This window comes from Balearica regulorum, chromosome 4 (genome assembly GCF_011004875.1).
Source record: "Balearica regulorum gibbericeps isolate bBalReg1 chromosome 4, bBalReg1.pri, whole genome shotgun sequence".
NCBI lineage: Eukaryota > Metazoa > Chordata > Aves > Gruiformes > Gruidae > Balearica > Balearica regulorum.
Genome location: NC_046187.1, coordinates 61,389,682 through 61,461,770, shown reverse-complemented (window position 1 = coordinate 61,461,770; position 72,089 = coordinate 61,389,682).

The window sequence follows — 72,089 nt, the reverse complement described above, 5'->3', positions numbered from 1 at the left end:
CGGTAACTGAACTAAGGCTAGAAATATTTTCTAAATCCTGTTTCAGAGCATGACACTGATTTTATTGGGGATATTTTTTTTAAGATTGCTTTTGTGAATTATTGGGCTATAAAGCAGAAGTATAGCACAATACGTCTTTCCCTATTTATGGATTCTACAGATATGACACTATACGCGTGACCTTGTTCAAATATTCCTATTGTAACAGGAAAAAGTAATCCAAAACACTAGATATACATAAGAAATTGCCCTGGCAGTCATAGCTGATTTCTTAGTTTTTATTGTTTCTTTATCAGATGAGCACTTTATTCCAGCTTTTAAATCCCCTAGATGGCACTACAGAATACAGTATTTAAATGTTTTATACAATGCTGTTAAATAGACAATGTTAATAATTTTTCTCTTGAAAAATAAACATTAATGAGTTGTTTAACAAAACAAAATAAAAGGCAAAGATTTTGTTTAATACATGCAAGCTAAGCTACATGCTTGGTATTTTGGCATGTCCTTATGTACAAAAAGTGGAACGGTATGCTAGACATGTGCCAGATCACATGCAACCCTTACTGCTGTGTGGTCCAGATGGTAACTGTCAGCTTCAAATCCGGACTTGGGCCTCCAGGTCTGAATTGGAAAATAAGTGTGTTCAATCCAAAGGGATTAAAAATCAGGAAAGAAAACAAGTGCTGTTGTTTTGTATTAAAACATACTTGGCAATCGAAAGTGCTAAAAATGTATATTGCAAAGTTGTTGTTTGAGACCAGGTAAGAGATTTTAACATTTTAATTGGCATTTAAATTTCACGCTTTAGTGGCAAGTACCTCACATGCTGGACCTCATGGGAATCCTGATAGTTTGTATTACCCCTGAGCATTTCTTTCGCAGTTGGTATGTCATTGTCTGCAGATCACTGCAGTAAATACTGTACTGTACTGTTGAAAAGAGAGAAAAACATTGCCATCTGCAACTACAGCTTGCAAATTACAGCTTGCAATCGTCTGCTATTAAATAAAGACACTTTAACAATATTTTGGGTTTTAAATTAGCAATTTACATCACAAGACGCTGAAAATACTAGTCTTTTAATACTGCAATTTTCTTTCCTTTTAACCAGGCATCAACATGTATTGAATAAAAAAAAAGAAAGTAATACAAACCAATGTTTACTTAAACAATAGCCACCAACAGCAAGAGACACACAGATGGAAATCCAATAGCTTCTATCTCAGTGGGAGGTTTCATTTGAGGACCTTGATGGGGATGTGATTGGACTGCAGCACTCTAATTTACGTCATGGAGAATCTATCATGATGCCTTTTTTACTGCACTGCTGTGCCAAACTAGGTCTCCTATGAGAAACTGGTCTCCAGCAGGGAGCAGGAAGTAAAGACTTTAGTTTGAAGGAGAAAAAAAAGCAGCAGAGTTTCAGGTACTGAAAATACAAGCTAACTTGCAATATTCTGCCATCCTATGGACACAAGTAATGGCAATGCCATGCTTTTGGTTTTTTTGAACGGTTTAGTGAAGGGGACAGCAGAGAAGCTATGGGGCATATTTGATGTGCAGTGCATATTGCCCTATAGGTTAAGGAAGGAATAGAACTGCATCATGTCTTGCCAGTAAACGACCCAAAATGTCCTGTTTTAGTGTCACTACTTTGTTTCCAGTGATAGAATGAAGGAGTGGAGAGAAGTTGTCCATTATAATGAGAGCTCGTTCTTTCACCCAGGGAATCCTAGTGTCAGCAAAATGTATGGAGAAATCCTTGACAGAAAAAGCCCTAGATGTAATGGAAAGTGCCAGCAAAGAATACTATGATGCAAGCATAATTTTCTGTTAAATTCCACCAGATGGTCCACAAAGGCCTATAAAAGTGCTTTCCCGTTATAAATCTTACAGAATTTTTCCTCCCAGGGCTAATCTTGTAATCGCTAATCAGCTAAAGCTCCATGTGCTTCCTTTACCTTTGAGTACACACAAAGGTGTTTTACTGCTAGCCTGCCTGGCCTTTTGGGGAAAGCAAATTCTTTATTATTGATCAGAAGGTAAATCTATTAAGGGAGGTAGCATAACATTCCTTGCGAAGTGCAGCCAGAGCCTGCTTGGGCATCTGGAAACACACGGATTGTGCTACGTACTTCTGTGATACTCCTAAACTGCATATTCATCTTCTTCCCAGTCAGCTTTCACAATGTGAATTTGTACAGTCTTTTGGCCAGGAGCTAGGAATCCTTGGTTCTCCTCCAGAATGATCCCTAACTTTTTTTCTGACATCGAACAAGTCACTTAGGCTATGTTTGAGCTGATCTGCAGGTGGGTGCTGTGGCACTTGGCAGAGTCCTGATCTCTTGGTGCCCCTGATTCGCAGGCAGCGCGCAGTGGCCGGAGTGCCCAGGGTACCCGAATATGGGTGAGGGTGTGAATGCAGAGCTGGTGGTGCATATGCACATCTCCCAGTTGGGTACACATGACTCCTATAGTTCTTTTTTTTTTTTTTTTTTTAATAGATATATCGTAATTATCTCATCCTAGATATCCTAGGATCCTGGAATCCATTTTAAGACTGCTCTAGCCAGCAGCACACTATCTGAACCCTCTGTAATACTCTTTACATGACATCAGCAGCAGTAGTGAAAGCTCTAGTAGAAACTTAGTAGCTGCCACTTACAGACTTACTGTAGTCCCTAATACCTCTCATTTATTCTTTATATTCTTAGGGTCAGGTCTATATCTCACCATTTTTCAATACAAGGTTTAGCATAATCTCAGCTGGGCCGTGTGGAGACAGCTGTGATGCAAATACTTTTCAAATTACATCTTTTATTATTGGAAATGTAAATTATTATTATTCAGATCATTTTTTTTCTTAATCCTTTTTGGTTTTGCTCTGGTAAAAAGAGGTGTGTCACAACAGTAGGGTATACAAATTTTCACAGTAGGGGAAACAAAGGAGAAAAAAGTTTTTTAATAAAAATTTAATCTTACTGAAATATAGCCAGTTACATTCAAGGCATATACCAGTCTCAGAATATTGTTATTTGTCAAAGGTTTTATGAAGTTCGATTCCTTCATTGTATATCATTCTCTTGGTCTATGCTGAGTAGGTAACAAATTTCAGTCATGATTCTCGCAAAATCACTACTGTGATAAGACCTGCTTCGATTCTTACAGTGATTTACTAGCAAGTAGCACTAATGCAATTACTAACTTACTTTTCTAGACTTTTTAGTCTATCTCTGATACCAATTATCACTCTATATTATTATTTCACTTAAGAGCTGATGCCATACATTCTGTTTAAGTATCAAATTGGTTTGAATTTAATCTTGTGAGTCCTGTTCAGATGGTTTCTGTATCTAACTCAACTGTTTTTGCTGCTTCAGAAACAGCATGCCAGAGAGCACTGTTCGTGGCCTTTTATTAGGTGCTATTTATAGTGCCTTTTGGTGATAAGGATCAGTGGATAATGGATGGATTTTCATTTTTATGCTGATTATGGACACTTTAATTTCAAAAGGTTTAAAAGGTTTGGGTTTTTTTTTTTTTAACTGACCATATATTCTGTCACTAAAGGGTATCACTGAACTCACTCTAATTTCCTAGGACAAAATGCACACAAATTCCTGTAATGTATGTGTGGCTTTAAATGATTGAGAAATACCATTAAACTACTGCTAATGTTTGCAGCAAAAATACAACTGCTTATACTGAACCACTATTTCTGTATGAAGACTATGTATACATTACTTAAACTGTGGAATAGCTATAATTTTTATATATGCTTGTTAGAGGCTGTGCTTAATCCTGAAGACTTCATATAGTTCTCAGCTTGAGCTAAATATATCCTTTTCTTTTTCAAGTCCTGGCCATTATTTTCTATTCTATTAGTAATATGAAAATTATCTGTGGACTGCTGAGAAAAGGGGAATAACATGTGAATGTTTACATTTTCACACATACAATACTTACTACACAGCTTTTGATGCAAATCCCTTGGGCTGGCTGGAGGCCAGTTTATTTCCTAACCTATCATAGAACAGCTGGAGTCCATGTGTAACTGCAAACTTGCCAAATCCAACATTTTTGGCTCATGGGAATTTGGATTAGAGAGAATGTGGCAATCCAAGACTACTTCATAGAGAAACATAATTTAGACATGGTTCCTGTAATCCTGGCAAAGACAGTCTGCATTATAAGGCTGAAGGTTGTAGTTCTCATCGATCTGGAGAAAATCTTGATTAAAAGTATTGTCTTAAAGATGATCTTAGTTTGATAGAATTTTCTTAGATCTCCAGTTCTGATTCAGAAGATGGAGAGAAAAAAAAAGAATTTTTAAGAGATTTAAAAGTTCAATAAAAAGACAGGCATACTGTATTCTGGAAAAGGACAGCTGATTTTGCTGATGCTAAACTTAAAACTAGTGGGCAGAAGACTGGATGTTCTCATCCCTGGTGACTCAGAAGCAGAGCAGAACATGATTCTTCTTTAAAAATTCTCATGTTTTTAATTAGTTTGAATGTCTCTGTACAGGCAGTAATAAGATGAAGTAATGCCTTTCTCCTCTTGATGTCTGCTGTGTGGAGTCTATTCCATGCAAACTTTCAGAATGAGACCTTTTTAAGTGTATGTTACAGTTTAGAATGTAGTAGAAAAGGTAATTTTTGACTAGTTTTTGAAAGGCATTGCTTTGGGAGTTCAGATTCTTGGCAAACTTCAGTGTGCAGATACCAGTGTTATAGACACTTCAGAAATAATAATAATACATCTAGATTACACAGATATTGGCCCAAAGGGCCGAGTGTTATTGCCAAACTCTAAAGCGAGAACAGGGCTGTACAGATTCCCCATGCAGCTTGTGTTTAATTTTACAGAAGACATTGTTTTAATTTTTCTAATGATCCCCAATATAGAAATTATATTCTAATCAGTGCAGGAGTCCAAGAAATTTTGTGTACATGCCAGCAAAAGGATCTTCTAAATATGACATAGTTTTACTCAGTAGTATAAATATCTACTGGAGCTTGATTAGAAGATAGTGTTGAGAGGTGTATGCTAATTTTTACTGCAGGTTTTTACTACTGATAACCTCTAAGAAACAGGCAGTAGTCCCACCAATCTTTCTTTGCTTGAAGATAATCTTCTCACGTAAGCTTCTGTTTTTACCTGTACTCTTCTTCAGAGTTAGGCTGTTGGCTCCCTGGATACTATTCAGAGGCCTGCACCAGACACCGAGGCTCCTACTTTTTCCACGATGCTACATATCACAGGCTAAAATTCATCTAACTGCAGGAACATTTGCGAGTTTGGAGCACTGTCCAGGGCCCATCTAGCCACAGCTGCAACATTGGCAAGACTTCTGCAGCTTCAGGGGGTCCAACCTCTTCTAGAGCACAGGTAAGTCACCCAGAGAGACCAGAGTTTGGTTTTTTTTCCCCTTTGAAACAGTGCTACGCTTTTCTTGATATTCTGGCTTATATAGTGGAGCACATGATTACTTGGGGAGTAGGTCCAGATCTGTGGATCACTTCACTGTCAGAAGGCAAACCTGGTACTTCCCGTCTTTCGTTGCAGACTACCTGGTGCTAAGGAACTTATCCTGCTCAACCTGGGCTACTGTGTGAAAAAAAATATCTCTATGATAGGAAACATTGGGGGAAAAAAGCTTGAATCTGTTGCCACAAACTGAGAAAATCCATCTGGGATGAGGTAGGCTTGAGATATTGTCCCTGACTGCAGATACGCTTATGCCTTTTAAACTAAATGGTTGCTGAATGAAAAACAGAAGCAGTTTTACTGTCATCTTCATCAGAGTTTGAGTATGTTCCTTCCTCTCCCTTTGACATACTTGCAAAATTACCTCAGAAGGGGAAGTGCAGTCCTGAGCTGTCAACCTTGCTCTGTGGAGAAATTAAGGTGTTTTGCCCCTTCTACGTGAGGATGCCTGGAGATTCCTTCCATCACGAGAGCTTGCCGTCCCCTTGCGCTTAGAGGACTGCAACTCTGGGCTACCTGTCTCAGCCCCTGTGGCCCCAGAGTCAGCAGTCACTGCTTGTCATGGCTGCCAAGTTCCTCAAAGCGACTGCTTCGCAGACCCCCTTTTCTAAACACCTCCAGTTTGAGCACTTTTGATGTAACTTGGGATACGTGAGAACTGGGAATGTGACACCTGTTTGAGACTTCAGTAATGCTCCTCCTCTATTCTGCAGCGTCCTGCAGGTACCTTTGTTAGTCCAGGGAAGCAGTAAAAACGTACATATCACTTAAGTACAGTTATCATGCTGGTATAAAGCTTGCATCTAAGTGCTGTGGGGTATTAACCAAAGATCTCCAACTACTTCAGATATCAAACGCAACAAAACTGTGATAACATAATATTAAACACAGGATACTTAGACTAGTTGCAAAGCTCTTTTAGAGCAGACTTGAGTGCTTCTTCAAAGTATCACGCGGTGCCTCATAGATCCACTTTTAATGGGAAGTTATAAAAAAAATTCCACTCCTGCACATTTCATATTTGGCAATTAGCTTTTCTTTGCTATTACCTGAACTGCTGCTAAGGCAGATGGCACTGTCTAGTTCCTGTCATCAACTGATGAACTTCAGCTGTCTCCAAAAGATGCTATTTAAAAAGAGCTTCTGCAGGAAAAGAAAATGTGACCCTGTTGTGCCAGTGATAAAAATCAGTGTATTGGCTAATTGTCAGAGAGACTAGCAATCACACAATGATGATGGGCACCTGCACATTACTGGAAGTTAGCTACTGAATATAACCTTCTCTTCCTAGAGGGAGGAAAATAAATATGCTGGTATGTGTCTTTGTTCAGAGCTCAGATGGCCTAGTCTATTATCAGGCCTTAATTTAATGGGATTTTGTTCCTTGTTCAGAATTAGTCCCATGCTTATTTTGTGAGTAGGTATTTCTTTTCTTCCCAAAAATGTTTTATTCCATGTTATTTTCAAATCACAAAAACTTATCTGTCTGCATCTTTGGGACTGACAGGGTCCCAAGGCATGAGAAGCAGAAAGGAAGGCAGTGAATTGCCTCCTCCTCTGGTTTTGGTGCTAGAATTGGTAGTTCTAACGTAGTGGAAAGAGACTTCTTGAAGGTGAACAATTTGGCCTTTCTGCCAAAAACAGAGAGAGAGGTGATTGACAAACTGCAGAACATGGATGGTGTCCTTGAGACTACTGATCTCCGAGTACTTGGTTTGTTTGTGCCAGTGAACAATCCTAATCCTATATGGTGAGTTTTACTTTATAAAAGGCTCTTATTGCCCATGGGAAATCTTACATTTTCAGACACAGGTGTACTGCCTACATATCGGTATGCCAAATGAGGGGGAAATACTCTAAGGTTGTCGCTGTCAATGCTCAGTAAGAGATGAATATAAGATCCCTCAGAACACTTTGCATCATCCAAATAAATGATTTTTAAGACTAGGTGATGAAAGTCTGGATACTTATATACTGTAGACTGCATTCTTGAGAGTCAGAAAGTGTTTGCAGACTTGAAAGACATTTCTCATCTGCATTATTGTTGTTTGCAGTAGTTACAGCCAGAGGTCTGAGTCCCATTGTACTAGGCATTGCAGGAAAAATAATGCAGACAATTTTTCTGAAGGACTTTTACTCCTGAGCTAGAAAATACTTTCTAAGAGGTAGAAAAATTTTGAATGTATTCATTGTAAGTATTTTCATGTAACAGAAGTTTTTTCCTCCTGCAGCTTAAAGACTGCAAGAGTACGTCAAAGTCCTCTCCTATATACTTAGAGAATCTCGACAAAACTATTTTATGTGCAAATATATTACCCTAGAATTATCTTACAAAATGTGAGAGGGCTATACCTTTGGCATAGCTTAGCTGCTAGACATTTAGCTAACACCATTTAATAAAGCTCTACTATTTATTATTCTATTTAGTATTCTTTTTCTTGAACAGCAGAGTTCACCAATCATTATAAAGTTTGTGTGAAACACAAGTATATGGTGTGGGACTGAATAGACTTTTTTCCCTGTATTTAAAAAATGTTTTATCACCTCTCCATCTTTCATTTTTCCATAGTGACTTAGGCTTTATGTGAGATGAGACCCACTGAAAATATCTGTACTGTACTCATACAGAGTTGTCCCTGAAGAGGTTTTAAATGCAATGTGCTCTGTGTCCTGCTTGACTGCCATCCACATATCTGAAACACAGACTTGAATGCAAGCAGCGTGCCTGGCAGCATGCAAACCTGTCTGGCACACTTTCACAATTTGGAAGGCACAAGCAGGCTGTGCTTACAGCTTTGCTTTCCATGTGGGCCACGTGTCTGGTTTTGAGGACAATTCTTAGGCAATTCCTGCCCCAGGAGCAAATTAGTTCAGAGGCAACAGATGATTATTACAGATTATTTATTCAGGAGAATAAAAGTTTAATTTTTTAAAAACTTAAATGGTAAAACTGAACATGAAGGGGAAATTCCATTCTTATTTCAACTAAAGCCTTTGAAGAAAGATAGTTTATTAAAAGGCAAATCTTCTTTGCTAAAAGAATAGATGTGACTTCATATGTGGAAGTTAAGCTTAAGGGGTGGCAAGTCCTGAGGCTACTATGCTTTGCAGACTTGGGAACTCATTCTGACTAGAAGGTAAAGATATTTGGGAAGAGGTTTCTAGAGCCGAGTCCACTGGATTTGAAAATTCTCATGGTAAAGTTCACCCAAATCAGTACTATCTATTTAGATTCTAATTTGCCTTTCAAAAATTCTCTAGGATTGAAGTTGCAAGAAGAAAAATTTATCACAAGTTCTTCTTGCTTGGGCTTCAGACCACAACCCCAAACTTCCAGACTGGCTAAAATCTCTCCTTTTCCATCAGCAAAGACAGAAGAACCTTGTTTCCGGGACTGCAGGTGGTTTATGTCAGAAAAAGGGAAATTTGGTAAATGCGATTCTAGAGATAGACATCACAATACCTTAAACCAAAACAGGTTATAGTGGAAAACAGTGAGCTAAAAACTATCAGCTTTCTTCTTGTACTATGCCAAATAGTTTGGACTATTGATTTTATCTTGACTAGGACCTAGGCAATTGCATGGATATCTTGCCTTTGATTTTCAGTTGAGACCCTTGATAAAGCATTCATTTCCCATTGCCTCAATTCTTCAATGGGAAAAATTATAGTTACTTAGACGAATACTGTAAAGATAAATGGTATTAATTTTATGAGGCAGTGAGGAAGGCTGTACCGTTAGTTGGACAACAAATCACAAATTTGGTTAGAAACACTATTTATGACAGTCCCTTCATTCAGTGGAGTAGAAAAATATATGTCAAAGTTTTTTGCAGATTCTGTAAAAGAAACCACAAAGTGCAATACTCAAACAAAGTGGAAAGGTGCTCAGCTTAGAGAAGTGTTTGCTATAAGCAGCTTTTCAAAGTTAATGAGAAATATCCACGTAAGGGGGATTTTAATAAGCATTCTCTTGCTGAGTTCTATATTTTTGATTAATTTAAAATAAGTCATCCAGGCTTAATGTATCAAAAGACAGCTACATTCCAACTCTGCTGTAGGATTTTTGCATGGAATCACGATTTTTATTTAAATATGTTCATTTGAATCTCAAGATCTTAATAGTTCTATTATAAGAGTCTGTTTACATTTTCTGTCCTATTTTTTTCTACTTCACAAAGGTTTGTGATTTGATTGCATCGAATCTGGTGACTGTAACGGACTAGAGAAATGGCTATCATTCTTTAAGTAAAAGCCCTAATTAAGAGTTATGTTAACTAGCTTAAAATAACACCAATATTTCTATCAGTAGTTATACATGAAAATATTGTAGGTCTTTTCAGACTTCGATAGACTGTAAAATCAAGATTTTTTCCAAGCAACTGATAGGGTATAATTTACTCCTCCTTATAAGAAGCAAAACTGTGTAGTCAGAAGTATCCGGGAGTTAGAGGAGCACGGATAAGTTAGCAGACTTTGGAAGCTTTATACGAGTGTATCCCGTGCTAGTTGATGATAATTGGAGAGGATGCTTTAACTTTACTTTTATCAGTACGTTGCGTTGTTGACAGAATGTAAAACATCTGTAGGACTTCTAACCTTTCAAAATTGGCTGCTTCAGAAGCAAAATAATCTTCTGGATAAAACTGCCATTTAAGGTCCTGTTGTGCTGCTATTTCACTCCCTTGGAGAAGATAACATGGTAGGTTGAATTATCTGGTAGAAAATTGTCAAGAATTATATTCTGAATGACAGCTGCTGTGTTAGCACTCTGTGATGGATTCGGAAAGGCTGATGGACATTTTAGAGTGAGCAAGAACATTTTCTCAAAGTATAAATTAAAAAAAGTTATATCATTTAAAACAACCTACCAGTAGTATGAAGAAATTATTGCTTAATTCTACATTCCTTCAGCCAAACACCTGCTCTGGAATAATCCTATTTCCTCAGTAATAGCTAATCATACTGGAGGAACTAAATTGCATGTGTCCCTTTACTTAACTTTGTAGAACACATAGGCAATTATGGGAACTAAGAAAGGTTATATTGGCCATCAGTCATTCTAGTTTTATACTTTATTCACCCTGTGGTGCCTTGTAATTGTTTCTTAAATGACCTTATTATGTTTGTGCAACACAGAAAATAGCTTACTTCCCTTGCTTAAAAATTATTCAGATTCCATGTTTTTCTATTCATTAATTTTTACATGCAGATTGCTTAAATTACTTATTATAAACTGTACTTCTGTGGGGTGCCTACACTAATTGGTAAGCCAAATTACCTACACCAATTGTTTCTTGTGGCAGTGATGCCATAGAATTTATTTATACCTACGCACAGACTTTGCCTCTGGTGGGCCTGCACACGCTGTAGCGCTTCAGGCATTTTGATGTGTCTTGGAGCCTTAGGAAAAGGAAGGCAGTGCAGACCATGGGCATCTGACTTCAGTTTCTGACTGTATATTCTTTATCACAGGCCGCCTTCTGTTTTGCTTCTGCTTGCTCAGGATAAAAACTTATTACATGTCCATTTCTGACAGGGCAAGCTGAATTCTGCCTAGTAAAAAACTGCTGGACTCAATTATGGTGAGCATGGGACTTTTTTGACCATAAAGTATATTATGTATATTTCACCATTATTTAGGTGAGTAGATGGTATCCAATAACATCACTATAATGTGCTTTAAACTTTTTTCTTGTGTTACTCCAGCAGTGGTGAGAAAGACTGACTCTCTGAAATGGCAGTGGATGCCATCTCAAGAACTGAGACTCTAAAGTCACTGAAGCAGGTGACTTTATCTCCTCAGTGTCCTCCCCAAACTTTCCAACACCACCAGCTAGGAGACAAAGCCACTCTTTTGTGGGAAAGATAAGCTGAAAACCACTGATCACATTATGCCATCTAACTGAAGGTAATTAATGATTGTACAAGTACAATATCTTCAAGTCATATCTATCTCTTAAAAATCACCAAAAGTAGGGAATGCTCATCAGTTTTCTGAGTCAAATGGTAGACATAGGATGGGCATTTTGTGAGGAAGGATTTATTTTGAGGAGGATAATTCTGTATCTCTTGTGACTGAGAGCTTGGGGCTTCCTGCTGTCAATTTTCAAGTTGATCGTAACCTCTAGTAACAGAATATATTGCTTCTAGGATGCCTGATCAGGAAAGCAACTTACGTCTTCCCTCTCTCCCCAGGAATGGAAGGTTGTAACAGCAAGAGCAAAAAAATTTTACTTCTTATTGCACTTGTCTTAATACTCCAAACATCAGCACTAATTTGTCTTGGTGCGTATTGCAGCTATAATCATCAGTAGTCTATCACTGAAGCATACTTGTACATTCCAGCATGGACTCTTTTTATTGAAGCTGTCCTGCTGTGGAGAAGGGGATGCAGGGTTCAAGGTAGTGGAATTGGTGGCCTAGCACTGTCAGTTCTCAGCTGGGAGGCAGAAAACATGCATTTGACTTTCACATTTTTTTCTGAACTTACTCAGTGCCTTTACAATGCAGAATATACAGGCAATCCTGAAAGGAGGAACTAGAACCCAGGAACAGTTTGCAACAAATCCCTCTCGGTTTGCATTTTTATAAAAGAGATAGACAAGGGGTTAGGGAGGAAGGAGAAAGAAAAAGAAAGAGGAAGAGAGACAGAGAGAGAAGAGAAAGGCAGCTTCCCTTACATGTTGGTTTTCTGCTTAATGGAAAACATTGATAACATTACAAATGTCTCTTAGCCACGGGTTGAGACTTGCTTGAGACTTCACAGAAAAGACACTGGACTCTAGTGTAAACTCGGCACCCCGGAAACTCTAGTTTCAGGTAGGTGTACCAGATGCATGTAACAAATGACATCGGTGTTTATGACCACAGCAGAAGCAGGATTGTACATGCAACTCTTTTTTTCCTATTCCAGTGTTTATAATTTTCTTAACGTAATGGATTTGTGAATGGGTGCCATTCCCAAGCACTTTAGTTTCTAAGACACTACTATAACTGGGCTGGGACTCCAAATTTCACCTGCAGGACTGAGCATCTGAAAATCAAACACAGGGATGCTTGGTGGTCCTTCCAGGACAGTGTTCTTTTCTAAATGTGGCTTTTTTTTTTTTTTTTTTTTTTAAATTGAATTAGTACTGTGGAGTGGGACAGAGCTGTCTAATTTCTGTGCAACATTGGGATGCTTAATTTTTTATGTATCTGTTATATCTGATAATTCATATCTACTTCTGAGAGGTACTGTGAGAACATATTCATATATGTAGGTGCATGCTCTGGTATTATGGTGGTGGGGTAAGGGAACCCTATGAATATGATTGTGAATTTTCTGGAGTTATGTGGAGAAATAAAAATGAGTAGGATGAGATTATTGTCCTTTTCATTCATTCAGCTGCAGATGCTAATGATCAGATTTGTGCATTTATTTCTTCACCAAGCAGTTGTTCCTAGGAAGATATCTTGCAAATATCTTCTGATGTACATTTACAAATTGCTGACAGAGCGCATCATGGTTTCATCTTCACTTATGACCTATATGCTTTATAATATATAATAGATTACTGTGTTGTAATAACTGTCCAATTTTCTTTAATGTAATAGAATGATCATTCTTGTACAATAAGATATAATAATATAACAGTATAACATTATTTTTATAATTATATAAAGATATGAAAATATAGAATTATATATAATAAGCTATGATTGTTGTATAATAAGATAGCAAATAATATGTCACAGATTTAACACTGTCATTAGAAATATGACATGTCTTACTGTTGAAGAGAGGGGTTAGTCAACTAATACATAATATTTTCATAGAATCATAGAATGGTTTGGGTTGGAAGGGACCTCAAAGATCATCTAGTTCCAACCCCCCTGCCATGGGCAGGAACACCCTCCACTAGACCAGGTTGCCCAAAGCCTCATCCAACCTGGTCTTAAACACTTCCAGGGATGGGGCATCCACAACATCTCTGGGCAACCTGTTCCAGTGCCTCACCACCCTCACAGTAAAGAATTTCTTTGTAACATCTAATCTAAATCAACCCTCCTTCAGCTTAAACCCATTACCCCTTGTCCTGTCACTACACTCCCTCATAAACAGTCCCTCACCATCTTTCCTGTAGGTCCCCTTCAGGTACTGGTAAGCTGCAATTAGATCTCCCCGGAGCTGCCTTTTCTCCAGGCTGAACAACCCCAACTCTCTCAGCCTGTCCTAATAGGAGACATGCTCCCTTCCCCTGATCAGCTTCGTGGCCCTCCTCTGGACTTGCTCCAACAGCTCCATGTCTCTCCTGTACTGGGGCCCCCAGAGCTGGACGCAGTCCTCCAGGTGGGGTCTCACCAGAGTGGAGTAGAGGGGCAGGATCCCCTCCCTCGACCTGCTGGTCACGCCTCTTTTGATGCAGCCCAGGACACGGTTGGCTTTCTGGGCTGCCAGTGCACACTGCTGGCTCATGTTGAGCTTCTCATCCATCGATACCCCCAAGTCCTTCTCCTCAGGGCTGCTTTCAATCCATTCCTCGCCCAGCCTGTAGTCGTGCTTGGGATTGCGCCGACCTATACTTCTACCTATAGAAGTTTTTCCTGTTGTCCTTGACATCCCTGGCCAGACTAATTTCTATCAGGGCTTTAGCTTTCCTAACCTGCTCCCTGGCTGCTCAGACAGCTTCTCTGTATTCTTCCCAGGCTACCTGCCCTTGCTTCCACCCTCTGTAGGCTTCCTTTTTTTGTTTGACTTTGCCCAGGAGCTCCTTGTTCATCCACGGGGGCCTCTTGGTGTTTTTGCTTGACTTCCTCTTTGTTGGGATGCATCGCTCCTGAGCTTGGAGGAGGTGACCCTTGAATATTAGCCAGCTGTCTTGGGCCCCTCTTCCTTCCAGGGCTTTGTCCCATGGTATTCTACCAAGCAGATCCCTGAAGAGGCCAAAGTCTGCTCTGCTGAAGCCCAGGGTAGTGAGCTTGCTGAGTGCTCTCCTCGCTGTCCTGAGAATCCTGAATTCCACCATTTCGTGGTCACTGCAGCCAAGGCTACCCTTGAGCTTCACGTCCCCTACCAGGCCCTCCTTATTGGTGAGAAAAAGGTCCAGCATGGCACCTCTCCTCGTGGGCTCCTCTGTCACTTGGAGGAGAAAAAGTTATCATCAACACATTCCAGGAACTTCCTGGATTGCTTACACTCAGCTGCATTGTCCCTCCAGCAGATGTCAGGGTGGTTGAAGACCCCCATAAGGACCAGGGCTTGTGACCGTGAGGCTGCTCCTATCTGCCTATAGAGGGCTTCATCTGCTCTGTCTCCCTGGTCAGGTGGCCTGTAGCAGACCCCCCACTATGATGTTCCCTGCCCCAGCCCTCCCTTTAATCCTGACCCATAGGCTCTTGGTGGGCTCCTTCTTCATCCCCAGGTGGAGCTCCATGCACTCCAGCTGGTCTTTGACATAGAGGCTGATGCCCCCTCCTCGCCTGCCCTACCTGTCCTTCCTAAAGAGCCTGTACCCTTCCATCCCAACACTCCAGTCACAGGAGCTGTCCCACCATGTCTCTGTAATGCCAATAAGGTCATAGCCTTGCAGGCACACACACATCTCCAGCTCCTCTTGTTTGTTCCCCATGCTCCGTGCATTCGCGTAGAGGCATTTCAGTTGTGCCCCCGATGAGGCTGACTTCTTGGCTGGGGTGGCTGGGATTCTTTTGATGTATCTTCCCAGTGTCACCCCGCTGATTCCTGTTGCATCTGGAGCCCCTGGCTCATCTCCTCTCGGCTTCAAGCTTTTAATGTTTTACAGTGTTTTTAATGCAGATTTTTTTATTTCAGATCAAAAAAAGTATTTTGAGTTAAACAAGAACACAGAAAGCAGACACTTTTTCCATAAGAGAGAAAACTTCAAAAAAAGGAGATGAGAAAACAGAAACTTACTTACTTTCAAAAAAGGCATAATATATTTTCTGAACAATATACAGTACCTTATCTTAATTGAATAATTTTATCCTGCAACCATTTATGGAATAGCAGAGTACAGAACAAGGTAAAAACCTCACACACATTCACTTTTCTTGGTCTAATTTGCAAAGCTTAGCAAATTAGATTCTGCAAGAAACAGTCAACCTTTGCCCTTTGCAGACTATTTATTATTTTCATTTTGACATGAAACTACAATGACTTCTTATTCTTTTCTTCATAGTCAAACTGTTGAACGGTGATTTGTTTAGCATACAGCAAGAATAATACTAAAAAATAAGAAGAAAAGAAAAAGAAAAATAAGTACATATTTTGTTTTCTCAGAAGCCAGAAAATAAGCTGTACTACAAACACCAACTCAGAAGAAAATACAGGACTATTTAATCTGTTGAGAATTTGGCAGACAGTAAGTGAATATCCAGAGACAACAAAGAACACACTTTCACAATCTTTTCTGTCCAAAAAAAAGCCAGGATTTTCCTGGTGTCGCACAAGACAACATGGGAGCTCTGCTTACAGCCCTGCCCATGAGGCATTGGACCAATAGTGCTTAAATTGTAAGAACCCTTTTGTTCATCAGTCTGGAAGATGGTGATAGATATTTAGACTTTGTCCACAGTCAGGACAGATTCCTCCCCACAGCTTTGCTCTGGGATCCTTCACAGTGCAGTGTTGCTCCCCCTACTCATACTGTTGTCCAGCCTTCACTATCGATTCATCATGAATAGTATTTATTATTCAGCATGATATCAATATCCCACCCCCACATCCCTTCCTATGCCTTTCATCCCCAATCATTTTAATATTATGGCGAAACTAAAATTCTCCCTCGCAATCTAAAACAGACAATAAAAATAGTCAAATTACTTACAATCAATATTTTAAAATATTTTTCCCCCTAGGATTCTGTTAAAAAAATTACAAATTCAGTAGCTTGTGAGAAGCTGCTCACACATTCAGAAAATATGCTGCACAGGCTAAAACAATTTTAGAAAGCCTGAAAAAGCATCCAACTCCCCCCAAAACTCACTGTCTTTTTATCTTGTGGATTATTCTTTATTTTCCCCTTTGTCCAGTTGCCAATGCATTTTTCCGAGTGACAGAGCTTCTAATATTTCTCTTAGAGGAGTAACAAGGTGAATAATTCCCCAGTCAGAATGATTTCCCCCCCCTCCGATATTTAGCAAAATAATCAAACCAAACACCCTCCTTAATTTTATCTCATTATTCTTCCTGAAGCTATAACCCTTTTTTGTCACTTGGAATAGTGCCTCTCCTTCTGTAATGCTTTCCCATGAAAAATTTGTAGGTTATTATTGCTCTCCTTAGTTGTTGCTTAGCTAAGTGATATATGCTTGACAGACCATAATTGCATGAGCCCCTGGGAAGTGAAACTGCCAAGTTGCACACAGCTCTATTCCGGATTCGTATTACAAGGTGTGTCAAATGCAACCAGATGTAGTGCATAAACAAGAGCAAAAAAACCTCAAACTCTGACTAAAAGAAGAGAGAGGGAGGGATATTTTTTATTTAAGCCAGTTATAAAAATCTCAATTATTTTTTAAAGTTTTCTAAAGGTCACTAGTGAAAGCACTCCAGCGGGTGGCACAGAGACCCCACTGGTCCCAGTAGCTGACTCCACAGGCCAGGGGTGCCCACGCCCCCCGTCTGACTCCAGCTGCTGGCCCTAAACCCACCCCCTCTGGTCCCCCCAGCAGCTGGCATCTAGGCCTTGCAGCACTCACGTAGACACAGGATAGAGAGAGTACACCGAGAGATTGTTAAGAAAGGATTTAATCAGGAGACAGAACAGGCTGTGATGCTCAGGCACAGGGCTGGGTCAGACAAGCCTGTTGACCAGCCATGGTTTACATGCAGCCATCCCCTTTTATGCCTGTTTCTGTCTAATGCCCTCTTTGTTCCTCCCTTATCCCCTGCTCTTATCTCCCTTTCCCTCATAAATTTTGCATAGTCCCACAGAAATATCTTGAGTACCCATGTTCCCCCTTCTTGTCAGTTAAAAAGTACAGGCTGATCCTCTCCAAAGCTGTGCCTCACGTTTCTTAATGGTCCAGCAATTAGTAGCTGGAGACTTTTGGTCTTTGCCATTCTCTCTATTATCCTTTGTCTACCATATTTGTCTTTCTGTGTTATCCTTTCCCTCTTTACTTTTTATCTCCTTTTGCATTGACAAACTCCTTGATCAGATGATAACCTTGCAAAGCAGATGTTCTTGCCTTCCACATACCCTTGCAGAAGTCAATACAGTGAATCTCAGAAAACAAAAAAAGCCCTGAAAAGTGAGTGAGTGAGCCTGGTCATAGAATAGATCAAAGAAATGAAAGCCTGAAATTCTTGTAGATTGTATATGTTTTAAAATAAAATATTTGGGGTTATTATCATTTGCATATTAATGTTACAGTAATTAGAAGGTCATCCATATGAGATATTACTTTATGAATTTTTTTCTGCAAAGCCCAGAGGTAAAAAGGATTCATCTGACCAAATGTAATCATCTACAGCTCAGCTATTCATCCTGGGCTTCCTCTGTATCAGTGGGCAGAAATAGGCACTTCTTGGGTGCAGCTTATCTCATCCTAAAATAGACTTCTAAAATATTGTCAATGAAGAGAATTAGTCAATTTTAAAGCATGGCTCTTCTGATCTAAAGTCAGCCTAGGGGGTTAGCTGAGATGTAGATGTCTACATTCTACACATATTAAATTAGGTGAGATGAATCCCACCCTTCATTTATTTTTCAAAGAATATAACTTGAGATTGTCACATAATGAAATGAATATGAGAGATGAAGCTTCAAGAAAAGTATTAAATATTACAAGAAGGGTGATAAGATTGTGAGAACTGGTAATAACACTTAGGCACAGTAGTGACCTGATGTTGCCAGGGTCATACACATATAATTATGTGCTATTGGAAATGAGCAAAGCACGTGTGAAAAGTAATGTGTGCTATGTTTAAAAAAAGTTTAATAGAAGAGTGCAACAAAATGTAACACCAGAGCTAGAGAAATAAACAAGTGCTTTCCTCTCTCTACTGATTCCTTCTCCATTGCTACTTCAACGTCCAAGCTTTTGTCCTCAGCGTTGAAAGCTTGTATAACCCCTCTGCTCTGCCTCATCTCTCCTTCAAACTTAGGAGCGAAAAGCAAAGAGAGATAAATCAAAGAGCTGAAAAGTCTGTAATGTAAAGAAGTAATTCAAAGTATTAGAAGGAAAAAAGAAATGAGAGAAGAGGAGGAGGAGGAGGGAACAAAGAGAAGAAAATAAAAGCAGAACAAGTGAAACAAGTGTCCTGTCATTCTCTAGGCTGCATTGTCTATCTACATGTAAACTAGTTTTCTGGTGACTAATACAATAGACTGCTCCTAGCTTGCTGAAGTTGTCACTTGACCACTTCATTGTCTTTTATGTTTTGCTTTCTCCTGTCCTATATTTTTCTCTCTTCCATTTTCTTCCTGTCTATAATTCCTGTATGCTAACACCATAATATTTAAAAGCCTCTGTCAGTCTGTCTACCCTTTGCTGCCAATTGCTATTGTTTTTGCCTCACTCCAGCTCAGCTCATTGAGTTGCTTTGGAAAGAGCTCAGCCTCCTATCCACACCTCTGGAGGCAGAGCAACAAAACAGAGAGGGCTGCGGGGAGAGGCGGGAGCCAGCAGCAAGGGAAGCCTGGGCCAATGGAAATGTACAAAAACCTATATCATTTAAATGAGGAAGGCACAAGGTAGGGAAGAAGCAAAGCAATTCTTTTGTGATCGGCACAGAAACCATGAAAAATGTGCCAGTTATAATAATGAACTGGAAAAAAAAGACTACTGACTGGAGGTTAGCTCTGTTAATTGTCAGAAACGAAAATGAGATGAACAGCCAAAAGTGTGGAAAAAGGGGAAGCTGCAATGTCTCAGACACCTGCTTTTCTTAATCCACTTCTATTTGGAAACAAAAATGCTTCCTTTTCAGTCCAATACATATCAATAAGTAGGAGCAGGTGACTGATTTGATGACTGAAACTAAATTTGGGGGCAATCATTCTCATACAGGCTGTCATGAGAGTTGTCCTTTCCTTCAGATGCTGATTTTCTATGTCATGTTGATGCCCCATGGTGCCCATGAAGTTTGGCTCCCCATTGGATTATCCTTGCATAAACAGAGAAGAAGAAACAATCTCCATGCCAAAGAGCTTGCTCTAAGCAAGTCTACTGTGGGAGATAATTTTTCCATAATGAGCACGTGTGTCTTTGTGCTGCTCAGGTTTGTTGTAGGTTACTAAATCATTCTCCCAGCCTCCCACTTTCTCTCTAGATAACAGCATGGATTTCGGAAAGGAGCTTTGCCCTTCATCAAAGTTATGCTATGTCTGAAGCATAGCCAGATCTCTCCCTTAAATGAGAGGAGTTTTAGGGATGAGTGTTTCTGTACTGAAGCAATAATGAGTTCCAGCTGAGAGACCAGAGAGTCAGAGGATGATGGTTGAGACCAAAAAGCTTCAACACCATCCTGCATCATGGCCACTAACTGAAGTAATGGGGGACTGGGATGCAGATGAGCAGAACTGAAGAGGTGCAAGCTAACAGATACCATTCAAAATTAATGAGACATATTGGGGTAGAACCTGTTCAGAGGAGAGAGTACGATGAAGGAAAACAATGAGTGGTTCTGAAAAGAAGGAATTAAAGATGAAAACAGAGAAATACTGTTGGCAAGTGGAAATCCATTTAGAACAGGTTTATTAAGAGATTGACTTGGAGCTTCATGTTTACTTTTTTCCCTTCAGGTCTATTTTTGGTGCTCAGGAGGGATAGAATTATAATCTGCTACTTCCTTTTTTGTGTGTGAGAGAATAATTTGATATCCCAGTTTATGTTTTTACCTCCCTTCTCAAATCAACACTAATTACTTGTGGAAACTAAAAAAGTCTTGACAAATATATGAAATGGAATTTTACTTTTCTGGAGATCTGAGACTCCAAGAGGCTGTTAGCATGTATTCTGAGGTATTCAGAGATTTCTGAAGGCTACTGGAGCAAATTACTGACCATGTTTTTTTCTTGAGAATCCTCATGAAAAGCTTTTTCTTACCATTGTCAAGAGGAAAATAAATGCTCTCTGAAGCTGTGGCAAGTCTTATACCATTCAGAATCATAACAGTAGCTACTTTATACAAAACCAGGAAAACAGGTATAAATAGTAAAATACCTAAAATTGAAAATATCTAAATATAAGGTTATATCTGGTATCTGTTGCAAACTGTTTACTTAATAACTCCCATGATTATTTTAAAACGTCTCTATGAGTCTGAGATTCACCCAATGTTTGAGTTAAACTTCAGTGTACTCAAACACATAATAAAAGCAGTAGGGCTTGGGTATGGAAAAAAAATCTTGATAATTTCTCAAAGCAATTGATTCTCTTCAGTATATTACCCCATATGTAAGTTTTCATGCAGATGTTTTGAGATAAAACCAATGAGAAAAGCAAGCAGGTAAGAGTTGCAAACTGATAAATAAATTGCTGACATAAGGAACATTTCTTTTAGAGGGGAAAAAAAAAAAGCGTGTGTTCACTTTCTGTAGTACAGGATCAATTTTACTCCTTTCATGGTGGTGTACTCAATCATACGCTGTAAATCTGTGGAACAGTAGCTGTAAAACAAATAGCGTTGCAGTAAGCCTGTATATTTCTTAGCAAGAAATATACTGATTTAATATAAAGGGAAAAAAAGAACAAACACTTACAGGCTGTGGCTCTACCCTGCCACAAAGCCCTGGAAAGGACCCCTGTATAATTTCTCAGTCCCTTGTATGGTCTATTCCTTATTCCCTCAGTAAAAGTGAATTGAAGTTAGTTCTTTATCCATGGATGATAAGGCATCAGTCCTGCCTCTTCTTTTCTCTGCCTTCCTCCTCCTTGCCCCATTTGCTGTCTCATATATAGAACTCTAATTCTAATGCAGAAATTAGATTTTCTTTTGACTAAGATGCCCGGAGTTCTTGCTTGTACATTATAGTTGAATCTGAGTACCTCATGCAAAACAAAACATTTTTATATCGAGTCTTTTGCAGTATCACAGCTCATTCTGTACAGAAGCAGACACAAGATCCCTGGATGTCAGTCAGAGGCTGTTCTGTTCTGCAGTGCTCTTCGAACTTATTAAACACCTGAATCCAAAAGGTACCGATCTGCAGACTACTGCTTTATGAATAACATAGATACAGTAGTCTTGTGCTGACCCAGATTTCTCTTTTTCAGTTTGTATTTGCAGGCACCGTCTGTGGAATTCCTGGTCTCTTCCCATCATTGGAGGGCTATGGTTCTTTTGATAGACCACTGCACCTCTGCACTTTTTGATAATCTATAACACTAGGCAGTGAGGTGGGCATTGATAAGACATTGCTCTGTGAACTCCGTACGGGCAAGGAGGGGCATACTCTTTTTATAACCCCTAGCTAAGGCAGCACGTGCAGCGGTTTTTGTTGTATCTATCATAAAAGAGAATGATTTGAAGGTTACCTCTGTCATATCTATCAAATCACTCACAATCTACTTCAATTATCACAGCACTGCACAGCTGAGAGTTACTTTATCTTGCAGTGAAGAGAATGGGTAGAGAGGACCAATAGAAAGGAATAAGCGTGACTTTCACAAATGCAAAACATATAGCAGAATAGAAAATTATAATTTCTGCCTGACTTTAGATTTAAACAGAAGAGATGAGTTCTTAAGCAGTGCAAATAGATATTTTTCTGCCATTAACTCCCCTCTCAAATTACCAAGAAACAGATTAAAGGTAATCCAGCAGCCACTAGTTTGTGCCCCTTTGTATTTGCATATAAAATTGTTTTTTTAAATTTTTTTTTATTTAGGGGCTGATAAATGCACAAGACAGGCATTCTGTCTCTATTCTTGCACGTTTCACCATTGCCTCTTACCATGACTCCAGGTAATTCAAGACCTGGATAACTATAAGGTATAAGGCAGAGCGGGAGCAAGAGGCCACCTTAACTGTCAGGTGCAAATTCTCTTTTTGTAAAAATAAACTCATTAAGCTATAGAACTCTTTGCCATGTTATATTGTAGCTATTAAATGATTACCTGGTGGCAAGGAAGACTGAGGAAAATCATAGAAAAGAGATCCGTGGTGGGGACTACTAAATGCATAGAAAACACAACACATCTAGCAAAGGAAAGCACAGGATGAACCACAAATAGGTGAAGGTTGGAAATAGCATTTTTGAGAATTATAATGTATGCTGGCTCTGTTCTTGTACTTTCCCCTAGTCATGCATATTGCTTACGGTGAAAGACAGGATAAGCAAGGTGTAGGAAGAAAATTCTGAAGTTATTTGCACTGCTTTTCTTATCCAAGATGTACAAATCCTTTATACCTACAGAGATCGTTCTCAGGAACTTACAGCTATGCGTGAGGAAACTGCCCTACCAGCAACGCTCCTCTGCTCAAAGGGGAATGAGTTAATTCTATTAATGAAGGGAAAAGTCTATTAACATAGTTCCCAGTATATAGGTACCTGAAATCTTACTGTAGAAAGAGTTTTAGTGGCAATGAGGCTTTGGTCTATATTAGTTTAGATTACCATATATGTGACAAATCTGTCTGGGTTCAAATTTGTTCCATCTCTGGCTCCAGTCCCTCCATCTCTAAGGAATTCCTTATGGACCACCTGACTCCTGAAAAGATTCAGTCTGGAGGGGGAGGAAATATTCAAGAATGTTTATTTAACTCCATTGTCTATAAAGGGATCTGATTGTTGTGTATCAGATATAGGAACCTATGTCATATACAGGAGAGAGGAGTCCCTCCCAGTTGTGTTTTCACAGCATTACATACATGAAGACAAAGACATTGAACATGCGCTTGCTGTACTTCAAGCAAACTATTTCACCCCTTCTGTGCAAAGCATGTCAGACTTGTGAGATTTAACCTTTCATTGACATTCACCCAAGGATTCTTTCTTTCCATTGTGCTGCTGTATGTGCAACTAACTAGATTACTTGAGTCCTCCTGGCAAAAATAGATCATTCTGCTTCTGTATGCGCATGATTCACATCACTCAGCACAGGAACAAAGGATCTATGATTGCTAAGATGCAGAGGCTCTTGTACATCCTGAGTCCTGGCAACCTGTTAAAATATATATTCTTCACCAGTCAGTATATTATTGCTACTATGGAGAAAAACAGGTGACATTCCCATAAGAGGAATGAGAGAAGGCAGTCCTGTGGGAAACACTGTATGTCCTAAAATGGTAAATGGTCCTCCTGGCATTTGTTTTTTAGGATAGCCCAGGCTGGAATATGCGTAGAGTATATTCCCAGTGTTTGTCACTGATCCCAGAGGACAGAGGTAGGTTTATATGGCAGAACAAGGTATATATCTTGTCTTTTTCATTTCTGTTTTTCAGAGCCATAGTTATCATATAGTCAGGCTTCTGTCAGAATTAGAGGATTTGAGTCACTTTATTGTAAACTTCTACTATAGTAGTTATATATTTAAACATATAGAAACAAAATTGATACAACAATTATTATTAGGAGAGGCTGCCTATTTCTTTCATCAGATCCACTGTCATATCCATATGATATAATGCTGTACTACACGAAAAGATCAAAATATTTGCTCTCTTTCCAAAGATAGTGTTACAGTCATACATAAATACATCCAAGCAGAATGTCGGAACTGAGCTATGCTTTGCAGGTTACCTACATTTTTCTATTGATCTGTCTGATTATTTTTCTTTATTTGAAACTACAGCAAAGATGAAAATTCTAAATCTTTTCTGTTCCCAAAGCTTTTAAACTAAAAAAAAAAGGAATAAAACACTGAAAGGAGCAGAATTTATGGATATAGAAAGCTTTTTAAACTAATTATGTCTTTTGTTGCAAAAAGATTTAAAATGAAAAGGTCAGCAGTATGTGGGATTTTTTTTTCCTAAACACATGAACTCTAACAGGTGTCAGTCTGATTTTACCAATTTCCTATAATATAGTGGTAAAGCAATGGGAAGAAGCATGGTTAATTCAAAATATCACTCTGTTGAATTCTAGTAATAAAAAAGTAAGATTAGGCTTTATTAGAGAAACCATGTCTTTTTAGAATATAGCTTTCTCTTAATTGCAAAAGTATTCAAATTGTTCTCTAAAATAGAGCTGGATATAGAGCCTAAAATCACGTTATGACCTGAAGCTACCTTGGAAGCAAAGAAATTATCAATCCTTTCCAGCTATAAAGAATTTCTATATTCAGTGCACTTGTGCTTCCTTTTCTCTCCTTTAGGCCTTTGAATGAAGGAAAAACAAGTAATGATATGCACTATGGGAAGAATTAGAAATGTCACTTCCCACTAATTCTAGATTATCACGTATTACTCTTTTCAGTCCCTATTCTTACTGTTCTGTTTGATGTCTGGAAGCTTTCATATGCAAGAAAGCTGATTAAATCACAAAACACATTTCATTACTTTTTCTGGAATTGGAGAATCATTTCTGCAGCACATTTTTAGAGAATATTATGTGAATATTTGCATTGTGACAACATGCCAACTTTATTGTTCAGTTCACTCTACAGTCTTAAACAATAAAGAGAGATGCTACACCAGTCAGCTTATATAATCTATATTTGGTTTTAATATATATATGATTATAAAAAAATTGTTTGCCATTAATTGACCAAAAGCTTTTTCTGTCAGGAATAGGATTCTTAATATGTGTGTCCCAACATCCCTCCCAGTTTACTATGTGGTGCTCTGTGCTAGGACTTCTTTGTGCCCTCAGGCGGTTGTGTTTCAGTAATAGAAGAATTGTTCCTTATGCTTACTGTATTGATGTTTGTAAAATGTTTTGAGTTTCTCTGAGATGGAAGCTGCTATGCCAGTATAAAGTCCAGACTATTAATGTACAATTAAACTTCAGACCTGGATTTACCAGAAGAATCTAAGACTGAATCCTCCTTGATAAAGGCTCCATTAATCTTGCACTAACAGAGATACATATGCCTTCCAGTGTCTTGATTCATTAACATGATTTCCATAATGACATACCTGGAATGAAAAAGTTCACCTTTCTACTCAGTAAATGAGTTGGAACAAATGTAGAGAACATTGACCTTACAGAGAGGCTTCTGGGTGATTAAATTGTTGAAACCATGTCAGTAAGTGCATTAGCCACTATAGAAACTTCCCCGTGGTGCTAATGAAGGAGAGAGGATAAAGATCTCTGTAAACCAATTGTCCATGTGTTTCCATCTGGCTAAGACAGAATGGAAAAATTAAAAGGAGTTTATCTAATCACAAGCCCTTACTTTTTTTTTCCTCCACTCTACTGCTGCGTAACAAAACTAAAAAACAGTGCTGAGATTGTGAATCAAAAGGCTTTTCAGTCTTGCACAAACACTCAGATATACTTAATTCATCTTCTGCATTGATTTTTTCAGAGACCTGATCAGTAGAAATTCCAAGGTGTTATGGTGAAGGGAACCATATAAAAGCTTGGCAGATAGATAGGACCAGTAGTTTTCAAGTCTTTGAAGAAACTTTCAATACATCTGTACCACATATCTTCCCGTAGATCTCGTAAAGGACAGAGGACTTTCAGGGGGAGTTAAAGAACGTAGAAAGCAGAACAGCTTTTCACTGGTGCTTTTAATACATTATCCTTTCTAAGCTTAGCTTCCTGTTTGCAGATCTACAGTTCTCTGCATAATTCAGTGCCCAGCGAGAAATTCTGCATGCCTGTGCACAGAATATCAAATTACAAACTAACACAAAAGGGAATCTGTCCCAGTGCACATGAAGACTGGGGTGTTTTCTATGCTGTGCTGCTCTTTCTCAGCTTATAAGCCTACAAAAATCATACAAAGACATGGCAATAGCAAATTCACAGGTTCAGTCTTTTAAAAGCTCACAATGGATATAACAAAATGTTCATGAAAGAGTGCTAACAGAGGTTTTCCAAAATCGATTTTTCTTATTCTCTCTGACCACATCTCAGTCAGAACGATACCCTTGTGACCTACAAAACGTCTGAGAGAATAAAAATGCAGCAGCAGCTGAGCAAAGAGCAGAACTTTCCAAGTCAGGAAAAAAGGCCAAAAAAAAAAGGCAGGAGAAACAGGACAAAGCATCTAACTTAATCATATTCGACAGTGTAACTTTGCTGTGGCTGAAAAGTTTCAGTCTTCCTAATGTTAACATTTCTTTTCTGCCACATAACTTGCACCATGACAAATAATTAATCTCCTAGAAAATATATTCTTGTATGAGACATACTTGCATGATGTAATTCATATGGTCCAAGGTTATTGGCTACTCCATGAAGAGCTGAACTAATGAAGTCTTTTTTTTTAATAATTTGTGTCTTTTGTCTCTAACCTTTTCCAGCTGAGTTCTCTTTCATGCCATTTATGATATCCCTTACAGGCAAGAGACAGCAATGCTATACCTAGTCTGAAACTATCTGCCTGCTGCTCAGCCAGCCAGGATGCACTTGCTGACTCGCTAGAAAGCTGCTACCAAATGGAGTGTATACGGGCAGAAATCTGTTTGTCTTTCTCTCAGCAGGACAGGAGTTTATGCCCTACCCTTCCCTCTAACTGCTGATTTTCACAATACTTGAAGGAACATAATTACCTTCAGTCATTCACTTTCATATATAGCTGAATACAGACAGTAGGGTTCAAATATTATGAAGGGCAGGGGAAGAGTAGGCAGAGAGCTAGACAGAGTTAAATGCAATATATCACATTTGTTATGTTTGTGGTATCCAATTTGTTTCCTTTAGGAAAATCAGAAAAAAAACCCCACAAAACCAACCTATAACTATTTGTAGAGGATAACAGTCTACAGAGCAACATAGGAAATGCAAATTATCTATTTCTACTCTGATAAAAGTATTTTTATCAGAAAAGAAGGAAAAAAAATGTATTTACCCATTTACTGAAAATATTCCTATTTGCAGATCTGCTTCTTAGCTGTCAGCAGAATGATTACCTTTAATTTCTCAAGGCTGCTCTACAGAGGGGACAATTAAGCTGTAGATCTTGGATACAGGTGTTTTAGGAGCAGTCTTAAAGACCCTCTGATTCCTACCCCTGCACTGCTTCAAAATCACACAACTGGCTGCATTAGGATTAACCTTCTTGCTGGAATAGGAAAAAGCTGGGTTATTTTGTCCCAGATCAGTTACTGACGCAGTTTACTGCAGCACTCCAGAGCAGTTATTCCAGTACAAGTGGACCACATGTCTTGAGTACCTCATGCGCCATGGGGCAAGGGAGGAAACGAGTGGTTGTGACTGAGGAAAAGGACAAGAAGTCCTTAAATTGGTTTTCCTGCTGAGCTCCTTGTACACAGAAATACCTCTGCAGGAGATGTTAAGGTGGTATTAATTTGAACCTAATAATTTTAGTATTCTGCACAGGTAAAGTGAAAGGAAATTCACTTCTGTGTTTTGATTCATTCTGTTTTAATAGGCTTTACATTGCTGAGTAAATCCTGAAGTCTTTGCTCATGCTAAAAGACAATTAACTTTGTTGTTTATCTGATGGTACCTGCTGTCATTCACTAGTCATGTGATCATCAGAAGATGCTTGCAGAAGAAACCCCATGGTGGTAAATAAACCTCATAAATAAAGCTCATGTGTCCTGAAGGAAAGTGAAATAATAATAAAAAAAGATCAATATCTTCTGCATTTGGCCCTATAATCACAATGTCCTGTCAAGCGAGAAATTAATCATTATGGCCAAACTGGTACAAATCAGTTCATTTAATGTTTTTGTCACTTACCATTGACAAACAGTGATATTTAGGAGTGTGCATCTTAGTATGACCGTTCCTAGCTATAGGCTAAGAATTATCTTTTGCATAAAAACTCTGCATGATTTCTGGTTCAGAGGGTAACATAGATAAAGCCCATAAAAATGCTGCTTCAAGCATAAGTATCTGGTTTAGCAGTAAGCATCAGTGCAAATGAAAATGGCACTGAGACAGCTGGGAATAACAGCAAAAAAATCACATGCTGTGTAGTTGTCCTCCACATTGTGTCTCTGGCTGGTCCCTGTCAGTTATGCTGTGCAACAGTCAAGAAGTCGAACACATATAGAAAAAAAAGAGGCATTTTTACTGGCACCTATACACTTACTTTCTATTACACAATTATGCACAAGTGAGGTGAAGCGATTAATTGCATTCTCTCCCAGTGCCTGTAGACCTACAGCAATACGTTTCACATGAAAGAGCCAAGATAGAATCGATACAGCTCATGTTTTGTATGTAAATGGTGGTTGAAAATATATTGTTTACTTTAGTGGTAGTTTTGGAAGGGAAAAACTTAGTTCAGGAAAAACAGCTGTCCTCACTGTACCTCAAAACACTAGCTGCCTTAACCAGGTACAGGGCTTTAGGAGGGAAGTTCTGCTGAGAGCAGGATAGCATGGGAGCTGCCAAGTTCTAAGGCGCTGGAAGGCGTCTCTGCAGTTTTAGGCAGTACCTCCTGTCTGTCTACATTATGTCAGGAATCATTCCTTCAAAATGCTTAATATTGGAAAGATTTAAAAATATGTCTCTCTCTGCTCCAGGGCTGCCAGCTGTTTGTTGAGCCTTTTAAAGATTCACCCAATGAGATTGTGTAACTAAATGCCAACAAACTTGCCTAAGGGTAATAAAATCCAGTCGTTGTTTTTCAATATTTTCAAGTACGTTGTGTGATTGCAGTGAACTATCTTTTCTCATTTAGAGATTTGTGTGTTAATGAATTGTGTGAAATCTAGCCAATCCGATAGTCATTACTAATAAATATGTTTGTGTATAGCTAAAGTATCTGTGGAATTGGATAGCTGAAACAATAGAGGTGCCCACTGAAAACATAAGACTTCCCAGTACAAAGGCAGCTTCAGAGCTTTTCTTAGATGGGCACGCTGTGGTGACATTGCTTGATAAAATTGGATGTATCTGTCTCCCAGAGAAACAAGAGAAAAGGCAGAGAAGTGGAGACAAAAGCATTTGAGGACACAGAGAGAACAAACATTGAGAGCATAGCTTTGTGAAAAGCTTAGAGAAAGATCTTTTGGGCTAACTGCTAGCTAGAAAGTCTTGACCCCCTGGGCAAAGGAGCTGTATCTCTTGCTGTTTGATTTCTGCTGCGGTCAAGGGGACCAGACTTTGTGCATTCTTTGTAAATAAACAGGATGACACTGAAGAAATATATGACTGTTATCAGCTTCACCTCCTACCTGCAACAGCCCTTGGGCTAACCACTTAGGTCAAAAAAGGGTCCTTTCTATACTGCATGAAATGTATTTGATTTCATAAAGGCTTTCATCATTGATCTCTTTATAAGTGATATGCAGTTTCTACATATCTGAATTCTTTCCTGTGTAACACATGTATGTCCGCATTAGAATATGGGTTTCTCAGAAAGGAAGAACTTGCAGTGTTTGTGTTGTGTGGTCAAAAGATCTATGCTACACAAAATTTAGTACGGTGAAGTTACACAACCAAGACATAAGAAAAGTAAGAACTGTGGTTGTTTGAGCAGCATTAATTGCACTTAGCAATAGGATCACCAACTCATCTACTCTACAGCTAGGCATACACAAGGGAAAAATGAATTTTAATTAAAAATATTGGAAAATTTCATCTGCAAGGTATCTATAACTTGTAAAATTTGAAAAATATTGTATAGAAGCTTTGTTCTGAAGAGATTGCCTTTACGTAACTTGACTCATTTTGGCTGCATTGATCCTTACCCAAATCTTAATTGTTTTGCATTACATTCTAACATCTTTGTATTGTACAAAAGTTTGTGATATTTCTATTTAATAATTTCTAGTGATTTAGATCGAATTCTTCAAAGTATAAAATGCTTTTCTTGCAAAATTTGACTCAGAGAAAAAACCAGATTTTTTAGAAAACTTAGACTTATATGAAAGGAATGTTGGAAAACCATAAGCTGTTCAGCAAATTGCTAGGCATTTGGTTTTGATCAATGTCTGATTACCTTTAATATGGGTAATATCTTAACTGTTGTCTTCTTTAACCTTACTAAAATAGTACAACCGATGTAATTCCAGAACATGCAAGCTTGGCAAAATAGGGCTGGGTATGCCACCAGGCTGCTGCTAGTGATCTGATTGCAATCAGCTGCTGGAATAAACAGGTACCATTTAAATGGATAAGATCATCCCTCTCAAAGCAAGGAATGGAGAATGAGGAAGGGCTTCTTGTGCTTGCTCTGTACCACTGCCCAGCCTTTTAAGAGTCTCTTGTCCTGTCTCCAGGTGGCTGTAGACTGCCGTGGTCTTCAAAATCCTCCAGAAATTCAGAAGAGAAGCAACAGGAGGTTTCCTGGGCAATCCACCAAATGAAAGTTCTACTAATGGACCTAGTGAAATGGTCCTTTTATTTGGCATGCCCTGTTGCAGCCATGGACAGAATTGAAGAGAGGATTAATTGTGCCCAACATTTCTGCTGCCTTGAGATGAAGCCACTATGTAGAATTAAGCGATATTTTCTTAATATACTGCCAATATTTCAAGAATCTGAGACTGCATGACTAATGATGGTACTTGGGGATGTGGCAGTGATGCTGAAAATGGAAATTGGCTACTGGATATTCGCACTGGTGTGTAGATCAATGGACTATAGTCGAGGGTACTCTGTTTTATGTGGAGAGATTTTTTTCTGTGTTTTCCCAAAACAAAGATATCTTCCAATCTTTTCTCTGATGAAGTATTTTTTTGTTTCACAAGGAGACTCAGTGGCTGTTAGTAGGGAAAAAAGACAATTAAAGGAAGATCAGAGAAGGTATTTAGTCATCCCAGACATTATCAGTGAGTGTTCAGGTCAGTGTGGTTTGTTCAATTTAAAAAGGATCAATAGCTGCTTTGGGCCAAGGTCTTATAACAACCAGTACTTGACAGAATACTTCTTCGTGCCAAAGGAATAATACAGGTATACCTTACCCTGCTTTGAAGCAACAAAGTGAATAACAAAATGAACTTGGCCTCTTGAGCTCGAAGGTCCAGGGTTCCATCCTTATTCGCTTGCAATCATGGAGCTATTCTTGCTCCCTTAGAAATGAATGGAAAAAGCGAAGTGTTTAAGTGAGAGTATAATAGGTTCTAATATAATGCATTATTGCTTTTATGCATCAAAGTCTTCCCTTTAATTTCTTCGGGCTTGATCAGGAATTAAATTGGCCTTTTGCATGTTTGAAATTTGTATTGTCTTTTATGCTCTCCACTGTAATTGCCATATAGACAGAAGTTACAATGTCCTACTGAGGGAGAAAAAGCCCACACCCCCAAACCACAGTCCTTAATACCCTACAAGATCCTATTTCCTTATTCCTTATTCTTATTCCTACAAGATCCAATTCATTTTTTACTGAAGTGACTGAAAAGTTTTCTGTTGATTTTAATGTGTGTTGTATAAGGCTACTTAATAGTTTATTGTTGCAAACTTTTTCACCTCGGTCACTGGTCAGTACTCACTATGTGGATTTGATGAGAGTGAGGCAGTTGCAAGCATAGCAAGGTGCTCTTTTAGATGTACGTGCATATAGTTGCAAGCACAGCATCTCATAAAACCTGCTCTAACCTGTGTTTAGGGACTTTTAGGCAGTGAAGAGTATAATTTAATTCCCTTTGAGATTTCTTTAGGAGGAATTGGCAGCCCATCTTGCTTTGGGAAGATATTTGGCATGACAGTATATTGACTTTATAGACTTTCTTTCTCACTTCCAGTGAGACACATTTAACACTGAATGCTCAACATAATGGCAATCCTTAAAGCACTAGAATGAGATTCCCAAAAAAGATGTTTTCATTTTGCAATAAAGTTGTTTTCTGTAAAACATTTCAGTGAACATGAGCCAATTAACTCTTTTGCCTTAATGAAATATGTACATGGAATGAATTTGTTAAAGAGAAATACCAAAATATTTCTTATTTAACTTGGCAGTATGATAAAACAATATACTGCTGTATCTTGATAACATATAAGGCAATAATCTGAACAGGTTAGAAAAATGTGTGCAAAATTGCATCTACCATGCCGAAAACCTTTCTGTATAAAACATGTGTTTCCTTAGAATCATTGAAGCAAATCTTATTTAAATTGGCTTAAATTCCAGCACTCTGCCTTTTAGAATCAGATTTAGTTAACTAAAATGTACTCCATCTAAAAGACAGTCTCCTAAATGGGCAAAGGTACTTTTTTTCTGCATAGTACCACTTTTAAAAACTACGTTGGAAGGTAGATACCCCAAACTGCTACTTAACTCTGTCTAGTCCTGCAGGTATTTCAATGTCCAGTAGGAAATCTTCCTGGACAGCAATATGTCTGCCTCTGGCTTTATTAGAAGCGCTGACCAGAAGAAATAGTTGGAGATTCTTGCTTTGTGTACCAATTATTCACATTAGATTCATAGAATATCTCAAATTGGAAGGGACCCATAAGGATCATCAAGTCCAACTCCCAGTCCTTACAGACTACCTAAAGCTAAACCATATGACTGAGAACGTTGTTCAGCTGCTCAAACCTAGGGAGCCAAGATTTGCTCTTTCTGGGTGAACTGCATGACTCCATAGCTACACAGTCATTTCAAGCAGGGTGGAACAGCTTGCAAAAGACAGACCGAAAGATGGTTGCTTTGCCCTGCTCTCCTACTGTCGCACAAAGCCTGATAGCTATGGAGTTCTGGCAGGTGGGAATGTACTCTTATTATCTCAGGAGGGACAGTTACTGTCCATCTCCCAAGTCAGGGAATGTGGTAACACATGCTTGAATCTTCCATGTCTAGTGGGTCTAATGTTTTGTCCGTGCAAACAATGTAACTTATACAATTTGATTATTTTAAACCTCATGAGATTTTTTTTTTTCTGTTTCTCTATGGCTATTGGAAAACTCTTCCAGAAATTCTTTCATCTGACAGATAAGAACTTTTAATAATTCTTGTTCTGAGTTTATTCCATGGCCACTCCTTTTCATCTTTTAAGCCTGTTAGCTTAAACAGCTCTTCTGTCTCTAATGTTTAACTTTACGATATGTTTATTTAGAGCAACCATATCTCCTCTTGGCCTTCTAAGAGATTCAGGAAGCCAAGCATTCTTTTAGTCTTCCCTGTAAGGCAGGCTGATCATACTGGTAGCTTTCCCATCTACTTGCTCCAAATAGAGAGTGATTGTTCTTGAACATGGGTGACCAGAATTGTGATGGAATATTTAAAAGAAAATTTTGAAAGTATCTTATGTAAAAGTCATTAATACTTACCTACCAAAAATATTTCACGTAATACCTAAGTTGATTTTGCCTTTCTGTGTGGGAACATTGTACTATTGATTGTTAGTCATGACAAATTTATCTTTCCTCTCCCATTTCCATCTCAGAGGTTCTCATGCATAATGTGAATTCATGTAAGTTAGTTCCTACATGTATAATCTTGCATTTTTGCATTACTTATTTTCACCCAAATTCTATTCCTAGAGTTCTAAGTGTGTGGCACTGAGATTCTTCTTTCTTGCCTTTTGTGGGATCTACCTCAAACAAATTTCAGTAGCACAATTTCAAATGAGACAGGGTGAAGCCTGTTTTAAACTATGCTGGACCAAATTTGTGATTATGTTATTCCTTTTCTGAGTAACTGTAACTCCATGGAGTTCAATTGAGACATGAAAGTATAAGTTTGGATTAGCACATGAAGCAGACCTTGCAATGTCCACGTCCCTAATTGCAAGTCTTGCTTATTTTCTCCTAAAAGGCAGATCTTCCATGAAGTCAGAGAGCACATGTTTATTATTTGAACAACTAGAAACTAACATACTCAAATTTTTGCAGAATTAAATTCTGAGCAAGTGTTTTTCTATTTTAGATATAGTACGATTAACCTAAAGGATTATTTCTGTTGTTTGTAGTCTGGGGTTAGCACAGAATAAGGGTCCTATGATAACTATTCATAACTGTATCAAAGATCCTTTGAATCAGTCTGAAGTCATTTACTGAAAGTCAGAAGCCTGATTAGACTATTCTCTGATTTAAGTACAATATATAGAGAGAATAGAAAGCTTGTGATATTACAAAATTTTTCCTCTGTTTGCAATGATGATTTTGAGAATTATGGTTTGAGTGGAAGCTTGTTAGAAGAAATGACTGGCCTTGGTGCTTATGAAAGAACATGCAATTGATTAATCAAAGGTTAATGTAAAAAATAAATTGCAATTAGAGATCTCTGAAACTATACCACAGAAAAATACATTTCAACAAGATAATAATGATCTTAAGATAACATAGATTTGAAATCCTTTTCTTTCATGGAATTTTAAAACAGCTCTCGGGATTTAAAATTGTCAGGTCATTCTAAAATGCTTCTGAGATCCCAAAGCTGACTAGAGTCCTAAGAACTTACTGGGCAGGGGCAGATGGAGTTGAGGGGCAGCAGCTCCTCATACTTCTGAGAGATCAAGAGGTTTTTTTGTGAGAAGTCTGCTGATGTACATGCAGCAATAGAATCAGGTATCATAAGACAAATTTGCTGTCTGGTCTCTGTCTGCTTTCTTGCTCTTGGTGTACAAGTTAGTTCTCACACCAGTGTAAAGTCCTATCAATAGTAGCAGTATTTAGAGCTTCTGTAATTAGTTCCGCGCTTGCATTCATAGTCCAAAACCTAACCAGCTGCAGATGGAAATTCTAATTCTAGTTACTGCTCAGGAGTATAATTATCTAGATTTAAGCATGGATGCAAATTTTTAGCAAACATCCAAATTTTTATGAGTGTAATTTTCAGCATTAGGATTTGTTGTGACAAAATTATGTAACCTGTGAAATAGCAAACAGGCAGTGACAAATTCTGGACAAAAACCATACAGCTTGCTTTAAAACAATGTAAAATACTATATAACTAAGTGGTTGAACTTAATGATTGTTCCTGTGTGTTAGCATTCAGAAAGTTCTTCTTTACAGTCTTACGTAGAAAGTCATGCTGTAGTCCTTTCTGGAGTTTTAAACTTTTGTTTTCATATATTATAGCATTTATCTGACAATTAATAACCCAATTTTTAGAAGACCATCTGGCCACTGTTTATCTCTGATCACATGCTCCAGGAAGGAAAACTGTAAGTAACAAAATTTATCAAACCAGCTGGAGTAAGCATGATTGATGGAGAAAGTATCACACCCAATGCCTTCTTTTAAAACTGGGAGGACTGTGATATTTTTCACAGAAGACAGCTACCATAAGGAGTTAGAGCTGGGCGTTCTCAAAGATACTGGGGAAGGATCTGGTGGTTGGAAACAGGGTGAAAGCTCTGTGCAAATCTTTTCATTTCTGCTTATCCAAAGGCAAGTAGTTCAAAAGGAACCAATTAATATTGCTGTGAAGTCTATAAGCAGCCAGACTTCTAACTCTACAGATGTACGATACGTAAAGTTTGATAAGGTTTTCAAAACTCACATTGAGCTAAATGGCATGAGAATTTCACCAAAAATGGCAAAAGCACTAAGGAGCAAGCAGACTTACTGCAAAGGTATTTAGACACTGTGCGAAGAAACAAGGCAAGAGGCCATCTTTCTCTCTTGAGAAGGTAAGCAATACTGGTGAGACAGCTTATTCATGAATCTCATGCTGGAGCATGCTGGGTACGTTGGTTGGAAAACCCTCCTTGTCTTCCCACCCCTCCAGGCAGAGTGCAATGCAGTGGCACTAACCATCTCCACAGACACCCCTGGGGGCAGTGGGTGCTGGCGGGATTGCTCTGCGGAGGGTCCCCCTCTGGTCCCCCTCATATTCTCTCACATATTTCCTTGATGTCCCCTAGAAGTAGGTCTTTTCCCCCTCTCTTTCTGTCACACTTCACTTTCCAGGAGAGCTTGAAGATTTGGCTAGGGCTGGGCTAGTAGTGCCCAGGGCTCAGAGGGAAAATGAGAAAAGTGCAATGTGGAGATTCCATTTAAATCAGCAGAAGCTAGGCATCTGAGAACCAGCCCAAAGATAAATAGCATGAAAAAAATGACATAAATTGCTTTTCTTTAGTTTTCTTCAAGTGAAATACTGGGGGGAGAAGGAGATTGTAACAATAATAGCTACCAAATTTATATGTAAAATTGATTTTCAGAATTACAGCATTCTTTTAAGAAATATACCTGGTTAGTAGCAGTGTCCCATGAGAGCAGAGACAACTAATTCTCAGCATTCTACATTAAAATAGAGCCTTCCACCCCTTTTTATATTAAATTTTAGAATAAACCTTTTAAATAATTTGAAGGTGAGCTGACAATTCAGAGGAAGTAGAATCCTCACTCCTTTTTGTATTAAATTTTAGCATAAAGCTTTTAAATAATTTGAAGATGACAATTCAGAGGAAGAGCTAGGCTCAGAAATAGCAATTTTTGTATGAGATTCCCAAGCAGCAGAGAAGATGCCTCTGGAAATATGCAGCTGTTTGGATAAAATACAAGAAGAGCCCCAACTCGAGGAGCACTGAATACCAGTGCCTGCTGTGCAGCTGGCAGCAGGAAGCATTGAGGCCAGGGTTGCAATCACTTCATGGTAGACAGAGTTAGGTAGAGGAACTAGGGCTTCAGCAGTCAAGAAAATGCAGGTATTCTCTGTGGGGAAGGTCACAACATAGCTAGGAGGCTAAGAAAGAGGAACAGAGACAATATAACAGAAATCACTGCAAAATGATCACTCCAATATACAGAAATAAAGTCGGTTTAAGCAAGCTGATTGTGTAGAGTAAGTTCCTCAGAAGTTTCCATGGCTAAATTTCTCATAAAAAAAGAGTAATACTATACAACCAATTAAAATCTACTTTTTGTTGCTTGAGTTAATATAATTTTACATTTCTGTTCCTACATCCTCTAAAATGAATGGGTCTGTAAATATTAGATTTCAATATTATTGACAGGGACTCCCAAGGACTCTAAGGAAGGAGTTCAGCAGTAAATATGACTTGAAAATAATAATTTGAACTGATCACAACTGAGATGCTTCTCATGTAGCAGAATGCATAAGTAAACATTGCAAACTCAGTCATCATATTTCCTGTCTGTGTCAAAATATTTTCTCTCCAAAGAAGAGAATTATTTCTTTCCTGGATATCAGAGGTGAAACCCTGGTCCCACCGACACCACTGACAAAATACTCCTTGGCTTCAAAGGAAGAAAAATATTGTATGTATGTGTCATCCTAAACACAAGATTTCAGAATTAAAAACATGAAAGACTGACATTTGATTAAACAGCTTTTATTCTACTATTACAAGCCAACCCCGAGAATTTTGTCTGACATGGACATTGTACAGACAGCGGCACTGTTTAATTTCTGACATCCCCATATAGCAGAGACTTGATTACTTCAGTAGCACTGCACAAGTAAGGGGAGCTCTGTGGAAGTGGTAACACTGCCTGGACCACCATCCAATATACCTCCTGAATTGTCAGAGAGCTTAAGTTTCTGAGGGTTATTTCTGAGTAGTCAGTGAGACTATCTAATGCCCTCTAAACCTTAGAGCTGCCCCTGAAAAGGGTCATTTTCTGAAATCAACAGTAAGAAACAAGCGGGGGAACATAAGTCAAAATGTATTAAGTATTAGAATTTGTTCTTTTTCAGAAACAAATGACATATAACATGCTCGATGATAGGTACTGTGATTTAGACTTTTTTCTTCCTATTAGAAAAAATTTTTAGAAGATCATAAATGAAATTACATATTTTCAGAAGCAATAAAAATATATTTTGTCTGTTACAAGTTGTTGGAACTCATTAACACTGGCTGTGTATAAATCCTTTGTGTTACTGCTGTGTATAAATCCTTTGAATCTGCACGAAATAATCTTGAAACATTCTTAATTCTAACACCTAAGATTGTCAGCCTAAGATTAAGTGTCAACCTAAGATTTTCTTAAGTTTCTCAGGTTACTCTTCTTTCTTCATATGCATCTATAAATTTTATAATACAAGGCTGATTTCATATCCTACAGAACTTTATAGACTCCAGAAGATAAGTACTGCTACTGGGTCAAACTAAAGATCCACCAAGACCAGTGGATCTTCTGACAGTGACAGAAAAAGTTTAAAAATCCAAGGAAGACAAAATCTTTCCCACGTTTTCTCTCCCAGCTTATGTCAAACAAATAGATTTTTTTTAAGCCAATATAGGACCAAAAGCACGATGTTTACTAACCGTTGATGGCCCTGTCTCCTGTGAATTTCCCCAGTCCTTTCTGGAAATCGCTTTTAATTTCAGCTTTCACAGCATTATGTGGCACCGTCCCACAATTAAATGACATTGCAGTAATAATCATTGTAAAAAGTGCCTATAATCAATTGCTATGGTTTATTGTTATATTGTTAGGTATATAACTAATTGATATCTATATATTGTTATTGCTAATTGTTATAATTAATATCTATAAACTGCCATAGTAATTTCCTATTTACTCTCTTCATACTATTCATGATTCAATAATCAGAGTAATACGTACTGTTATTGTAACTATTTATTCCTTATAAAACAGTTTTCCAAAACATCGTAAATCATCCTTTCTTCACGGACTCTTCCAATCTGAAAAATCTTTGTTTATTCTCTTCTCATACAGAAGGGTTCCGAACCCCTGACCATCCATGGTAGCCTTTTCCCACTTAGGCTTTCTGCTATGGGATGGCTCAAGCTGTAAATATTGTTCAAGGAGTGGGTGCACTCTCTATTTACATGGTGGCATTGTTTTTGTTCTTTTTTTCTGTCTTAGTACATGTGCTTTTTTTTGCCTTTTTTTTTTTTTTCTTTCTTTCTTTCTGACTACTGCTAGCTATAGTGGTTCTATTTTCAGGAAACTATTCACAATGACTCCAAGATCTCTTTCTTGAGTGGTAGCTCATTCAGAGACCATTATGTTATGGGCACACTTAGGATTTCCTCCCCATGTACAATTCTTTTCATTTATTGTCAGCTAATTTTATCTGCCATGTTCCGTCCATTCATTCAATATCTTCAGATCTGATTCTCTGCAGTTTTAAATTTAACTGTTATGAGTAATTTTCTGTCATCTGAAGACTTTGTTACTTCATTACTCATCCTTTTTTTCCATACCCTTTATTTCATATTCATGTTGAACAGCGTGCAACCCAGCATAGATCTCTGTGCACTCTGTAGGTAACCTCCTTCAAAAATGTAGTTAATTCTGCTTATTGAGAAGCTGGAACGAGCACGGGTCACCCGTGGCTTCGAGTCAATAGGCTCCTAGGCAAAATTGGAGTATGATCCTCTTTGCTTTGGTGAATCTGGTCCTTTACCTAGCTGGCTTTTTTACAAGTAGAAGAAAGTTAATCACCAAATTTAATTTCAGACAGGACATTCCATATATAACTGGTTTTTTAATTTTGCAAGAAAAAAAAAAAAACTTTTAAAAATCCAATTTGATTATCCACATGGATTTCTTTGTTTTTCACTGCCAATCCCAGGAAGCTGTTTATCACCTAGCCTTAATCTTAAAACCTGTCATCCTTTTTTTTTTTTCTAATTGGAATTTCTTGGCAGAAATTTCTATTCCTTATGTCACTCAGAGTGAACTGCTTAATCCATTCTACAGCTACATTTCCATCAGTGATAGATGAGAAGTCAATTAGTGCCATAAAAAGTTCTCTCTGCCTGTCCTTAATATCAGACACAGGAGTCAGTGAAGAGATACTCAGAAAAAAATTGGACCACATTTTCTCTGATGTTCTTTACCTGTTAACTGTGGTTTGGAGAATCAGGAAACAAATTCTGTTTGATTGAAAATGCTTGATACTCTGGGCCCAGAAGCATATCAGAAAAAACAAAGGTGGTGTGATTTCTAGGAGGTTCAGTGAAGTTGGTCTGGAAATATAATACTGGCAGGAAAGTAAGATTTCATGATGAAGCTTTGTATATTGGCAAAACATTTGCACAAAAGTATTCCTTTTTCAAACTTGAAGTGCTAACTTGTCCAGAAATTGTCATGTTGATACCTGTTTGGAGGAACAGAAGTCCTAAGTTTTAGAAAGAATGTGACATGTTCCCTCCCGAAGCACTTCAGAGAAGGTGTGACACTTTTCTGTGGGCTTTAAAGATGTATCCAGAGACCTTTTCCATAACCAGTGCTTTGTTTTAGGTAAGTTTGAAAAAGCGATATGTGTAAATTTATTAATTCTAGTTTTGTTTTTGCTTTCTGCATGGAATAGGCACAAAGTTTACTCATTTATTTAAAAATCAATATCATATAGAGAACAAATTGCTTTTATGTCTTACTTTACGGTGTTATGGCTCACACAGTATTATTGCAGTAATGCAGAAATGTTAGCACTGTTTAAATCAAAAGTGAGCATTATAAGTTGTTTATAGACAGCAAGCTCAGCAAACAACAGTAGCATTATGGAAAAGAAAAACACATTGATAAAGTACTTTGTCATCTAATCATTCTCTGCAGTTTGTTCAAAATTAGATGTAAAGGTGTTGGCTAATAGGTGGGCATTTTACCACACAAGATTTTAAATAATGTGTATTCTGCTTTTCTTATTTAAAAGCTGTTATCTGTCAATACAGCTAGAAACAGTGATGATGCCCAATTCTCATTAAAAGTAATAATACCCCTCTATTCCAGATTGTTCTTCACACTTACTGTGGTTTGCAGAATTGTTTTTTATTGTTCTGAGTCAGTGACCACAGAACACTTTCCAGGCTTTCCAAGAGTAACGGCTAGGAGAGTCTAGCTCTGTAAATGTGACATATTAATACCTAAATGTATTTATATTACATTCCTCCAACAAGTCATGTGGAATTCGATTACATTGCGAGTAAAGGGTTGCCCATGGATTTAACGCTTCAGCAGCACACAGGATTTAGTGGACACAGGCCATCACTGATTCTTTCTTGCTGTGAGAGGGATGGGAGGCAGTGAAGGAAGGTGACCTTTTCCTGTGTACTGGCTGCACCTCTCCTTACTCCACGCGCTTGCTCCCCACGATGTGGATTCAGCAGCCGCTCACGGGCTGCTTTCTTCCGCATGCTGACATCTGTCCAGAAAAAGGATACAAAGGTTTTACTTTCACAATAGTATCCATCGAGGACATATGCTTTAGGCCTTGATTATCAAGGAGAAAATTCCATGTTCTCCTTCACTGGACTAACGCCTTTCCTCCCCCATGAACGCTGCTAAGCACAGGAAACGCACGTTGGCTCTAATCCTCCCCTCCCCTGTCCGAATCCCAGCTGGATCCTATCTGTCGCAGGGCTTAAAATAACTGTCTGCTACAATGGCAACGAGGTGTGCTGCAGAGCAGGGCAATTGTTTAGCTCTTAACACAGAACAAAATTTCGTGTTTAACCGCACCCCAGCTGAAGTGCTGGTCCTGCTGCACTTGTGGCTGGCACGGCCATGAGGAGGGGAGATGGTTATGGGAGCTTCAGAGCTCCGTTCAGCCGTTGGGCACTATTAGGTCTGCACTACCTTCTGAATTGCACGTGTTCCCACAAACTGGAGCCTTTCTGCAGAATTCACCAGAAATACTTCCAGCGATCAGACTTTTACGGAACCTGTTATTTATTGTGTTTGACGTGGCTTGTAAAATGAAGTCTTACTGCAGTTTTGAGCATCAGTAAAAAAGGTTGGGATTCACAAAGCTTCATAATGGCATTAAAAGTTCAGCTATCACAGACTACTAGAGTTATCTATAAAAGTAGTGATTATTTAATATTCTTTTATGTCCATTTATTTTAGAATATCTAAACGAATAACGGAAGCCATTTCATTCAAGTATATTATCATCATGCCGCAATGTACTTAAGCAGATGCATAATTTTAGCACAGATTAGTTCTGTTCATTTTATAGGGACTACGTTTGTGCTTAGCTTTAAGCACATTTAAGCATTTTGTTATGCAGGGGGTGATATTTAAAGAAAAATATCAGCTTCTGTGCATAAGATAAATGTTAAAATATCATATAAAGTATAATCTACTCCAACCAATTAGCAAGTAAAAAGATTCAGTATGAAAAAAAAAAAAAAAGGTGTATCATTAGACTATGGGTTTCTTGCTGCAAGAAATTTTTTTTAAAAAATGTGTTCAATTATCTGGAGGTATCATTTTATATTACCAGGCAAGACTTTGTCCGGGGAATTGTTATGGTCATTGACAAACTTCTTGCTTTACAACTTGACTCAGATATTTCTACAATGACATGGACAATCTGTAGTTGAAGTAAACCACTTGTGAGTGTGTATCAGGAAGCCCAGTTATTCCCTTAGGAAATAATTTCTTATGCTTCATATGGATAAGGTAGAATTAGCATGCTGTAAGATTTAAATTTTATGTATTGGTATTGTGGAAGAAATGATACAAATCACAGTCAGTGGACAAAAAAGAAATAGACACCTCAGGAGAGAGAGGAGGGTGCCGAGATCAGAGGACAGGGAGGAGTAGATGGTGAGAGAGCACACGTGTAACAGAGCATACATTTTGCAGCCTGGCAGTGACAGCACTCAGCCTGAAGTAAAGCATAACTGAATTACACCTTAGAGATCACATTAGGTTTAGTGACATGCCATTTTGAATAGTTCATTAAGTAATTGGTATTGACATTGTGGTAAGTAACTAATGCTGAATTTCATATGGAATGGTCTAAGTATTAGGATTTTATTTTTACAGATAAGATGGCGTAGTGATGAAATGTTATCTCTGCTATTAATTCCTCTGAATTGGACTATCAGAAAAAAATATGTAATTTATAGAAAATGGGGGCAGGGATGCACTCCATTTTATATTTCTCATTCTTATATAATTCAGTTAAGGATTGAAAAAGGAGTTGTCAGAGAAGTCACTGGACTGGGATGGTGGCTTGTTGAAGACAATTGCACTGCAATGCTGTAAGATATATTGTGCAGAGCAGGTTCTTGTTGAAAAATAAGAAAAGAGAGAACTGAATTTTATGGATGCTGAGTAGTTTCAAGGTGAGTATGAATTGATAATTAAAGTCCCTCCTATTTAGAATTGTAAACCTAGCTCTTCAACTCAATACTCCTTACTGCAAAAATACTTGTGACGGCATGATCAGGAATACAAGAAGAGTGTAGAATCACTTCTATTAAATTGTGAGAAGTTAAGAGAGGGAAATAGTTATAGAAAGAGCTGTGTTTTCCAAGGTCCTAATCCAGCAAAACTTGTTCATAAATAATAAGCATTAGGCAATTCCTTTATCTGCATCCAGTGCAGCCCTTCAGACTTTGCACAAGGCTGTGATGTGAATGAAACGTAAGTGTGCATTCAGAGTAAATATTTATGAAGTTTTGAATATTCGGTATTGCCAATCCCAGATTAAAAAAACAGACTCAGACCATAAATATGACTTTTGTCACTCAATTCCTCCTCTTCCCTCCATAAACAGAAAAAAAAAAAAAAAAAGAAAAAAGAAATTCATGGTTGTCTCATTCACATTTACTCTCAGAGCCTTGAACACCCGCTTTGTTCACAGACCCTCTAAAGCTCTATTCCCAAACACTTTATCAGACTGGAAACACTGAAGCAGTCTGTAGTAGCAAAGACCTGTAGTCCTTCCTGGAGGCAACTCTTCTATTTTCATAGCAAGATATGGGGAGCAGGGGCAAAAGGCAGTTAAAACTCGCTGACCTGATGAGTACTAGCTTCTTACCTGTGTTTTTAGGTTGAGGCTGAGGTTGCTCTACACTCTGAACAGCTTCTGGAAAGCCAATTGTTATGTATCAATCTTCAACAGTTATACGGGTTGCTAGCTTTAGCAAGAAATAAAGTTTGTGGGGTATGTTTTTCTTTCATGTTGAGGACTAAAAATAATTTCCAACTTTGATAATCCTTTTCTTTGCAACACTTATTCTAGCATTTAGTTGAACTGTGGACTTTTTAAACCTCGGGCATATCCTTCCTGAACTTCATAAATTCCTATTATTAGTCCAGATACCTTTCCTTATTTCCTTCAATACATTTGCCAAAACAGCCTTATCTCACTCTTATGTGATCATTTCAGAAAGAGTTGATGTGCCTTGAGTCAAAGACAATGATGAGAGAAATTCCTTCAGGGAAACAAATCATTCGGGCCGTATGCAAGACTGGCAGGCTCCCAGGATTTCCTTTTCTTTTTCCCACTTGAGATGTACTACCTTCAAGAAAGACACAATCTGGCAACATAACATCCCAGAGTAAGATTCTCCATGAAATGAGGTCAGCAGTCTCTTTTTCCTGTATCTCCCCTATATTTCCTAATGAATTTGTCATGCCGTCATAGCTCCTATCTAAATCAGAAAAAGAGACAGGAGATAAGGAAGAGAGATTGTTCTGTAAATTCTGTGATATTCTGTTTGCTCCCTCCCCATGACACTACACCTACTACAGTCCTCCTATCGTTAATGCGGAAGAATGATGTCCCTTCAGTATGCTAGGTCTGCTGGCTAATGATCTCCACTTAGACCTTTTCTGGAGCAGCTCCGCTAACGTGTGTCTGTTCTTTATTATTGGTAGAATAAGGAGATTTTAAGCCCTGGTTGACTGAATATGACATGATTTGGGACCAAAACCTTTCTATGTCAATGTTTCAAATCTTTGATATCACAAATTTAATTTCCCATCCATCAGACATGGATAAAGAACCTCAAGGTAATGACCCAAACCTGATGTTGAGAGGATGAGTTTGCAATATGTAAAACAACTGCCATAATTAAAGAGACTTTGTTAGTGCTGAGACAGGCTGACTGACCCATTAAAATCTCCAAGATTAAAAGTATGTGTCCTCTGACATACTAAAAGTAAATAATTAAGTCCTCTGTGTCATGATTTGATTTTTAGATTTGAAGAGGACACTTCTAAAGAGAACCTCATTTTACCTAGGTTGGTAATGATGATGACAGTCTTTGGAAAGAATTCATCAGTGTAGTTGGAGTTCCTATCTTTTACCTTTTATCCTTTGCTACCTATTCCATTATAGATGTGGAGAAAGATATCTCTGCTTGTTTCAAAGTTCATTTTTTTTCCCTTGGTCAGATTGGTTTTCTTCTGTTTTTTTTTAACAAAGTTGTAATAGGTGTTATTATTTTTCAGCCTGAGAGAAAATAACACTCCTGAGTAACAAGTAAACTGCCTGTACTATAATATTCAAAACAGCAGATATCAGTTTTATTTAATTATGTTTCATCAAGTGTATCTTTACCTACAAACTGTTTAAAAATCACATTGCACAAAAAAGTTATTTGAATTTTCTGTTATTCTTGTTACTCTACTGAATTCAACTTGTCTCATGGTTTACGTGTATTCTGTTTTCTGTCTGGAAAAGGCAGAGTTCATTCTTGTCTTGTATACCTACATGCTATTATAATGTAAATAATAAATCATGTAAGAGCTTCAAGCATTTCTCTTATGAAAGGCAAAAAAGTTTTTCTGAAAAAAAACCCCAAAATCCAGAACAAGAGCAGAGAGAAAGAATTAAATTATTTTTTATTACTTGTACATATTTTAAACCCAATTTATTTCAAAATCTGAATGTTGCTAAATAACAAATGCAACTACATGCCACATTAAGGTTTTCAGGAGTTCATTAAAATGATTTAAACTTTTCTTGGGTAAAAGTCAAAAGAACTGGCAAAATATCAGAGCTGAGAATAACACCCAGACTATTGCTGTGCCAGTTGCTGCACTTGCTACAACAGACCTAAATGGGTTATTCTTAAGCCTCTACCACGAAAGTATATTTAGCATTTTTAAAATACTTTTCTTTAGTTGTGAGGCAGTTTTGTAAGAAGCGCTATGGAAATCTAAAGCACAGAAAAATCTTTTAAATCATCAGTGCTTGAACATAAGTAATGCAAGCAGGCTTTAAACTGTCTCACAGACAAATGATACTTCCTGCTGAGCTGACCCATTCTATGACACAATTTAAGTGGATTTTTTTCCTGTTTATGATCTCTTATTTGTTCTACTACACTTCAAAGCTGTGTTCTATAATTTCAGACAGCTCCAGAAACTTTCATCTTCAGGACCTTGTATGCTTTACTTAATTGATGTACAGGTTTTAAGATCTGGAGTTTGGACATAACGGATTATGTTAAATGACATAGAGCTGATCTGTTCTGAGGTGCCATACGATGTGGTTATTCTTATTTTGATCTCAGTTAAACAATGATCTGCTCCTAACTACCGAATGGAGATGACTTTTTCCTAATTCTATTCACATACAGAGAATTATTTCTTGTTACGAAGCAGCAGTTTTGCAGTAATTTTGGTGAACTGTATATGGTCTGAATATATAAAAATGTACTCTGAATACACAATGCATTATCTATTCATATATATGAAAACATACTCTGAATATATAATAGAATACTATTGTCATGGAGAAAGAAAAAAAAATCTTAAAAAATTTTTTTTCAAGTTTCAAACAAAACCAGAAGCATGCTTGTTTGAGGAAAAGCCATCATAAAATCATGATATATGGGGAAAGAATCATCTGCTTTAAATATATGTCTAATCCATTTCAGATGCTGAGATCATATAGATCTCCTTTTGAAGATCTGCCTTCACAGAAGGCATATCACCTTCTAAAGAGTAGCCTTCACAGAAAGTTATGTGTAGCTAGAAGCTAATGTGATGTAGTATATTTAGTACTGAGCGACTTATAAATACTATATGATAAATATAAACCCCTTGTTGAGAATTTTTATCTTTGTTCATCTCTTTATTGCATATCCATTATTGACAGTCTTTTTAAGAAAGTAAGAAGAGTAGCATTTCATCTTAGCAATAACTTTTAGAAATTATCTGCCTGAATCTCTTGATATGACACACAGCAAATATTAACAGTGAAGGGAAAGAAAAGCTAATATCTGCCACAGTCTGTATGCTAGCAGAAAGTTGTGTAGTCTCATTTTGTGTGTCATCACTGAAATACCTCCTCTGATATTTGGCCCTAAAATGTTAATCTTGAGGGCAATGTGTGTGTGTGTGTTAGACAAGCTTGTGAGCATACTCAAAAGATGGTTTTCAGAATGTCTCTTTGTGGTTCAGAAGATCATTTTAAAGCAAGAGTGCTAATGCTACCTGAAAATAGAAATTATTATCCAGTGTGATATTGAAAACTGTTGACACTAATTTATATCCTGAATTTGGTTGAATGGTGGAAATGTAAGGAAAATGTTGAATTCAGCAAAATTGTGATTAGGAAATGTTAAAATACAGCTATGCACACACAAATGAAGACTATTTATATTCCAGCATTAAGGAGATTTATTTTCACTTGTCAAAAATTGTCAGAAGAACGCATTCAGCTGGCTTTGATGTGAAACTGAATCTCTCCGTACTGTCTCGTAGGAGTTGTGGATCCAGTGGCTCGCTGTGTGGGCTAGCCTCCTCAGCTGCATTCCCTGTAAGTCTTCACTGAGCAAATATTGATCACCGTGAGTATAAAATGAAGCACAAAGGCTTGACATAAACTTACTTCCCTAAATGGGACCTCACTTGTATAACCTTGGCAAAAAGGTGCCTCCTTTCTGATTGTGATCATGCTTAGGTATGTTAAAGTTAGTTAACTTCTCATGCTTATCAAGAACAGCAGAATTTTAGGATATTCAGACATACTTGATACACTGGTAACTTTAAAGATTTAAAAAAAAAAAATAATAAGGTTAGTCCTTCAGATTAATATGGAGGCTGGTGGTTTTTTAAGGATCACAGATTGGTGCATGCTATAGTTTTGGGCACTTTGAAATTTTAGCATATGCATCTAGGTCTGTCTGTATATGACCTTGAATTCCTTATATGGCCAGATTTTAATTTGGCCACTGAATAATTACTTGCCCAACCCCGTAAGGTTCACCAGTTCTCTAAGAAAGTCTTTAGAATCTTGAGTTGTAGAAGTAATTCGGAGGTGTGATTTATTGTCTCTATTTCTTCATTATTTCATCTTTCAGATGGGGCCAGTAATGACTGACAGTGGCAGAGGGTTATTGGAAGGATTAGTTAATATTCATTCAATGTTTGGAAAGTATAATAAATTGATTTGCCAGGCTTTGTTTAGGCAGCAGATGGAATGATCAGGTACATTCATTTAAACTGCCCTACTGGAAACTACGACGTGTAATATCTTATATGCTGACATTTATGTAGGGAAAAAATACATATGTAGAAGAAATACAACTGCCTTCTCTGATGGAATGCTATTTATTCACCTCTTGTAATGGAAAATAATAGAAGACAGAAGGATAGTTGGGCTGAGAAAACAATTCTCAGCCAATTATGGAAGGTGAAGGAAAGATAAAAACAATCACCTAGAAAATATACATTAGATGCTAAATTCAATCCAGAATCTGTATCTGTTGAAACTGGTACAGGGTCTGGGAGAAGCTGCTGACCAGCCACTGGCAACTCTATCCCAGCCTTACTGCAGGACTGCTCTCTGATGTGTAGATCAGCTTAGATCAAGAGTTTGAAAAGGGTTCAATTTGTAACAAGGTTGTTCAAAAATCAAGTTCAACAAGATTGTGTGTGTGTGCGTGTGCGTGCGTGTGTATAGAACAGGACAGGAAAGTTTTCTTTCAGTGTATATAGTGAAAGGCAAATGATTAATGATTTAGGATTCTTTTCACACTGCAGTAAAAATTAATTAAAGATGTGCTGCCTTTAGGCAATTCTATGCTTACAGTGATAAATATGGAAATGTGCTGCATTTTGCAGAATAAAAACCATTGTCTTTACAACACATAGAAATGAATTGTATCCACATCAAGTTTTATGTAAACACTCTGAAATTCAATTGGTAAGGGTTCAGCTGAATGTCTCTCTGTGATTAAAGAAAAGCAATACTGGTGGTAGCATCTTCAATAGCAATTACATTTTCTCACTTAAGAAAGAATTGAAAAGAAAAGATTTTTGTCATCTGTGGACATAAGGACAAGTGAGGGGGAGAAGAAGGATCAACAAATACTTTCAGTAGCTAAATATATTACAGTTATGGTGAATGTCTGGCAAGGTATTTTTGGTTTTGTTTATTAAACTTAATGTGTTAGATATGAGCTCTGAATCTATTATCACAAATAGGCCCCCCATCTCTTACCCCTTCTGTTACAAAACGAAGCTAGCAGCTATCTTCCTTTCTATTGCCACACAGGTGTAATTCCTCTTTTCAAATCCCTGTGGCTGTCTCTCTATTATTGTATTAAATAAAACCTCTTGTTACTGGTTTTAAACTTCAACACAACTTTGAACATAACTGCAGCTTTCTTTTCCTCCATTCCTTTCTCTTTCTTCCCTTCCTCTAGTTGCTGTCTCCAGGCTGCAGGAGTATTCCTGGTCTTTCCTGCTGGTTGCCTGCCTCCTGCGGAGCAGCTGCACAAGGCTGTGCTAGAACCTGCCCTAGGACCACACACAGCTCTTATCTTTTCCGCCTCTGACTGTCCTCTCAGATCAACCTCTGCCATGCTGCCAGAAGTGACTTGTTCAGAACATGTCTTTCATCTGCTTTCTGCTTGCTCACCTGTCCTTCAGGCTTGTAAAGCCTGCTGCAGCTTATAATGATGATAAAGTAAACCAAGCTAAAAAAAAAAAAAAAAAAAGAAAAAGAAAAAACTATATAGAAAATCCTCTCCATTAGGAACCTGAGTATGCCCCAGCTATTCATATTGAAAAATGGTTTAATACTGGTACTGATTTACTGTTGAGTGAGTGTGTGTAGGTCTGTGTATGGCACATCCACTAGAGAATTTAATTGGCTAAATGAGAATAGAAATATTCTCAGAAACATTTCTCGTTCCCTTAGGAATCTGAGGATAAAGGGAAGAAAAAGGAAAGAATAATATAACTGAGAGCTAAGCATGTTTCTGCTTGGCAGAGAGAAAACAGAATTGTCTGAGGAGGCTGAAGTATCAGCAGTGGGTGGGGAGCTGCCTCTGTGCCCTCCTGCAGCCATGCCTGTATTTTCTGAGTGAATTATCCTTACGTCCTTGCTGTGTTGACCAGTCTATTGAAAGAGACTTGCACAATGGTACCAAGGCAGTGTAACTATGCTGGCATCAGTGGAATTACCAGCTGAAGAAGCAGTCCAATCTGTGTGCTTAAGAATTAAGAAAAGACATAGTTAAGACTTAAGAAAAGACATAGTTAAGACATGGAGAGAAAGATATAGTGGGTTCATGTGAATAAAGCAAAACACAGACACCATTTTTGGCATGAAAGAAAAATCTCCTGTAATATGGGTAAAGATGATATGGAACTAAAAATGCTAGAAAACTGACAGATGACTTTTTAGCACCTCTGAGGATGAATGTTTTGATGTAGGCGTAATGTGCTAATGAATTAGCCTTTCAAATTCAAATGGAGCAAATCTGCCTCATTCCAGTCCTAGAGCATGGAAAGTATTTGCTAAGACCTAAAAGCTATCATATGCTTTAAAAAAATATGGCATGAGTGGAAATTTCCACTTAGTCAATAGCAAGTGGATTTTTGGTACGGGCTTCAGAAGTGACAGTAAGTAAAACATGTAGTCTTGCAAAGTTTTAAGACCAGGTCGGATGAGGCTTTGGGCAACCTGATCTAGTGGAGGGTGTCCCTGCCCGCAGCAGGGGGTTTGGAACTGGATGATCTGTGAGGTCCCTTCCAACCCAAACCATTCTATGATTCTATGATTCTATGATATTTTATCTATGTTTCAGTCGGTGTCGTTGACACATGTACAGAAAAATGAAACCTGCTAGAAAATGAGAACATGAGCCAAACTTGCTTGTGAAGAGTGCAGCCAACTGGGTTACAGGAGGCTTATGACCATGCCTGCTTGAGAAGGTGGGTGCTCTTGGGTTACATTCATGGCTGCCTAGAAGACTGGTGCTCTCCCCTCAGAGTAGAGCCAAGTCTGTTCTTCAAAATCCTCTTATACATCTTAGAAGCCAAGTACTGTCCAATGGATGAGGACATTAAATTGGCTTAATTCTGAAAACAGAAATATTTAAATCAAAATAGGAAAGACTTTTTGACTACAAGTGAAAAAAAATGCTGGAAAGGTACATAAGGTTGTCATGGAGCCCTTTTCAGTGGTGAACACTGGGGACACTTAGTCCAGCATCCTCAATTAGAATCATAGAATCATAGAATCATAGAATTGTTTCAGTTGGAAAAGACCTTTAAGATCATCAAGTCCAACCATTAACCTAACACTGCCAAGCCCACCACTAAACCATGTCCCTAAGTACCACATCTATGCAGCCTTTAAATACCTCCAGGGATGGTGACTCAACCACTTCCTTGGGCAGCCTGTTCCAATGCTTGACAACCCTTTCGGTGAAGAATTTTTTCCTAATATCCAGCCTAAACCTCCCCTGGCACAACTTGAGGCCATTTCATCTCGTCCTATCGCTTGTTACTTGGGAGAAGAGACCAACACCCACCTGGCTACAACCACCTTTCAGGTAGTTCTAGAGAGCAATAAGGTCTCCCCTCAGCCTCCTTTTCTCCAGGCTGAACAACCTCAGTTCCCTCAGCCACTCCTCATAAGACTTGTGCTCTAGACCCTTCACCAGCTTCGTTGCCTTTCTCTGGACATGCTCCAGCACCTCAATGTCTTTCTTGTAGTGAGGGCCCCAAAACTGAACACAGCACTCAAGGTGCGGCCTCACCAGTGCCGAGTACAGGGGGACGATCCTGTCCTGGTGGCCACACTCTTTCTGATACAAGCCAGGATGCTGTTGGCCTTCTTGGCCACCTGGGCACACTGCTGGCTCATATTCAGCCAGCTAATGACCAACACCCCCAGGTCCTTTCCTGCTGGGCAGCTTTCCAGCCACTCTTCCCCAAGCCTGTAGCGTTGCATGGGGTTGTTGTGACCCAAATGCAGGATCCGGCACTGAGCCTTGTTGAACCTCATAGAATTGGTGTTGGCCCATTGATCCAGCCTGTCCAGATCCCTCTATAGAGCCTTCCTGCCCTCGAGCAGATCAACAGTCCTGCACAACTTGGTGTCATCTGCAAATTTAGTGAGGGTGCACTTGATCCCCTCATCCAGATCATTGATAAAGAAATTAAAGAGAACTGGCCCCAGTACTGAGCCCTGGGGAACACCACCTGTGACTGGATGTAACTCACTCATTCACCACAACTCTTTGGTCCAGCCACCCAGCCAGTTTTTTACCCAGTGAGGCATATGCCTGTCCAAGCCATGAGTAGCCACTTTCTCCAGGAGAATGCTGTGGGAAATGTTGTCAGAGGCTTTACTAAAGCCTAGGTAGACAACTGTCCATTACTGCCTGTAGCTAGACCAGTCTGTGGCCTATAGGTTAAGAAAAGGCTTTTCTGTGCCTGCTCTGCAGTTTGCAGCCCATTCAGTTTTGTCTCTGCCTTTGCAAGGCCCTGATGTAAACCATATCACTGACATGATGTAGGTTAACAAAGAAACTCCTCTTCAACAGGAGAAGTGAGAGGCATTATTGGATATAACTGTTTACCCTGGCAAGGGAACTGTGAATTGTCTTAAATGGCCAGCAGCAGCTCAACCTCTCCGAGGCAGGGGAATGAGTGAGTGTTTGCACTTACAGGCAGTAATTACAGCTGCTGCTCATTCCCCACTCTAGAGAAATTAAGCTGCTCCTGATTTAAGCTGTAGTTTCATGGTACAAAGTGTTATGTCTCAGTGCCTGTTGACTTTTATTTTCTCTCCTTCCTTCCCTGCAGCACCTCCCCCTCTTTGTGCTGTGTCAGCAGAAGTCTTTGTTCATGTTAGGTGAATCGGGAATTAGGGAACTAATCTGACTTTAAAAAACCTCAACAAAACCGATTACTTCTATGCCTAAAAAGCCTGTGATGTGAGGAACGAGGACTGAGTGTGCAGGATGAAATTACTGTAGCATCCCTTTCGGTGTCGGTAAACTTGGGCTTATTACGTGTGCCTAGCTGAGAGCCCCATTCTGTGCTCCGCAGAGATAATGGAGTCGCAGAACGAGAGGTGTAAAAAAGCATGACTATCCATCAATTCTATCCTTTCTGCTAGGCACACTGTCACTAAACATTAATAAAATCTTATTGTTACTCAGCTTTAAACCTCCAACATCAGCAGTGCTATGCCATAACTAAGTACAAATCTTATTAGGAAAAAAGCGTTACCTTTTATATTTTCCCTTAAAGAAGAAATATTTCACTGTTGCATTCATCTCTGACAGAAAAACTATTATTTCAGTAAACAGTTTATAAACACTGAAAAAACCTGAGTGAGGTTTATGGGATTTAAACACACTTTTCATTATTTGTTAACAGGATTTGGCTCCTGCATGCTACTTCAAGCATCCCTCTTGAATACACTTTTCTTTAGTTTAGTGTCTTGAAAGAAGACTGAAAAGAAGTCTTACCTGAGCTGGATTTTCTCAAAAAATCAGCAATAAGACCCGATGTCAATTACAGGATTAAGCAGCTGTACAAACATTGTACAATATGCTAAAAAGCATCTTCAATGAATGCTTTCTAGTCAGACTATTATTTGTCATGAATATTTCAGTTATAAAGTTTTAAAAACTGACTCTAATTAAGAGGCATGCTAAGAAGAAAGTGTTTATAACTTAATTTCCTTTTGACTGGCCTCATCATGCATTCAGCAGCAAATAATTTCTTTTCTTGACACAAGTATGATGTTTGCTGGTGTGAGTTAGTGCCAGTGCTTACAGGCTGAAAGGTTACCATACCATACATTGTGCCTTTGCAGTGACAAGCAAAATTTGCAACTGTCTTCTTTATATTTACAATAAAATATTTATCTTTTCCATAGACAGGAAAACCCACAAACATTTATTGATTTTATTGACAGATTAGCAATTTATTTTTAAAATGCATGGTCCTTATACACCAACTCTTATTTTTCACTTTATTGCACCACTTTAATATTTTACTTTTGATGGGAATGGGGTAAGAGAAGTCAATAATGATTTGATTGAATAAATATTATGCAAGAAGTTTCATAGCACAATGCTCTTGCAAAGAAATCCTCCTAGCTGGGGTTTAGTGTGTTGTGTCCTCTGAGAACTATGTGGTAGTCTCCTTAGGATGCACAGGAGCATCTCTGTAGAAGGAAAGATGACAAATTCACTGACCTCAGTATAAATGCTCTAAAGATGAAGGCTTGAAAATCATGATAAAAAGGAACGTTTGCTGGTAAGAAACAGGAAGGAATGGAAAGTTTCACTTCTCTGAGAAGATGAAATTCAGTGGCTGATAAGATCTGAACATTATGAAGACTGTAAAATCAGCGGGGAAATGGGGGAATGAAGTATATTTTAGTAGCTGCCAAAGCTGTGGTATAGCTAGATCAGTGTATAAACTAAATTGAAACAAAGCCACAGCAATGCCTTGTCAAGATTTCACCATCAAGCAAAAATGCAGCAGTAAATGAGGCAAAAGTGAAGCAGATTAGAAGCTTTTGACAGTTTCTGAGTCAGCTGGTGGCAGTTACCAGCATGGAGGTTTGCACGGCGTCTAGCCAGCCGTTCATATAATCCACTGCTTTTTAGAGATTGTTCTTATTTTTTTTCTCACACTATAACTTCACAGAGAGGGCTGCACTTTCAGCCAACGAGCAAAGAATGTATCAATAGAAAATTAATAGAGGACTGCTGCATGGTTTAGGAAGATGATTACAAACTGGATTTTTTTTGTCTGTCATTTTTCAAGTGCTGAAAAAAAAATCTCGGGTAGAATGATTACAGTCAAGAGAAACCAATTAAACAGATTTGTGTCCCATGGAATGTTTCAAATGTATTAATCTCTATGTAAACGCTGCTTTCAAGTAGTCAGAAAAAGCCCCTTTACAGACACTCCTCTCTGAAATTTTTAAATAAAAAGTGAAGGCTATTAGTGTGTTTAAGGCATTTTTCAGCTTTCAAACATAATCAAGCATTTTAAGAAAAAGAAGGTAGTGTCTATGAAAATGTAAAATGAAGTGATAACCCAACTTTTGACCCTGCTGATAAGTCTTCTGTGTGATGTGTTTTCTGTGGCTGTAGTGTTCTTAAAACAAAACAAGGAAATTGCACATTCAAAACCTGCTATATTAAGGTTGCAAAGTCAAGCACTCAGAAGATAAGAAATGCCAGTTCAGGTTCCCATCTGCATCTTATTTTTTCCCTATCTGGCTGTTTATGTTATTAGCTATTTTTTGAAAACATGTACAAATTCTATTTTTTGTTACATTATTTTGGCATATTTAAACACCTCTCCCCTCCCCCCCGCCTTTGACTACGTAACCACACTGTTAAAAAGTCCTTATTTCTGTAAAAATATTCTTGATGCACTGTTTGAGGCTGTTTGTAAAGCTGTAGCATGCTCAGGAATCACAATCACAGCCATACCGGGTCTTTCTGTTCCTGAGCAAGCTACCGCCGCAGGTCTGTCTGCACTGACATAGTCCCCTCTAGGCTATCTGAGCCTCATTCTTCACCTGTGTCCTACCTACCACTCATGCTTGCTTTGTCCACGTTGTATTGTCCATGTGCAAAGCGAAGCCTTTCCATGATGCAGGGTGTTTTCAGGCTGCTCTGTGCATCATGCAGGAGCGAAAGGGATGTGAGAAAGAGCTGCGGTTTAAGGTTTTTGTGTGTGGTGAGAACGGTGCTGACTGCCTCATTTGTGCCCTGGGAAACGATCAAAAGGAGCAGGTTTAGGGTGAGAAAAGGATGTGAATGTTAGCATTCCTACAAGCCTGGCAGGATTTCAGGGCAGGGCAGTCTGGATGACAACCAGGATGGAGATGGAGACTTCAGGTTTTATGGGTCGCCAGACTGGGGGGGGGGGTAGGCAACATGCTTCACTGTTACACTGCCACACTACCAGCAAATAACTTCATTTTCTAGTGTTCTTATGCTGCAATCTGTTGGCAAAATACAGCTCTCCGCTTAATATTTTCACTTAAAATAACATACACAGTTCGTGCACTTTAATGTTGTTGTAAAACATGCATCACACTTTCATAAATTTGAGAGTAATAATCTAGCATTGGATGAAAGCATAGGGAATTATCAAGTTTAAACTGAGCTGTCAAGGTCAATAGACTATACCTACAGGATGGTTCTTGCTCAGTATTTCTGAACGTTGAACTGAGAAATATGAGGTCCTTGACCCTGATTGATACAAAGAGAGCACAGAGTAACTTTAAGGTTGACTGTAGTTATTAGTGTAAATGCAACCTGTGTGCTCAAAAAGGTGGATAATCTACTCTGTTTGCTCCTATACTGTATTACTCTGAACCTAGACCTCAAAATCTGAATGCAATTAAATTTCAATGTAGAGAAAGGGCAAAAATGTGTCATATCACTACAGAACTATTGGTTTGAGCTCAACAACCTGCAAGGCTTTGTGAAGTTTCTTGGAGAAAAGAACAACCGAAAGTACTCGAGGGCAATGGAATTCAAGGAAGTATCCCACTTAGAAAAAAAAGGATAAAATGAATTACAAATTTCCCCAAAAATGCACTATACCTGGTTAACCTGTTGTCTTTGTTTGAATAATAAATGTGTTTAGAGAAATAAATCTACTACAGTATTACCCAGGCAATTAGTAGTTAAACTACTGCAGACAGAGATTGGTACAAGAATTATAAAGAAGCGAGGAACCAGAGAAAGAAGAGATGATAATGGATTTTGTTGAAGGGGAAATATTATTAATGAAATTCCTCCAGGGTCAGTCTTGCGACTGATGCCATGTAAAATTTTCATTAATAATCTCAGCACAAAGTTGAACTTGAACACAGGGAAAATTCTCAAATGACTCTTCTGTGAGGCATGGGTGAGATTTTCTCTGGGATAGTCATAGGTGCCTAAACCGGGAGGTTAGTGAAGGCAGTGGAGAGAAAAAGTCATCTCCAGAGGCTGGCTGATGGCACCTAGGTTAGCTTCCTGCTCCGAATCGCTCTTTTAACTACAGAGAGGGAGTCAAGATGCGGCAGGAGGCCTATCTTCCCGCTGTAGGGGATAATGACATTGTTTATTACACATGGTTGAAAACCCTACATTCAGGCCTGTTCTAGTTCTTGTTCACAACATTAAAACAGGGCTTGAACACTGGCTGCGAAACCTGCCAGCCCCCTCTGGAGACTTTACTTGAGTCCATAGATAATTTAAATGTACATGAAAGGACTTGCCTAAATCCAGTGTATTTCAAGTACTCTACTTCTTAGGTCTTTAAAGGATGCTTTTGCTGTAAGTTTCCTTTTGTTCCTGAAAAACACATTTGTAGGACAATGTCTAATGCTCAGTCTCACCAGTTGTCACCTGCTGCTTCACAGGGTGCCGTGTACCTGCTTAAGCACTAACACTTTCCCTCACATATTAACCTAATTAAATTAGAGAAAGAGAAATTGCTCTCAGCTTCTCACTTCAAGTTTGATGCTCCTTTTTCAGAACTTGCCTTGTTTAAAAAAAGTCAAAAAACCACTTCCCCCCCCCCCGATAATCGTTAAGAATCTAGCTGAAAATCAATAGTAAAATACTTGCAGCAATACCGAAGGCATTGAGGATTAACAAAAGCTAGTTGCAATTTTTTTGTCTGTTATATTTGTCTGTTAGTACCTCCCCAGCTCCTGGCTGCTTGTTGCTATCCCCTCTGTCAGAGCTTGTAACCTCCAGGGTTGAGTGCACGGGGTGGGGAGTTCGGTGGGTGGGGAGGACTGTTTGGTTTTGCTTTCTTTCTACCAGGGTAATTTCTGTGTCGTGGTTTACGCTTTGGGCCCACGTGCGACAGTATGATGGGGAAGCTTACAGTTTGCAACTCAGTTTAAGAAAGGAGACAGAATGCCCCAAATTTTCTAAACTTTCTGAAATTTAACCCATGGTGTAGCAGTGACTCTAGTCTTCCCTTATTCCTTCTTCCCTGTGGCCAGACCTGACAACACAATCAGATGATACTCACTGATATATACTACGGATCTCACTGATCAACTTTTGTAAAATACGCAAATTTCTCTGTCTGAAGGGAGTCGACTTAAGCTACACAAAATACCAGTTTGGCTGCTCTGTAAAGCACCCTGTGCCAGGTATGTATAACGAGCACCATTGTACACAGAGGTCTGATCACATGTTTTCTGAAAGGATTTGGAGAAGGGCAGAGAAGGATATCAGAATCAATAGAAAATACTTATCTTACAGTATGAGACTAAAATAGGTTTCTTTAGACTACGGAACAGGGGCTGAGAGCTAGTGAATGTTCCTTGTAAATACGCCATGTTTTTAACAACAAAATGATAGGAGTTGTTTAGCTTTTTTTAAAAAAAGAAAAAAATAGCTGTAGGGACAAAGGGATATGTACTGTAAAGCAGCGAACTGTGGAAGAGAATTCCAACAAAGGTAGTGGAGGTAAGAAACACAACAAATTCTAATCTGAAGGTTGATCGATTTATGAAAAGCATGATTTTTGTGGCTGTTATGATATACATGGTTTTGTTGCCTATGTTAGGAAGTGTTCTAACTCACTGACTCCAATTTATGCATATTCTAGTTTCCTAAATTATCATTTAGTCTGAACAAAACCATTTACTAGTTTAGTTGATGTGAACCAGCTAACAAAAGAACTTGCATTTTCATTTGACAGCTTAAGTTTGAACTTTGACCCTGATCCTGCAAGAATTTGTATGAACTCAATTTAAAGAAATGCAAGCCGCTATAACAATTGCGGTAAGTACAAACTCAGCATATTGTGAAGTACATATGGGTTACAAGGAAACATGCTATCACCACCTATATTCAAATAAGATCTCAGAAGACTATGTGCTCTTAGGTGATAGAATAGTTTTTGGCTATTCAATTTACAGAATAGCATTCCCAGCAGCTGTCACCAAATTAGGGTCTTGAGCTACTTTCAGTCTGAGCAGAGCATAGCGGTTTGGCAGGAATCACAAATGAGGAGCAGTCATTGATTTGCTGTGTGGAATGTGAATGGCGGAGTACTTTGAGGGTTAACCTTGAACTGCAGCAGATAATTTAAGAAAGATTTTTTTAAAAAAATATTTGAACAAGAGACTTCTTCAAAACAATAGATACTGAAATAGGAAGTGCGTAGATAAATTATGCATTCAACACGAAAGATCTCACATCATATAAGAATGTTTTGTCTCTTAGAACATTGTGCTGAAAGGGAGACATCAGAAAATGGAGCAGTCAGAACAATCCATATTTTCACACTAGTTTAGTTTCACTACAGTCCTGCCCTAATTTTTTGAAACGAGCCTAGGACAAGAGTATCTGTCTGTCCCTCTATTTACACCACCTTTAAGTTTTCTGTGGAGGCAGTGAACAAAGTCACCATGGTGTTCTATAACTTAGATTCTTCTTTTAGGAGTAGGTACATGATCACCAAATTAACTTTGAAGTAAGCTATTGTAAAACCAGACAAAAACCCCCACATGAGAAGTCTACAAAAGACTGATCCTTAAGGTAAAAAGGTCCAAAATCCATCATCATGCTGCTGCCAGTAAGCTACCGTTAGCACATGCTTAGGCATATGCCTTTCCAAATTTGCAGATGTCACTGATGCTTCAGAAGTTTTGGGGAGTAGAATGCATAAATAACAGTTATCACCATGGTCATTAACTTTTGGGTTTGGAAAGTCTTTTGCATTATGATTGAGAACTTTCTTCCAGATGACAGTCAGAGGCAGTAAAAGCAAGATAGAATCTTCAGGGAGATAGGACCCACACATAATTGTATGACAAATTACAATGACAAGGTTGGGATTAGGATCTGTAATGCAATGTACTGAAATAAAATTAATTTCTATATAGTTCATGCAGGACTATTGCTGATTGCAGTAACCATCTTTGCAAAGCACGATATTCTCTCTGCATCAAGAAACACACTCTTTTCCTGCATGAGTGTTTTTACTATTTTTTCCCTCATAGCCTAATCTAATTCTGAGATATAGTTTGCAGGGGATTCATGTGGGTTTAATACAGCTTCAGTGGACTGTCCAGTAGGAACTGATCAGGTCCTTGCCATATTTGTAGACAAGTGCTGACATCAGAACTTACACAAAGATATTTTAAAATCTATTATTTTGCATCTTTATATTTTTGAACCATAATTTTTACACCTAAAATAAAATCATTGCAATTCTGCCACAAAAGGGTACATGGGAAAAAGAATAACCCGTCCAAGAATCTTTAGGAATGATACCACTTACCCTTGCAGGTAGCAAAAGACGTAAACCTTAAAAGAGCCAGCAGAAAGTACAGGCTATGCTTGTTAGTAATTGTGATCCTGCCTCACGCTTAGCAGTTGCAAATCATTCTATCTGTTTTCTTTACGAGTGCTAGAATGTTTGTGGGTGAAATAGCTGACATCTTTAGGGCCCAGTGAACGGCACGTTCTCATAATCTGGAACAGCGAAGACATAGCAAGTGTTACAACCCATTTTAATTGCCACCAGTCACCAGCCTGCGGTGCTGACTGAGGGAACACATACCATTCACTAACTAGGCTTGCTAATTAAGGACACACTTTCTGTCCACCCCCTAGATGCAGGCTGAAGCAGGTGGGAGAGGGAATCCTAACAATGAAAGCAAATCACTGTTCTCTCTTATTGAGAGATGCTAAAGCAGAAATGCACCATGTCACTGCTTGTACTACTTTATTATCAAAGGCTAAAGGATGCATTACATTTACTTACCAACTACTACTAATAAGCAAAGCCACAGCTGAGCAAGATTTGTCAGGTCTCATTAATTGCTACAGTGGCGTCTAGATCCTTGTGTTATTTCTTAGGACGTTGAGGAGTTCTTTTGATGATGCTGTGTCTGCATCATATTTCTTCTGTTTTCTCCTCCCCTCTCTTTGAACCTCTGTTGATCTTGCATAGATCTCTGGCTCCTATTCCCTTTACCTGTCAGGGGCCTCTGGCAAGTCCTCCACACAGTGTTGACCCTTATCTTTCAGATCTTGAATTTCTGTCTGTCACATTACCTGCTGCTTCTTCCTTTGTGCCTGCATGTGCTTTTAAATTCCCTAACTCTAATCAATATGATTATTGATTCAACATGAGCCGGCAGTGTGCGCTTGCAGCCGAGAAAGCCAACCGTGTCCCGGGCTGCATCAAAAGAGGTGTGACCAGCAGGTCGAGGGAGGTGATCCTGCCCCTCTACTCCACTCTTGTGAGACCCCACCTGGAGTACTGCGTCCAGCTCTGGGGGCCTCAGTACAGGAGAGACATGGAGCTGTTGGAGAGAGTCCAGAGGAGGGCCATGAAGCTGATCAGAGGGCTGGAACACCTCTCCTCTGAGGACAGGCTGAGAGAGTTGGGGTTGTTCAGCCTGGAGAAGAGAAGGCTCTGGGGAGATCTAATTGTGGCTTACCAGTACCTGAAGGGGCCTACAGGAAAGCTGGTGAGGAACTGTTTATCAGGGAGTGTAGTGACAGGACAAGGGGTAATGGGTTTAAGCTGAAGGAGGATAGATTTAGATTAGATGTTAGAAAGAAATTCTTTACTGTTAGAGTGGTGAGGCACTGGAACAGGTTGCCCAGAGAGGTTGTGGATGCCCCATCCCTGGAAGTGTTTAAGACCAGGTTGGATGAGGCTTTGGGCAACATGATTTAGTGGAGGATGTCCCTGCCCGCAGCAGGGCGGTTGGAACTAGGTGATCTTTGAGGTCCCTTCCAACCCAAACCATTCTATGATTCTATAATTAGATTAAGTTGGTTCTTTGTTGCAGCATAAGTTTTTCCTTGTTGTTTCTTCTCTACCCAGGTTATCTTGGTACCCACGCTAGCTCTGAAATTAACTGTACAGAAAGGCTGGCCTCAGCCTTCTGGAAATGTTTGAATCTCTTGTATGAACCGGGATGTGACTGTGGCCTTATCCCAAGGACTTGCCCTGGAAGAAAGGAGACTATCCACACCTTTTCCAAGGTAACAGAGGATATCTTTGTCTCTGATTATGATGTGAGAGAAAATACTTGCTTGACAGCTTTCAAGTGGGCTGAAAACCCAAAATGTGTCTGCCCTTGAAATACTACGCCTTAACTAGTAAGGTGCCTGTTGATACAAATTACTTTCCTGGTATTTTCTAATACACAAAGAAAAATATAAGGTGTATCATAAATAAAGAGATACTTTCCTAAGTGCTTAAGATTTGAAATAATCACAGTTAGTGAAAAGTTGGTATGATGTGAAGGGCTTCCAATGCAGATTTGGAAAAATATGGCCTGATAGCTACTCTGTGGACTATTTATTACAGGAGACCTAAATGTAATCATAACCTGTCCTTTTCCTTCCCAGAAACACTACTTTTGTCACCATGAATGATAATGTTAGACTCTTCTTTCCAGAATGTGGAATTGGATTATACCTCTTTATTGCTTCCCACTGTCTCTTTTCTTTTCCTAAACAATGAAAGAACATAGTGTAGAACTTTTAGTTCTATAATAGGAAGATGATCTATTATTCTATAGTAAGATTTAGAAAAAAATCAAGGAAAAAACCTTTATTAAACCTGAAACATAAGTAGAAACAATACAAAAAGATTTAGATGGGTGTGTTTATTGTAAACGCAAAGGTCTACTGACAAGCATATGGTAATAAATCATAAAAACAAATGAAAAAATGCTGTATGTACAAAAAGGAAATGTGTTACAGAATTCTGGCCAAGAAACAAAAAAAAAAATTTTGGGAGTTATCACATGAAAAGTCTGTCCTGACCCTGAGTGTAGTGCAGTTGCAGTGCTGAAGACAAACAGGTTCCTCAGTTTGTACTGTTAGGGGGATAAAATCAAGCAATGATGGATATACTATTTCTGTCTAAAATTACAGTTACACTTCACCTGGAATATAGTGGGAAGTACTGGTATAATGCAACTTTACAGTGCATGCTACTGACTTTGAGAGCACTGAATGTTACAAAACATAAGCTCAGATTGTAAGGATCTAGACCGAAGAAAAGGTTAAATTAAACTATATTCTAATTGAAAAAATGAAAAGATTCACTGGAATTTACTGAAGTTTCATATTTATGGCAGTAGTTAGTAAATACAAAACTCAGTGGCATTACTGAAATACAATTATAGAAAAATATTACAATATATAATTTGCTAAACTTGTGGAAGCAAGCAAGAAGTAATAAAAATAGGTTCAGGCAGATGATAGAAAGTGTAATGTTATACTAAGGATAGCTGCTGAAAGAACCAAAAATAATGAGAATATAAGGGCACAATGTCTGGTAGTAAAGACAGGTTCAGATCTTGCCTCTGTGTTACCCTTTACTGGGGAGCAATGACCAGTTGAGAGGCTGGTCTATAAAATAAAATGATGTGAGATAAAAATATTTTCTTTTTTCCTAGAGCCTTTTTTCAGTGATCCAATGGAGGTGGAAATTTGAAAAGAGGGAAGGGCAGTGGGCGCTAATGAATATGGTAAAGCCAGGCTACAAGTTTCAGAAAGAAGCAGGTAGGTTTCTACATTGGAAAGGCAGAGAGGGCTAAAAACAAAGTGAAAGGAAAAGATGACAACTGTTGTGAACATCAGAAAATGTTTAGTTTAGTATTTATTTGGATATAAGCAACAATTTTAAATTATTTCTTGGAAAACAATGATTTTATGTTTCTTTCATCATCATCATAATTGCATCTTAAAAACAATACATTAATTTATCTTTATAACTTGACTTTGATTTGGGAATTCTGCCCTCATAGAGGAGGAAAATATTGCTTGCGTTCACAGAGGAAATCTGAGTCAGATCAGGAAGCTGTAAACAGCCTAATCTTCTCATGACCGAGCAGTCTTTCCAGTTTGCTCATAGTTAATCTATCTCTAGAACAGTTTTTTGTTGGGTTTTGTTTGAGTTTTAAACTTCAGGCTTCTGAAAGCAGATCTTAATAAGGGAAGTGGTGGAAATACTCAAAGAGGTTGGGTTTAGGGAAATAGTATTTTCGGTGTGGAACCAGGAAATTTAATAGACAGGGCCAAGAAGCCAGCCACTGTTGACTCCAGATTATATACAGGAAAATACAAGGGAGCTTGTAAAGGAAAAGAAATTTTTTACTCATATGAGAGGAAAGAGGCTTAGACTGCCTAATAATTTAGGTGATTTTGTTTGAGTCATGGAGCCAAAGTGGACAACATACTCCGTGTGGGACACCTGAAACTCTGGACAGGAGTCTTGGGTTTTTCTAGGTTTCCTACTTGTAGAACTCATCGCCCTAAACTGGCTTAATGTTGTAAACAAGCAGAAGACATAAAATATTGCTGTGCAGCAACTGAAGCATAGATAGAAATGAAACTCTGTAATCTGGCCTGGTAGCTGAATGTTGGAGTAAAACTTCACATTAATCTGACCAAATAGGAGAAGACAGAAAAAGCAAGCAGCTTGTAAATGCCCCATTGGCTGTACGTGAGACAATTTAGTTTCACGCACAAGGTTGTGAGTGAGCTGGTACAGTTTATAAGACGTGTGGACATCAGGAAGGCAGACGGTAATTAGCTGGGATGCCAGTATGAAATTTCTGTTGCATATATGGATTGAGCTTTGCTAGTTTCATTTTCTAAGGATTATGGCATTTTCCCACATAAAAACTGCAGTTTCATAATGCTGAGGACTCGTGAGTAGGAGCAAAAATCAGAGAAGACCAATATTGTAAAATCTTTGACTCCTAAACTCTGGCAGTAAATATGATTTTAAAAGGAGATTTGAGGTGGTAAATTAATTTACTACCTGGCAATTCCAAAGGCAGATATTCTGAATAGAAGGATAGCAACATAGGGTGTTGTTTTTTCGGTTTGGGTTTTTTTTTTTTTTGCAAGTACATAGCTATATGTAACCTATAAGAGGAGAATGCTACCAAATACGCATTATCTAGGCTTAATGATACCTATTGTAAGTGGTTTAAACAAAACCGTATTTTCTTTTTAATATATGATAAGAGCAGTAGCTTTTATACATAGTTTTCTCAAGACTTTGTCTTGGAGAAATTCTTCTGACTTCTAGCTAAAGTAAATTATTTGCTTTTTTACAACCTTTTTGATTTTTGTTTGTACCTCCAAGTTTCATTTTTCCAGAGGGAAGGGGTTGGGAGAATGTGAGGGTCCAATCAACTATCCAAACATCATACAGAAGAAAGTGCTTTATAGACATGAGGCATCCTTCTCTCTAAACTGATAAAACCTCTCAGCGGAAGCTTGATGACCTATGAGAGAAAAAACCCCAACTTTTATATATATATATATATATATATATATATCTTGAAATTGAGATTAGTATTTTTTTTTTAAACCTTGATATTTTTAAAAAATTTTAAAATGTCTGGAAGGTTTAAAATTTACATATGTAAGAAATACAAGAAAATCAGAAGCAGCTTAAGCAACGATGAAGCTGAGAACTGGTGAAGAACAGCATTTCAGTTCCCCACACAGATCAATATGCTCATATTTCTGACTGCATAATTACAAAATACATTATGTTCTAAAGTGAACATTTACCGGAATTGATGAGAAAATTACCAAAGTAGTTGGGCTCTCTTAAATTGTGTTGGTGATGATCATTGCAGGGATTTTGCTGGCAGGCATTCCTTATTACCAGAGCTGTAAGGCTGCATTTTCTAGAAAGCCATAAAAAAAAAAAAAATAAAAAAAAAATTGTATGTTGAGCTTTGAAAGAGAATATGAATACTGCACTATGCTAGTAGCAGAGCTGTGCAAAAAATGTGATGCCAAATTAAGCTCTGCAGAGTTTGCAAAATTTAAGCTAAACTGAAATATTCCAAATATTTCCACACTTTTGGTACAAAGCCTTTTTTTGGGATTTTTTGTTGAAGTTGGGTGCGTTAGTTTTAGTAAGTTTCCATAACAGACTGATAATTTTAACAGATGTATTGGGTTTGCATGGCAAAGCTTTTAGGGGGAGGGGGGAGGGCTACAGGGGTGGCTTCTGTGAGAGGCTGCTAGAAGCTTCCCCTGTGTCTGATAGAGCCAATGCCAGCCGGCTCCGAGACGGACCCGCCGCTGGCCAAGGCCAAGCCAATCAGCGCCTCTGTGATAACATATTTAAGAAGGGGAAAAAAAACAAGTTAGAGAGAGCTTTTGCAGCCGGAGAGAGGAGGGAGAAGATGTAAGAAACTCTGCAGACACCAAGGTCAGTGCAGAAGGAGGGGGAGGAGGTGCTCCAGGTGCTGGAGCAGAGATTCGCCTGTGGTGAAGACCATGGTGAGGCAGGCTGTCCCCCTGCATCCATGGAGATCCATGGTGGAGCAGATCTCCACCTGCAGCCTGTGGAGGACCTTACACTGGAGCAGGTGGATCACCCAAAAGAGGCTGTGACCCTGTTGGAAGCCCGCACTGGAGCAAGCTCCTGGCGGGATCTGTGACTCCATGGAGAGAGGAGCCCATGCTGGAGCAGGTTTGCTGACAGGACTTGTGACCCCACAGAAGAGACCCCCACTGGAGCAGTTAACGAAGAACTGCAGCCCGTGGGAAGGACCATGTTGGAGAAGTTGGTGGATGTAGATCACGTAGATGAACGCAGACGGGCACAGTTTGTTGCATTCATCCGGGGATCTGAGCTCAGAAATAATGAGACACACTCCAGCCAGTGATTCTTCCTGCTCTATGAAAACTCAAAAGTGGTTTTCTGTCAGACTTTATAGTGGTTCAGGAGGGAGGAATGCTCCTTGCAGACACCTGGGGATGAAGAAGAGCATCCATCCAGAGGTTAGCAGAAAGACACAAAAGAGGGAAGCTTTCCTAACCATCTATGAAGCAGCCAAGCAGAAAAGTTTTAATATCCTGACCAGGCTTTATTTTTTTTCTTTCCCCCATCTCTCCTCTTCCCTACCCACCCCCCCTCATCCCTCTCCGCCCCCCCCCCCCCCCCCCCCCCCAAGGCAATATAGGTGGGAGATAAAGAGGCTAGAGGAAGAGATATGTTGATGGAGCTGGAACGCCTGAAGTTCCTGGGGCTGGGCGTGGAGGGGATATCTGAGGACTGTGCACGGTGCCCTGTAAGTTCTGGGAAGTGTTTGATCTGTGGGTGTTAACCCCAAAAAACTAAAGTGCATGTGAGGTTTCTCCCCTTTTTGGATGCAATTGTTCTTTAATTTGTTAATTTTAACTAATATTTAGTTAAACTTACTTTTTAAGATTTTTTTTTTTAAGCCATCTTTGTAATGCTGACGTTAAGGTGTTTGCTTTCTTTACGGACATACGAGGTCAGGAGAAGAATACTAGTGAACGTGATTACCAGAATAAAAAACTGCAATGTATGCATCCAGACCTCTCCCCAGGTTCTGACATGTGAATTTGGAGGCTTGGTAATTACAGTCATGCATAGGAAGGTTGTAAAACCTGCCTTAACTGAAAATGGCTACATTTCACGTAGTTACCATGTATCTATATTTATCTACATTTTGTCCTTTTTCCCATTCAGCAGTCTTACCCAGCTAGAATCTGAAAACTGTGAGCACTTGTCTTGGGATATTTGAACAGCCTGAAGTCATTCAGGCAACCTTATTTCTATGCCTGAGGTTTATGGACAAATCAATGGAATAAAGACTATGTACAGTGATGGAGATGCACCTTGGACAAATCAAACTCACTGAATATATACTATACATCTCAGGCAGATTTCCACCTGTGAAATCTTGGAGAGAAATATGGGAACTCTGATTTTCCACTCTGCAGAGATGTATTGAAGTGGAAGCGAAGCCCTGAATTTATTTTATTTTTTTGCTTTTGACTAAATATTCCAGTCATACTCCTTTTTCTCCAGCAGCTGGGAAGAAATATGAGAGGCAGAGGAAAGAGGCAGCACTCAAAGCAGACTTGGGAGACAGGTTTTATTCTCAGCCATGCTATATATTGGAAATACCTTCCTTTCTACAGCATTTGGAGATCCTAGGTCTTAAAGTGGGTTTATAATAAGGCTTTATTATTATTATTGTTTTCATATTTAAACTTTCTGCACTATTTTATGGCTCTAATTAAGAGAAAAGTAAGAGAAAGACTGTACTGGAATGACTCACAAAGAATTGTTATTCAGTGGCATTTTGGGTTTGTCACTTTACTGTAAATTACAAGTTATTTTCTTTCAGAGACTGCAATCAAGTATCCAACTTTAGAAAACAAAATTCAGTTAAACAACTCTACAACTCTTTATTTTAATTGTAATTCATGTCTTCCTTTTTATTATTCAAAATAATTTCCTCTCTTTTTGTTTTCAATTTTCTTACTCTATGGAGGTGCAATGTAGGTCAGAACATAAAGAGTTTTCAGTCTTTTACAGAATATATTTAGAGGCTTGTTGTACTCTCCAGAAATGCAATTGGTAATTGAGGTTTGGGGTTTTTTCCTTTTTTTTCCTTTTTTTAATAGATTGTGAGCTGAAAAGGACACTCCATGTTACTTAAATAATCTATCTGACAAATTATGCTCTTTAATTCTACTTAGGAAACAGTCTTTTACATTAACTAAACATCACCCCCCTCCCCGACCCTACTTGACATTTAAAGCTTAAGCAACTACAGCCTACTTCTAACAAGTTCTCTTTCGATGTAAATTAAAATGACGTGGTGTTGAACAAAATCATCCAGTATCAAACAGTGCAGTCCTCAGGGATCTTTTTTTTTTTAAATACTGCTCATGTACAAATAGAAGAATTCAATTAAAAAAAAGACCCAAGGCACTATGCAAACTTGTAATATTAGCAGAATGTAATGTAACTTGTCAGAGATCTCACCTCATGTATTGTTGTATATACATACACATATATATATGTACATATAGGCTCACATACATAGGCCTAGAATGTTCCAAAACAGGGAATGTCTTCTGCTCTCATGATTTGTGATGGTTTTATTTTAATTAGGGATAACTCTTGCTTTAGTTAGCTCATTTAGACTTACTACTTATAGCACTATCCTGGAATTTTAATTTCTGTAGGATGTAGTTATGCAACAACTTTTTTTTGGGTTTCATATTTGTGCATTTAAGTAACTAGCATGAAGGTTGCTTCTCCTAGTAGCTTGCAAAGTAAATGGTGTGAATTAACCTCTTCAGATTTTACCTAGGTCTACCTCAAGAAATTCAGTCTTACCATCTACCTGGGAATGACAAATCCTAAAAATGATATTTGGTACTTGAAACTACCAGTGAATTAATGACTTCTGGAGATTCTCTGTTGCCAAGTTGCTCAAACCAAAGCCTGATCTCATTTGAGCCCCTTGTATAATCCTCTGACTTTTTTGCAGGAGCACAGGAATAGATAGATAAATTTCCTCCCAGCATGTGAAGAGAAAATGGACTCCTCTTCCAAAACAGGTTGGGACATCGTTGTGAGTGACTCTTTGGGTTCACTTACAACCGTCTCTGTGCAGCTTCAGATTACGTATGGCAAAGCTGCCTTTTTTTTTTTTTTTTTTCCTTTTTTTTTTTTTAAATTCACAGCTGTATTTTAAACTTACATTAGACATCTGTTGAGCTCTGCTTTTTATTTTGTTTCACATTCAGTGTGAATACATGTCATATTTTTAAAACAGATTGGTAATATTAATGACAAACATAGTCATGCTTATATAAACACACATCCAAAACTATTCAGTTGTGCACTGATAGCATACTTGCAGGGGGAGCAGATCCTTACCTGTAGCTCTTGCAACCGCCCCCTGTTTCACTATTAATGGTCTCAGTAAGTCTTAGTAATCTCAGGTGGAAAGAGCATAATGTCAGTGAAATAACTTGCAATTGAAGTACTGTCTGGTTAGATATCTAATATGTTTCATTCCTGTTGTCCACCCAGGAATTTTAAAGACTAGGTGAATTATATTTTTTTTTGTCATGAAAATGAGTAAATGACAAATGCACAAATGCAAACTCCTTTTTCCATGTAATTTCTTTTTTGGGTTTTATGCTCGTGACAGCTTTTCCTTTGGGTTAAGTATTTCTTTGCTTTTGTGAGTATTTTCATTTGACGGCTAAACCACAAAATTTTCTGGAAATGGGGTAATTGACTTATTGACATATTATTATAAGCAGAGAATGATTTGTTTATGTAAAATATAATTGATGTTTTAAATCATACCTTATAGTGCTCTAAGCAGCTGTAGTTCCAACAGATGGGAACACTTGAGTATTGAGCTTCTTGTAAGTAGTTTAAACAAAAGACTAACTGACATGCCTTCTTGGATTTGATGTGCGTTACATGAGCAGGGTCAAGCGGAGCTCATGGAAGAGATTAAATATTAAAAATATTTTTTGGAGACTTGAAACTAATGGGACATTAGCATTATTAACATGGCATTATTTTTCCATAAATTTGATCCTGAAAAACACCACAAAAACTGGACCTGCCCAAGAAAATTAACTATTAATCTAATAGTTTAATTCAGATTTTTTTTCTGCAGCAGTACACTATTTTTAAAGATGCTGTCTCATGTGAGTCAGTCTTGAAAACCTAAAAGAGTATTAGAGAAACACCTAGGTTGCTTACCGATATGGTAAACACAGTTTGACAGTTATAGGACTAATTCAGGGAAGTACTTAAATGTGCTTAACTTTAAACACTGCTTAAATCTCATCAACTTTAATGGCAGTTAATTACATATGCAAGCACCCTCAAAGAATAAGATAATTTCCTGTAAATCTTTTTTTTTTTTAAAAAAAAAAGTTTACTATAGAAAAAAGCTTTAACTGTAAATTTCCAGCTACAGTACTGTGTCTGCCTAGTAAATGAATTGTTTTAAAGTAATTTTAGCTGACTTGCTTTAGGAGTAGCAAAAGTGGTGCGTGTTTATCTATTTTATTCTTTCTTTAATGCAGATGAATGGAAAGAAGCAGTAAATATGAAGCATAGCTGGCCACTTTTATCTTTGGTGCAACCCCGTTGGCTTCTGTGGAGTGTTGCTAGGGATGAATTTGGTCCACCGTTGGCAGAATACTCATTGTGATTGCATGCGGCAGCACGATTTAGTAAAAGCATATTAAATATACCATTTAGGCACCACACTTTTAGCGTTTTTGAGATCCATAGGAAAGATGCTGAAGCACATACGGTAAATTGCTCCCTGGAATTAATGGTCTGGTTTGATTGTTGTCTACAAGATTAAAAATAAACAGGAAGTTTTTGAATCAGAAATTTCAGAGGAAAACTGTGAGAGTTGATAAGCACACTTAATATACTATCTAGATGGACTATTGGCTTGATCTGGCATGTCAGCTCCTATGTTCCTGCAAATAGCTTTTCAGTACACAAATGCCAAAAGGAATTTGGTCTCAAGCAGAGGTTAGAACAAGTTAATTTTATTTTAAATACTTGCGGTTTGGGAATATTAAAAAATAGAATGATCAATTTTAGTAGAATGCATACATCTTAATGCATAAGTTCAATACATTTAAGAAAGCACAAATGACTTCAGCCTCCTACCTTTCTAGGGTTGTTCCCAGAGTCAGACCAACAGTTGCTGATGATTTAGAAAAGAAATGCAGACTCCAGGTATATTTGAAGTTGAGCTTATTTTATTTACTGTACTTCAGCATCAAAGTGCATGGATGTTCTGTTATCAAAAGTGATCATTTTTTGTGATCCAAGGGGCAACTACTGAACCATCCAAGCATGTAATTTATGGACACTGATGCTTTTATTAAAGAT